The 72,089-nt window shown below is 47.6% G+C and overlaps 3 protein-coding genes across 3 annotated transcripts; 1 reads left to right on the forward strand and 2 right to left on the reverse strand.

Annotated features, from left to right (window-relative positions):
• Positions 1 to 5,928: 5,928 nt before the first annotated feature.
• LOC141027565 (uncharacterized) lies at positions 5,929 to 34,140 on the forward strand. The gene is made up of 5 exons (XM_073504642.1): positions 5,929 to 6,453; positions 6,594 to 6,704; positions 33,341 to 33,391; positions 33,665 to 33,763; positions 33,904 to 34,140. The coding sequence occupies exons 1-5, from the start codon at positions 5,929 to 5,931 to the stop codon at positions 34,138 to 34,140; spliced, it is 1,023 nt and encodes a 340-aa protein (XP_073360743.1).
• Positions 34,141 to 67,318: 33,178 nt separating this feature from the next.
• LOC109780061 (protein FAR1-RELATED SEQUENCE 5-like) lies at positions 67,319 to 67,801 on the reverse strand. Its single transcript, XM_020338650.1, has one exon. The coding sequence runs from the start codon at positions 67,799 to 67,801 to the stop codon at positions 67,319 to 67,321; it is 483 nt and encodes a 160-aa protein (XP_020194239.1).
• A 258-nt stretch (positions 67,802 to 68,059) lies between these two features.
• LOC109780060 (protein FAR-RED IMPAIRED RESPONSE 1-like) lies at positions 68,060 to 68,605 on the reverse strand. Its single transcript, XM_020338649.1, has one exon. The coding sequence runs from the start codon at positions 68,603 to 68,605 to the stop codon at positions 68,060 to 68,062; it is 546 nt and encodes a 181-aa protein (XP_020194238.1).
• Between the last annotated feature and the right edge of the window lie 3,484 nt (positions 68,606 to 72,089).

Consider the following 72,089-nt stretch of genomic DNA (forward strand, 5'->3'; position numbering starts at 1 on the left):
CTTTTATGCGAGCATCATTAAAATTATCAATGCCTAGCTAAAAGGCTTTAAAGAAACGGGCTTGTTGGGAGACAACCCAATATATTTCCTTTCTGTCGTTGAATAAATTTTTGATCTAGCCTCTGGTTAGATGTGTTATTATGTTTTAATTAGTGTTTGTGCCAAGTTAAACCTATAGGATCTTCTTGGATGATAGTTATTTGATCTTACAGAAAATTCCAGAAACTTTCCGTTCACGAAAATAATTGTTACAAATCACCAGAACGTGATAAAATATTGATTCCAATTGCTGCTGATCAATAAACAAATTGCCTAGGTATTCCTATTTTGGCTGATTTTTTGGAGTTCCAAAAGTTTGCATTAGTTACAGATTACTACAGACTGTTCTGTTTTTGACAGATTCTGTTTTCGTGTGTTGTTTGCTTATTTTGATGAATCTATGGCTAGTAAAAGAGTTTATAAACCATAGAGAAGTTGGAATACAGTAGTTTTAACACCAATATAAATAAAGAATGAGTTCATTACAGTACCTTGAAGTGGTGTTTTGTTTTCTTTCGCTAACGGAGCTCACGAGATTTTCTGCTAAGTTTTGTGTTGTGAAGTTTTCAAGTTTTGGGTAAAAGATTTGATGGATTATGGAACAAGGAATGGCAAGAGCCTAAGCTTGGGGATGCCCATGGCACCCCCAAGATAATCTAAGGACACCATAAAGCCAAAGCTTGGGGATGCCCCGGAAGGCATCCCCTCTTTCGTCTACTTCCATCGGTAACTTTACTTGGAGCTATATTTTTATTCACCACATGATATGTGTTTTGCTTGGAGCGTCTTGTACGATATGAGTCTTTGTTTGTCAGTTTACCACAATCATCCTTGCTGTACACACCTTTTTAGAGAGACACACATGATTCGGAAATTATTAGAATACTCTATGTGCTTCACTTATATCTTTTGAGCTATATAGTTTTGCTCTAGTGCTTCACTTATATCTTTTAGAGCACGGTGGTGGATTTGTTTTATAGAAACTATTGATCTCTCATGCTTCACTTGTATTATTTTGAGAGCCATAAAATAGCATGGCAATTTGCTTTAATTAATATCATGAGAAATTTGACGCTTGATAATTGTTTTGAGATATAAAGATGGTAATATCATAGTTGTGCTAGTTGAGTAATTGTGGAATTGAAAAATACATGTGTTGGAGTTTGTGATTCCCGTAGCATGCACGTATGGTGAACCGTTATGTAACGAAGTCGGAGCATGAAGTATTTGTTGATTGTCTTCCTTTGTGTGGCGGTCGGGATCGCGCGATGGTTAACTCCTACCAACCCTTCCCCTAGGAGCATGCGTAGTAGTACTTTGCTTCGAGGGCTAATAAATTTTTGCAATAGGTATATGAGTTCTTTATGACTAATGTGAGTCCATGGATTATACGCACACTTATCTTTCCGCAATTTTCTAGCCTCTTCGGTACCGCGCATTGCCCTTTCTCACCTTGAGAGTTGGTGCAAACTTCGCCGGTGCATCCAAACCCCGTGATATGATACGCTCTATCACACATAAACCTCCTTATATCTTCCTCAAAACAGCCAACATACCTACCTATCATGGCATTTCTATAGCCATTCCGAGATATATTACCATGCAACTTTCCACCGTTTCATTTATCGTGACATACTCCATCATTGTCATATTGCTTTGCATGATGATGTAGTTGACATTGTATTTGTGGCAAAGCCACCGTTCATAATTCTTTCATACATGTCGCTCTTGATTCATTGCATATCCCGGTACACCGCCGGAGGCATTCATATAGAGTCATATTTTGTTCTAAGTATTGAGTTGTAATTTATGAGTTGTAAGTAAATAAAAGTGTGATGATCATCATTATTAGAGCATTGTCCCGAGTGAGGAAAGGATGATGGAGACTATGATTCCACCACAAGTCGGGATGAGACTCCGGACTAAATAAAAAAAGAGGCCATAAAAAAAAGAGAAAAGGCCCAAATAAAAAAAGAAAAGAAAAAATGATGAGAGAAAAAGAGAGAAGGGACAATGTTAGTATCCTTTTACCACACTTGTGCTTCAAAGTAGCACCGTGATCCTTATAATAGAGAGTCTCTCATTTTGTCACTTTCATATACTAGTGGGAAATTTCATTATAGAACTTGGCTTGTGTATTCCAATGATGGGCTTCCTCAAATGCCCGAGGTCTTCGTGAGCAAGCAAGTTGGATGCACACCCACTTAGTTTCTTTTTGAGCTTTCATACACTTATAGCTCTAGTGCATCCGTTGCATGGCAATCCCTACTCCTCGCATTAAGATCAATTGATGGGCATCTCCATAACCCGTTGATTAGCCTCGTTGATGTGAGACTTTCTCCTTTTTTGTCTTCCCACATAACCCCTACCATTATACCTTATTCCACCATAGTGCTATATCCATGGCTTGCGCTCATGTATTGCGTAAGAGTTGAAAAGGCTGAAGCGCGTTAAAAGTATGAACCAATTGCTTGGCTAAAACCGGGGTTGTACATGATATGAATATTTTGTGTGGGGAAGATGGAGCATATCCAGACTATATGATTTTGTAGGGATAACTTGCTTTCGCTATGTTATTTTCATAAGACATAATTGCTTAGTTAGTATGCTTGAAATATTATTGTTTTTATGTCAACATTAAACTTTTATCTTGAATCATATCAAATCTGAACATTCATGCCATAATAAGAAGAATTACATTGAAATTATGCCAAGTAGCATTCCACATCAAAAATTCTGTTTTTATCATTTACCTCCTAGAGGACGAGCAGGAATTAAGCTTGGGGATGCTTGATACGTCTCCAACGTACCTATAATTTTTGATTTCTCTATGCTATATTATCTTCTGTTTTGGACATTATTGGGCTTTATTATTCACTTTTATATTATTTTTGGGACTAACCTATTAACCGGAGGCCCAGCCCGGAATTGCTGTTTTTTGCCCATTTCAGAGTTTCGCAGAAAAAGAATATCAAACGGAGTCCAAACGGAATGAAACCTTCGGGAACGTGATTTTCGGAACGAACATGATCCAGAGGACTTGGACCCTACGTCAAGAAAGCTACCAGGAAGCCACGAGGTAGGGGGGCGCGCCTACCCCCCTGGGCGCGCCCTCCACCCTCGTGGGCCCCATGTTGCTCCACCGACGTACTCCTTCCTCCTATATATACCTACGTACCCCCAAACGATCAGATACGGAGCCAAAAACCTAATTCCACCGCCGCAGCCTTCTGTACCCACGAGATCCCATCTTGGGGCCTGTTCCGGAGCTCCGCCGGAGGGGGCATCGATCACAGAGGGCTTCTACATCAACACCATAGCCTCTCCGATGAAGTGTGAGTAGTTTACCTCAGACCTTCGGGTCCATAGTTATTAGCTAGATGGCTTCTTCTCTCTTTTTGGATCTCAATACAACGTTCACCCCCTCTCTCGTGGAGACATTTTCAATGTAATCTTCTTTTGCGGTGTGTTTGTTGAGACCGATAAATTGTGGGTTTATGATCAAGTTTATCTATGAACAATATTTGAATCTTCTCTGAATTCTTTTATGTATGATTGGTTATCTTTGCAAGTCTCTTCGAATTATCAGTTTGGTTTGGCCTACTAGATTGATCTTTCTTGCAATGGGAGAAGTGCTTAGCTTTGGGTTCAATCGTGCGGCGCCCTTCCCAGTGACAGTAGGGGCAGCAAGGCACGTATTGTCTTGTTCCCATCGAGGATAACAAGATGGGTTTTTTTATCATATTGCATGAATTTATCCCTCTACATCATGTCATCTTGCTTAGAGCGTTACTCTTTTCTTATGAACTTAATACTCTAGATGCATGCTGGATAGCGGTCGATGTGTGGAGTAATAGTAGTAGATGCAGGCAGGAGTCGGTCTACTTGTCTCGGACGTGATGCCTATATACATGATCATACCTAGATATTCTCATAACTATGCTCAATTCTGTCAATTGCTCAACAGTAATTTGTTCACCCACCGTAAAATACTTATGCTCTTGAGAGAAGCCACTAGTGAAACCTATGGCCCCGGGTCTATTTTCCATCATATTAATCTTTCAACACTTAGTTATTTCCGTTGCTTTTAGTTTACGTTGTATCTTTATCATAAAAATACCAAAAATATTATCTTATCATATCTATCAGATCTCATTCTCGTAAGTGACCGTGTAGGGATTGACAACCCCTTATCACGTTGGTTGCGAGGATTTATTTGTTTGTGTAGGTGCGAGGGACTCGCGCGTAGCCTCCTACTGGATTGATACCTTGGTTCTCAAAAACTGAGGGAAATACTTACGCTACTTTGCTGCATCACCCTTTCCTCTTCAAGGGAAAACCAACGCAGTGCTCAAGAGGTAGCATGGGGCTCGCCGGCCCGGAGAGTCATCGCCGGAGAGCCGCAGACTGAAGGTAATGCTCCATCCCACGCTCACATTCCTGTATGTGATTTCCGTCCCCTCCCTCTGTCTTCAATTTCCACTCGAGTTTCCTCGAGATTTCGGCAGATTTCGCGGTGCTTCGGCATCCCCGTTGACGGTGGAGTCCCTGCTTGCCGTTAAGGGTGGCATTGCGCAGTTTCATCGCCGCCGCGGTGGCAGTCATGCCGGTATGGCTCGGCCTGTCCGCAGCCACATCCGGGTTTTGCCTTGCGATTGAGCGGGCGATTTTTCTAGATGTTAGTTATGTTTTGCCTCGAAATGCTATGGCCATCAGTGTAGGGAGTTTTTTGTTGTTAAATTTCAGGGTATGATAGTTGCGAATTAACCCTAGATCTAGTTAGGTGCATTCAAAGTGTAGGATAATGGCAGCCATGGCATTTTCAACAACTATCTTCACTGATGGCAACTAATTTCCTGATCAACCGTGTCAGTTGCCAGAACTATGCTTTCCATGTGGCAACTAATTTTGTGAACACACTATGGCTATTGCCATGCCATAGGCAGGATAATGGCAAATTCACTGTATTATAGACTCAGTTTGCGTTTTGCCATGCTGACTTGTGATATCTGAACATATTTCACTGTATTACATGGCAACTCATTTGTTATATGAGGCCAGGGTGTGAATTGCCACATTACATGTTGTGTAGTGGAAGTTGTCTGCCCTTTTTTGAAGTGCCTTGCATTAACATGGCAACTTGAACCTAGTACATTGCTTGTGAATACATGGCAACTCATATTTATATGAGGCCAGGGTGTGAGTTGCCACATTATATGTTTGTGCAGTGGAAGATGTCTGCCATTTTTTGGAGTGCCTTGTGCTAACATGGCAACTTGCACATTTTTAAAGTGCCTTACGATCTGTACATTTTTTTAAGCCAATGTGTTTAGTTGCCACATTTTATGTTGGACAATCCTAGGGGGGTGGGTGTTCCTATGATCTGGCTCATTTGCCACTTTCAATTGAGCCAATATGGCAAGTAGATTCTGCTAGCTGGCAACTGCTTCCTTTAGAAGCTCATACACGTCCAGTTGCCATGCTTCTGCAATTGCTTTTCCATTTTGATTTATTTTTCTGCCTTTTTGTGCATGTTCAACACATGGCAATTACTGCCCTCTTCAGATGCTTAAACTTTGGGGAAACCATTAGAGTTTTCATGTTTTGTTCATTGAAGATATCAGGTGAATATTTACTTTATGCATTTCTTTCTATATCTGTTGGTTGTGTTTTCATTTCACCCTAACGTGTGTTTTGTTCTTACCTTAGCACAATGGCTCGCGGCGACCATCAAGACGATGATGATGACTTTATGGAGTTACCGCAATAGAATCGTGCAATTGGTCGGACAAAAGATGGCGATGAGGTCACTTTCCACCCCCATATGTTTTAATGTCACATTGAGTTTGCAATCTTCCGTTAGGAACTAAATTTTCACGACATTGAAACATGGCAACAAATGATCCTTTTTCTGTTATGCAGAAGAAGAAACGTTATCGCAATAGGGCTTCGCAAGAACACCTGACTGTATTGACCGAGGGATTTACTGACGAGCAGAAGGGAGCTGCTGGTGAGATGGGGATGCAGGATCTGATGGATGTTCGGTGCAAGAACCTAGTGAACCCCGTATGCGACTGGCTCGGTGAGATTTATGATCTTGCCTCCAGGGAATTTGTGATTCCGGGACGTGGAAGGCTGCCTTTGGACGAGGAATCCGTGTTCTGCACTTTGGGTGTGCCCCGTGGAGAAATCAAAGTCCCGTATGAGGTGAATAATAAGATCGAGGAAGCCTTGTTCGCCCGTTTGTTTCCTGGGATGACATCCATGCCGAATACGACCGTGCTGGCAAATTCGCTGGAGGGCATGAAAACCCATGGCGAGGTTTTTAAGATGAAGCTCCTCATGTACCTGATCTCAGCTATTTTTGTGCCTACCACATCTCTTCGCCCAAGCAACAAGTGCTTCCCCATCCTGGTGAATGCTCTCTCTCTACTTCTTTCTTCTTCGATCTTTTGATTCTGATGTCATTTGGAAGCTAGTCACTGCCAGTTTTTTTAAGCTTTCATTTGAATGCTGATGCGCCAACTCTTTGTCCTGAAATTTGTGTTGTGCAGGCGAAGCTGAAAGACGTGAAGAACATGAATTGGTGTAAATTCATTGCGGACTTCCTGCATGATGCATTCTCAAACAAGATGTACCAGAAGGGTTGTCACCTACACTTAATGGTATTTTTTCCCTACTCTTTTGCAAATACTCTTACCACGGTTGGATGTTTTCCCAAATCAACATGTCAGCTGTTGATAAGTGTGAACCGTACAAGATCATGCATGGCAACCCTTTGTTTTCATTGTTTATGTGAATTGTTTACATGTGAAAGTGACTTCTGTTTGATCCTTGGCATCTGTGGTTGCTGCCTACAAGGCAATAGCATTTTTCAACAACACAAAAAAGTGTTCATTTCATACATCCACTCTCTGTTTATACAATCTGCATGGCAACCATGATGTTAAGCTTGTGGGAACTACCAGCATAACAACATGGCAACTGCCAGCACAGCATGATGGCAACTAACACAAATAGATGGCAAATCTTTTCCCTTCATTCCCCTTCAACTTGATGACTGAAGGACTTTACATTAGCTTCTTTTTCAACATAGCATGATGGCAACTGACATATTTTCTTTTTAATTGTGTATACCGGATCATGTACGTTGATCGTCTTGATCTGTCCACCGTTGACTTTACTGGGATAGGATGCCTGAGGGAGTCCTGGATTAGGGGATCCTCGGACAGCCGGACTATATCCTTTGGCCGGACTGTTGGACTATGAAGATACAAGATTGAAGACTTCGTCCCGTGTCCGGATGGGACTCTCCTTGGCGTGGAAGGCAAGCTTGGCGATACGAATATGTAGATCTCCTCCTCTGGTGTCTATATAAACCGGAGGGTTTAGTCCGTAGGACAAGAACAATCATACCATAGGCTAGCTTCTAGGGATTAGCCTGTACGATCTCGTGGTAGATCAACTCTTGTAATACTCATATCATCAAGATCAATCAAGCAGGAAGTAGGGTATTACCTCAATCGAAACGGCCCGAACCTGGGTAAACATCGTGTCCCTCGCCTCCTGTTACCATCCGCCTTAGACGCACAGTTCGGGGCCCCCTACCCGAGATCCGCTGGTTTTGACACCGACATTGGTGCTTTCATTGAGAGTTCCACTGTGCCGTCACCTTAAGGCTTGATGGCTCCTTCGATCATCGGCAACGATGCGATCCAGGGTGAGGTTTTCCTCCCCGGACAGATCTTCGTATTCGGCGGCTTCGCACTGCGGGCCAACTCGCTTGGCCATCTGGAGCAGATCGAGAGCTACGCCCCTGGCCATCAGGTCAGGTTCGGAAACTTGAACTATATTGCCGACATCTGCGGAGACTTGATCTTCGACGGATTCGAACCCATGTCGGGTGCGCCGCACAATCACGACGAGCATGACGTAATTCTGCTGTCGGACAGTGTTCGGGAGATCACACCTGCAACTACTCCGGCCCTCAATCCAGAACAAATTGCGCCATCCTAGGACGGGTGGATAGACCCTACCATGGAGGCCGCACTCTCAGTGGCGATAGGGCCGAATACTGACTTCACCCCTTACGAGAGCCGTGTTGCCGAACCATTGCATTCGTCCCCGGCCACGGGCTCCAAGCCGCCTGCGTCCGTGCCTATCGAATCCGATTGGGCACCGATCATGGAGTTTACCTCCGCGGATATCTTTCAGCACTCGCCTTTTGGCGATGTGCAAAGTTCTTTAAGGTCTCTCTCGTTGTCAGGAGAAACTTGGCCGAACTATGTCCGACTAGAATGGGATGCGGACGACGAAGAAATTCGCTCCCCACCCACCACCCACGTAGTAGCCACTGTCGATGATTTAACCGACATGCTCGACTTCGACTCCGAAGACATCGACGGTATGGACGACGATGCAGGAGACGAACAGGAACCACCGCCCACAGGGCGCTGGACCGCCACCTCATCATATGATATATACATGGTGGATACCCCCAAAGAAGGCGATGGCAATAAGACAGCGGAGGATGACCCCTCCAAGAAGCAACCCAAGCATTGACGTCAGCGGCACCGCTCTAAGTACCGCCATAGCAAAAGTAGTGATACCGGCACAAGAGACAATAACAGTGCGGATAGTGCCGAAGACGACGACAATCCCCTCCAGCCAGATTTAGAGCGGGAGGATGAACAAGCTAGCCCTCCAGAACAGGCAGCAGATGGAGAAACGGAGGATGACAATTACATGCCTCTCTCCGAAGACGAGGTGAGCCTCGGCGACGAAGAACTTATCGTGCCTGAGGATCCCGTCGAGCAGGAGTGCTTCAAGCGCCGGCTTATAGCCATAGCAAACAGCCTGAAGAAAAAGCAACAACAGCTTCGAGCTGATCAAGATCTGCTAGCGGATAGATGGACCGAAGTCCTGGCAGCCGAGGAATACGAACTCGAGCGCCAACCAAGAGTTATCCAAAGCGCATGTTGCTACCTCACCTCGAGGAGGAAGCATTGAAACCTACATGACCAGCGTATGATGCGGCTGATCGGCCACCTCGTGGCCGAGACAGAGAGGCATTTCAGCCCGAAGTCCAGCCCGCACCCCGTCGCCAATCAAACAAAAATACCAAGGCCTGGGGCAATACGCGGGACCTGCGAGACGTATTGGAAAATAAGGCAAAACATGCAAGATCGATCTACGGATCACGGGGGCGCGTGTAACGCCCACGATGCGGCTATATCTCCCACGTGTCGAGGCACGACTTAGAGGCATAACCGCATAGTGGTTTTGTCGCAAGAAGGGTCATCTTCACACAATCCCATGTAATGAACAAGAATGGGATAAAGAGTTGGCTTACAATCGCCACTTCACACAATACATAAATATAATTCATACATCATCCAAAATACACACATATAGACCGACTACAGTCAAAATCCAGAAATAAGACAACCCCAAATGCTAGATCCCCGATCGTCCCAACTGGGCTCCACTACTGATCATTAGGAAAAGACACATAGTAACGACCACGTCCATCATCGAACTCCCACTTGAGATCGATCCCATCATCTGCACTGGCATCGTCGGCACCTGCAACTGTTTTGGTAGAATCTGTGAGTCACGGGGACTCAGCAATCTCACACCCGCGAGATCAAGACTATTTAAGCTTATCGGAAAGGATGGTGTAATGAGGTGGAGCTGCAGCAGGCAATAAGCATATATGGTGGCTAACATACGCAAAAGAGAGCGAGAAGAGAAGCAAAGGAGCGGACGTCATCTAGCAATGACCAAGAAGTGATCCTGAACTCCTACTTACGTCATACATCACTCAGACCGTGTTCACTTCCCGGACTCCGCCGAGAAGAGACCATCACGACTACACACGCAGTTGATGTATTTTAATTGGGTCAAGTGACAAGTTCTCTACAACCGGACATTAACAAATTCCCATCTGCCTCATAACCACGGGCACGGCTTTCGAAAGATAATACCCTGCTGGGGTGTCCCAACTTAGCCCATCATAAGCTCTCACGGTCAACGAAGGATAAACCTTCTTCCGGAAAGACCCGATCAGTCTCGGAATCCCGGTCTACAAGACATTTCGACAATGGTAAAACAAGACTAGCAAAGCCACCCGAATGTGCCGACAAATCCCGATAGGAGCTGCACATATCTCGTTCTCAGGGCACACCGGATTGTCCAAGCTTCCGATAGGCCAGCCCAGAGTTGCCCCTGGTGGCCACCGGCGACTGACAGGTTGGACCAATACTCAGAGGAGCACTGGCCCGGGGGTTTAAATAAAGATGACCCTCGGGCTCTAGAAAACCCGGGGGAAAAAGGCTTAGGTCGCAAATGGTAAAACCAAGGTTGGGCCTTGCTGGAGGAGTTTTATTCAAGGCGAACTGTCAAGGAGGTCCGATAAATCACCCGACCGCGTAAGGAACGCAAACTCAAGGAACATAAGCCCTGTATGACAGAATCTATGGCGGAAAGAGTGGAACAAAACACTAGGCATAAGGCCGAGCCTTCCACCCTTACCAAATATATAGTTGCATTAATTAAATAAGAGATATAGTGATATCCTAACTTATCCATGTTCCGACATGGAACCAACTTCAACTTCACCTGCAAGTAGCAACGCTATAAGAAGGGCTGAGCAAAAGCGGTAACATAGCCAAACAACGGTTTGCTAGGAAAGGATGGTTAGAGGCTGACATGGCAATATGGGAGGCATGATATAGCAAGTGGTAGGTAGCGCGGCATGGCAATAGAGCGAACAACTAGCAAAGCAAAGATAGAAGTGATTTCGAGGGGTGGTCATCTTGCCTGCAAGGTTCTCAGAGTTGTCGAAAGCTTGATCCTCGTAAGCGTACTCAACAGGTTCCTCGTTCACGAACTCGTCTCCCGGCTCTACCCAAGACAAGAACACAAACAAACGGAACCACAATCAATCACGAGAAATGCACAAGCAACATGATGCAAAACATGTATGATATGCAAGATATGGTATGCGGTGCATATGCGTGCTCCGGAAGGAAAATGATGAACAAAGCAGTAACTTGGCAAGCCAAGCATGCCACTGGAAAGATGAGACTATTTCGGTCGAAATCGATATAAAGATCACCGGAAACGGATGCACGGTTTGCAAATGGCAAGCAAAACAAGAATGACACGAATCTGCGATTAACAGCATGATAGCACTTAAAATGCAACAAGCAACAATGCTACAGCACTCCAACATAGCAACAAATCATATGACAGTAATCTACAGGAGATGCTTGACAAAAGATGAACACTGAGCTACGGCTAGTTCACAACATAACAAGCTCAAACAAGCATGGCAAAAGTGCCAAAGATAACAGGTTCCAGACTTGGTGAAATTACTGGACATGGCAGAAAACAGCATCAGGTAGCAATGTTCAGAGCACGAAATCAACATGCTACCGGAACTTAACATGGCAAACAAGGTATTGCAGTATTCTACTAAATTCATATGACAAAAGTCCCTTACTGACCATAAGACAAAAAGGACCATAAGATATGATGGCAACCTCGTAAACATAGCAAATTTCGTTATCAGGTTTCAGACTTGGCAGAAAACAGAGCATGGCAGAAATAATAATATGAAGGCATCTTGGTGAGCTTGATGCACTCACCAAAAGGCAATACATGACAAAATAAGCATACCTACAGAAAGATGGCATATTTATGAAGCTAACCATGGCAATAACAAAAGCATAGCATGCATGGATCAACTACAATAAGCTTGGCAAAATTGCATATCATGTTAAGAATCTGCCAGAAATATTTTATATCAAAAGTAGAGCAAGATTGAGTCATTCTATGGCACTCCATAATTGCAAACAAGGGCAGGAATGAAAAATTACAACAATATCTACAAAACATCCTTACTGAACCTCTCCAAAATATGCATGGATCTCTCTGTAGCATCAAGTTTACATGGCAACAAAATCACCAAGTCCCTGAAATCAGAAACATTACGAGGCCTAGTTTGCATGCCTGTTCTAGTCACCACAGAGATCACAAAAATACATGGCATACACTACTGGAAACATAGCATGGCATACAACAAAACACATGTAGAGGTCATGCCCATAAGATGCACAGATAAAATGATACAAAAATGACAAATCTCCAAGTTCTGTTAAGAACCAGCAGATAACAGCAACTAGCCCTCTTGCAACAGAGATTTGGGCATTAAGATGGCCTCTAATGAACATGGTACAATTGAACAAAATGTAGAGCATCACGAGGTGAACATTTTGACATATTACACGCGCGAAACGGAGCTATATGCAGAGAGTTATGCAATGTTGAATAGGGGCACTTAATGTAAAATTGCAAAGACAGAATATTTTCGGGGGGTGAGGAAGTCAATGTACGGTTACTGTATCGATCTGGATCGAGCTAGGTTCCCGAGCGGCGGCGCTGCCCGCCGGAGAGGAGGCCGGAAAAGCGGGAGGAGGACGCCGGAGGGAGGGGACGAGGCGCCGGCGAGGGCGACCGGAGGAGGAGGCGACGCGCGGCGGCAGGCGGCGTCCCGCGGCGGCGGCGGCGAAGGGAGCCGGCGGCGGCACGCGGGCGAGGCGGCGGTGGCGCGCCGGCGCAGCCTTGGGCGCGGGGCAGGCGTCTCGGGCGGCGGCGGTTCGGGCCCCACGGGCCGGATCTGGGCTCGCGGGCCCGCGGCGGCGCGCGGCGGGAACGGCGGCGGCGGGTACAGGTGGCGCGATGGGATTCTTCCGGGAAGGCGGCGCGGCACGTCCGGCGGCGGAGGATTTTGTCCGGGCGCGAGGTGGAAGAGAGGTAGGGTTTGGACTGCGATTGTTTTTCGGGAGGGTCACATATAAATAGGTAGAGGGAGCTAGGAGAGTCCAAATGAGGTGCGGTTTTCGCCCACACGATCGTGATCGAACGACCCAGAGCATAGAAGAGAGTTTGGTGGGTTTTGGGCTGTTTAGAGAGGGTTTTTTTGCTGCAACACACAAATGGACTTTGCGGATGCCCGGTTAACCGTTGGAGTACCAAACGACCTCCAAATGGAACAAAACTTGACCGGTGGCCTACCGGTGGTATACTAAGGCCACTTGACAAGCGTCGGTCCATTCCAAGAATGTTTGACACCCGCTCACGAAAGAAAACAAGAGGGGTGCACCGGAGGAGATAGGAGCGCCGGATTACAAAACGGACAACGGGGAAAATGCTCGGATGCATGAGACGAACACGTATGCAAATGCAATGCACATGATGACATGATAGGAAATGCAAGACATGAACAAAAGCAAAACGAAAGACAAAACCCGACCATGGAGGGAATATCATAACACATAGCCGAAAATGGCAAGAGTCGGAGTTACAAATATGGCAAGTTACATGCGGGGTGTTACAGCGCGCACCAACGCGGGACGATGATCATCATGCCGGATACACTAAAAGTAAATCCGGCCGGGCCGAATACAGCAGACAAAGACTCATATGAACTGCGTCGTGATATAGCTAGCACAGAGGCGCCGCACACCCCCTATGCTTCACTGATGAAGTAATGGATCACGAATTCCCAAAGGGTTTTAAACCCGTAAATATTGAATCATATGATGGTACAACAGATCCCACGGTATGGATCGAGGATTTCCTCCTCCACATCCACATGGCTCGCGGTGATGATCTGCATGCCATCAAGTACCTCCCACTAAAACTCAAAGGACCAGCTCGCCATTGGCTAAATAGCTTGCCAGCAGACTCCATTGGCAGTTGGGAGGATTTGGAAGACGCATTCCTTGACAACTTCCAGGGTACTTATGTGCGGCCACCAGACGCCGATGACTTGAGCCATATAATTCACCAGCCATATAATTCGGCCAGGAAAGTCTGGACCAAGTTCCTAACTAAGAAAAACCAAATTGTCGACTGTCCGGATGCAGAGGCCTTAGCGGCATTCAAGCATAACATCCGCGACGAATGGCTTGCCCGGCACCTCGGCCAAGAGAAGCCAAAATCCATGGCAGCCCTCACGACACTCATGACCCACTTTTGCGCGGGCGAGGATAGCTGGCTGGCTCACAGCAACAACACATCAAGGAATCCGGGCACTTCAGCTACCAAAGATAATAACGGCAGACCACGTCGTAACAGACATAAGCGCCGCAACAATGGCGATAACGCCGAAGATACGACAGTCAATGCCGGATTCAGTGGCTCTAAATCCGGTCAGCGGAAAAAGCCATTCAAAAGAAGTACTCTGGGCCCGTCCAGTTTGGACCGCATACTCGATCGCTCGTGTCAAATTCACGGAACGCCCGACAAGCCAGCCAATCACACCAATAGAGAATGCTGGGTGTTCAAGCAGGCCGACAAACTGAACGCGGAAAACAAGGACAAGGGGCTGCACAGCGACGACGAGGAGGAGCCCAGGCCGCCGAACACGGGAGGACAGAAGAGGTTCCCCCCACAAGTGAAAATGGTGAACATGATATACGCAACCCACATTCCCAAGAGGGAACGGAAGCGTGCACTAGGGGACGTCTATGTGATGGAGCCAGTCGCCCCAAAGTTCAACCCATGGTCCTCTTGTCTGATCACCTTCGATCGCAGGGACCACCCCACTAGTATCCGACATGGCGGATCTGCCGCATTGGTCCTTGACCCCATCATCGACGGATTTCACCTCACTCGAGTCCTTATGGACGGCGGCAACAGCCTGAACTTGCTCTATCAGGATACAGTGCGCAAAATGGGTATAGACCCCTCGAGGATCAAACCCACTAAAACCACCTTTAAAGGTGTCATCCCAGGTGTAGAGGACCATTGCACGGGCTCAATCACACTGGAAGTGGTCTTCGAATCTCCGGACAACTTCCGAAGCGAGGAGTTAATCTTCGATATCGTCCCGTTCCGCAGTGGCTATCAAGCACTGCTCGGGCGAACCGCATTTGCTAGATTCAATGCGGTACCGCAGCATGCATACCTCAAGCTCAAAATGCCAGGACCGCGTGGGGTTATAACAGTCAATGGAAACACAAAACACTCACTCCACACGGAGGAACACACTGCGGCCCTCGCAGCTGAGGCACAAAGCAGCCTTTTAAGGCAAACCGCCAATTCGACGATAAAGCCCCCGGATACTGTCAAGCGAGTCCGGAATAACCTGCAACAGGATCGCCTGGCACGTTCAAAGCTCGCCTAGCAATTCGGCCCCCATCCTAGTCCCAGTCAAGCGACGAAATCCGTGCCGCGCGTACATTTACGCACTGAAAATACCATGGGCATAGGCGGGGGCACGACCAGGGCATGTCCCACAATGCGGCTCAACCGCCCCAGGGGCTGCATGCCTTTATCATTTTCTCTCTTTCAGGACCTTACTATCTGGAAGCCTTTACGGCAGTATGATTGCTGGACACATTACGGGAAGGAACAACCAAGGAGGCAAGAAGCTAAGACGTACAAGGGAATCCCCAGGTGGTCTCTAATAACAATCGACATACCCGTTTTTTAATACCCATACGTAGCTTGCCCTTGGATAGGACATGTCAAATAGTCCTATTTTTTGCTTATTGCACTACTTGTATCAGTACGCTTTGACGTATTATTTAAATAACAATGCGTAGCATTAGTCTATTATTGCATTATCTTTCCTTTTTCTTGTCTGTTTATTTACGACAACTTGCACCCGTACATTCTGGTACGACCTATACGCCAGGGGCTTTAGTATACCCCATAACACGGCGTGAGAAGTCCGAACAGTTTCGACAGTGCGGCACCCCGAACTTATAGCATTATATGCATCGGCTCCGAATCATGTCTTGGGTCAATAGTTGGGTTTGCCCGGCTCAGATGTTTTGGTACCTTACGTTCCGCAATATCGGCTAAGGTAGCGCTGGGAGAACTACTGCGATTGTGTCCCGGTTCTTTCGGACGAGCACCTCAGTAGAGAAAGCCGAAAACTGACTGTCATGATAAGGCGATAGCTGGTCGCTGTTCGAGAGGTCTCAAGTCCTTAAAGACTTTTTCCGCTTCGGGCGAGGAGTCGGCCTTGCCCGGCTTAGGCGTATATAGCGCCCCAAATTCGGCCTTCCGAATACTAGGGGCTTCGCCAAAATTTAAAATTGTAGACTTCTATGGCTAAGTGAGAGTGATAAAGCCTTATAGTCTGATTGCCTGGTTCGTTGTGCTGAACACCTCCCTTGAAGGACCCAAAATTGGGATAAAGAGTGTTCAGGTTTATCCCGAACACCCCAGTACTAGTTACATGGGGGCAGAAGCCGATGACTGGCCAACCCTTAGATTTCATAAACGGCCGCACAGAAGGTAATATTTTAAATTAACAAGCATTGCATAGGGCAAATGAACTTGTTTCACATTAAAGGATCACATGAGTACGTTCATTCAAATATTACATCTTTAGCACATTCCTCCGCCACAAGGCGGGAACCCTTCAGGACACTGTAATAATACATTTCAGGGTGGCGATGCTCCTTGCCTTCCGGCGGCCCCTCCTTCACCAGCTTTATGGCGTCCAGCTTCGCCCAGTGCACCTTCGCGCGGGCAAAAGCCCTGCGCGTACCCTCGATGCAGACGGACTGCTTTATGACTTCAAGCCGTGGGCAGGCATTCACAAGCCGCCTCACCAGACCAAAGTAGCTGTCAGGCAGGGGATCGCTAGGCCACATCCGGACTATAAGACCCTTCATGGCCTGTTCGGCCGCCTTGTGGAGCTCGACCAGTTGCTTCAGCTAGTCGCTCAAGGGCATTTGGTGTTCGGTCCTAGTATACTGAGACCAGAACAACTTCTCCATCGAGCTCCCCTCCTCAGCCCGGTAAAACTCCACGGCATCCAACACACTGCGGGGAAGATCTGCGAACGCTCCTGGAGAGCTCCAAACTCGGGTAAGTAAAAGGAAAGTTTCCTTCACATGCTTGCTTTGCATAATGAATGCCTTACCCGCTGCTATATTCTTAACCGCCTCACTCTCCTGGAGGGCCTTGTGGGCTTCAGCCTTGGCGTTTTGTGCGCTTTCGAGGGCTTTCGCAAGCTCGGATTCTCGCGTCTAAGAGTCAAGCTCCAAGGACTCGTGTTTTTTGGCGAGAGCCTGGAGCTCTTGCTGCACCTCGCCTACCCGGGCTTCTTGCTTTTCTCGCTCGATGTGCTCCTTGGCCGCTTTGTCTTCGGCCTCGGACAGCGCCTTCTTCAAGGTCACCACTTCGGTCGTGGCCCTGGCAAATTCATGATGATCCTATTATTTTACAACCAAATTTCTTTTTAATATATGGACAGGGTATCGCTTACCTTTGTTCTCTTCGAGCTGCCTCTTGGTAAGGCTGAGCTCTTCCATGGACCGCTCAAGGTCCTGCTTCAGTGGAGCGACCTCCGCAGTACGTGCGGCAGCGGACAGCAGTGAAGCCTGCATATGCACATAGACATATTCTGATTAGACTCCTGAGTCATTATTTGATCCTCTATTCGGCCTTTCTTCGCGAACGCCAAACAGAGCATCAGGGGCTACTGTCTATGCGGTAATATTTTCCCATAATTTGACTACTTACTTGAAAGCTTGTTAAGAGGCTGGCACAAGCTTCAGTTAGTCCGCTTTTGGCGGACTAAACCTTCTCGATCACCGCACTCATGATAGTGCGGTGCTCTTCGTCGATGGATGCGCCGCGAAGCGCTTCCAGCAAGTTGTCCGGTGCCTCTGGATGGACAGAGGCCACTGGCACGGGCGGCTTGCCCCTCTTAACGGGGGGTCGCCTGACAGAGTCTGGAACCACTGGAGGTTCCGGCGCAGTGTTCGGCTGGAGGCCGAATTTGGAGCCCATGGGAGTCTTGCTCCCTTTGCGCCCAGGGTCCGGAACGTCGCCTCGAGGCGCCTCCAGGACTGCCTCCCCTCGGCTCGGTGCCTTTGAGACAACACCTCGACATTGTCCGTAGGGCGAGGGGTGGAGGCGGTCTGAAGTGAATCGCTATTCATATCCGACGGGTCCAAAGAACCATCCGACGAAGATACGTCGATATGGGCTCGGGACGGACTGCATAATCATGTTCGGCGTGATGAGAAGCAATGCAATAAAACATACCATGAATTGCTATGGTATCCGGATACTTACGACTTCGCCAGGGGCTTGTCCCTGGGCAACCACTCGTCGTCGCTGTAGGCGGCCGTCGTGGAGCAGTCCGGAAGGAGGGTCCTTCCCTTCTTGGACCCTTCGGCCTCCCCGGATGGGGCGGCCTTCCTTTTCTTGTCTCCCTCGGCTGGGGGGAGAACTTTCCTCTTCCTCCTCCTCGCTTTCGTGGGAGGAGTGCGCCTCGGAGTTTTCGGACGATGAGTCCGATATAACCTTGCGCCGGAGACCCTTCCGGGTCCCCGTGGCCTTCTTCTTGCCCTTCTTCACCGGCACCTCGTAAGGCACCGGAACCAGCATCTCCGTTAGGAGAGCATCTGCTGGATCCTCAGGCAGGGGGGCTGGGCAATCGATCTGCTCCGCTGTCTCTACCCAGTCATGTTAATGGCATGGAGGCTTAGATCCCGCACATGATTAAACTGGGGAAAATAAACACCCTATGAGATATAAAAAAACTTACCGGATTGGCATGGCGCTTTGCGCTGAGTCCGCGGTCCTCGGTAAGGGGAGGAGGTACCTCGGTGCCCTTAAACATCAGCTTCCAGACGTCCTTGTGCGTCGTGTCGAAGAGCTCTCGCAGCATCTGGTGGTCGGCCAGGTCGAACTCCCACAAATTGAATGCCCGTCGTTGACACGGGAGGATCCGGCGGAAGAGCATGACCTGGACCACGTTGACAAGCTTGATTTTCTTGCTCATCATGTTTCTGATGCATTTCTGGAGTCCGGTCAGCTCCACCGATGAACCCCAGGACAGGCCCTTCTCTTTCCAGGAGGTGAGCTGCGTGGGGATTCCGGATCGGAATTCGGGGGCCGCCACCCAGTTGGTGTCGCGCGGCTCGGTGATGTAGAACCACCCCAATTGCCACCCCTTTATGGTCTCCACATAGGAGCCTTCGAGCCAGGTGACATTGGGCATTTTGCCTACCATGGCGCCTCCGCACTCTGCTTGCTGGCCGACCACCACCTTCGGTTTAACATTGAAGGTCTTCAGCCACAGGCCAAAGTGGGGCTTGATGCGGAGGAAGGCCTCGCACATGACGATAAACGCCGAGATGTTGAGGATGAAATTGGGGGCCAGATCGTGAAAATCCAGCCCGTATTAGAACATGAGCCCGCGGACGAACGGGTGGAGGGGAAATCCCAGTCCGCGAACAAAGTGGGTAAGGAAAACCACCCTCTCATGGGGTTCGGGCGTAGGGATGATCTGCCCCGCATCTGGCAGCCGGTGTGCGATGTCCGCGGCAGAGATCCGGCTCCCCTTAGCTTTGTGATGTTCTCCTCTGTGACGGAGGAGACCATCCACTTGCCTCCTGCTTCGGACATGCTTGGAGTGGTTTGGGGGGGGGGACACGAACTTTGGTGCTGGAGCTCAAGTGCACAAGAATGGATGAGCAAGGAGGAAGAAGGCGTGGGTAAAAAGAGGAATCCTTGTCCCTTTATAGGGGCAGAGGAAACTATACGCCTCCCCACCTGCCTAGTAAAACTCTCTTATTCCCCAAGCACCGTAATTGATGGCGCGGTTGGGTTACCCACATCCGTATTGATGAGAATCCCGTGATAAGCGGACACGATCTCTACTTCGACAAGACGTGCCAAGAAAACCGCCTCGCAATATGTGTAGTAGCTGGTTGAGAAAAATGGTTCGAATAATGACCAGGCCGTGGTATGATGTCATGCTGCCAAGCGTGTCAGCAGATTAGATTTGTGGAAATATTATTCTCTCTACGGTGGTATGTGGAACATGTTTTGCAGAGCCGGACACTATCCTTGTTTTCAAGATCTTCTATGGAGTATTCGGAGGAAGAACCCGCCTTGCAATGTCGAAGACAAATCTGCGCGCCGGACTCATCGTCATTGAAGCCTCGTTCAGGGGCTACTGAGGGAGTCCTGGATTAGGGGGTCCTCGGACATCCGGACTATATCGTTTGGCCGGACTGTTGGACTATGAAGATACAAGATTGAAGACTTCGTCCCGTGTCCGGATGGGACTCTCCTTGGCGTGGAAGGCAAGCTTGGCGATATGGATATGTAGATCTCCTCCCTTGTAATAGACTCTGTGTAACCCTAGCCCCCTCCGGTGTCTATATAAACCGTGTTGGGGAACGTAGCAGAAATTCAAAATTTTCTACGCATCACCAAGATCAATCTATGGAGTAATCTAGCAACGAGGGGAAGGAGAGTGCATCTACATACCATTGTAGATCGCGATGCGGAAGCGTTGCAAGAACGCGGATGAGGGAGTGGTACTCGTACCGATTCAGATCGCGGTTGATTCCGATCTGAGCACCGAAGAACGTTGCCTCCGCGTTCAACACACGTGTAGCCCGGTGACGTCTCCCACGCCTTGATCCAGCAAGGAGAGAGGTAGAGGTTGGGGAAGACTCCATCCAGCAGCAGCACGACGGCGTGGTGGTGATGGAGGAGTGTGGCAGTCCCGCAGGGCTTCGCCAAGCACCGCGGGAGAGGAGGAGGAGGAGGTAGGGCTGCGCAAGGGAGAGGGAAACTCATGTGTTTGCAGCCCCCAATGCCTCAACTATATATAGGGGAGAGGGAGGGGGCTGCGCCCCCTCTAGGGTTTCCACCCCAAGGGGTGCGGCAGCCCCAAACCCATCTAGGGTGGCGGCCAAGTGGGGGGGGAGAGGGTGGCGCACCAGTCATGGGCCTTAAGGGCCCATCTGCCCTAGGGTTTGCCCCCTCTTCTCTCCAGGCGCATGGGCCTTGGTGGGGAGGCGCCCCAGCCCACCTAGGGGCTGGTCCCTTCTCACACTTGGCCCATGTATGCCTCCGGGGCCCTGTGGCCCCTCCCGGTGGACCCCCGGACCCCTCCGGTGGTCCCGGTACACTACCGGTGATGCCCGGAACACTTCCGGTGGCCAAAACCATACTTCCTATATATAAATCTTTACCTCCGGACCATTCCGGAACTCCTCGTGACGTCCGGGATCTCATCCGGGACTCCGAACAACATTCGGTAACCACGTACATACTTTCCCTATAACCCTAGCGTCATCGAACCTTAAGCGTGTAGACCCTACAGGTTCGGGAACCATGCAGACATGACCGAGACGTTCTCCGGTCAATAACCAACAGCGGGATCTGGATACCCATGTTGGCTCCCACATGTTCCACGATGATCTGATCGGATGAACCACGATGTCGGGGATTCAATCAATCCCGTATTCAATTCCCTTTGTCTATCGATATGTTACTTGCCCGAGATTTGATCGTCGGTATCCCTATACCTTGTTCAATTTCGTTACCGGCAAGTCTCTTTACTCGTTCCGTAACTCACATCATCCCGTGATCAACTCCTTGGTCACATTGTGCACATTATGATGATGTCCTACCGAGTGGGCCCAGAGATACCTCTCCGTTTACACGGAGTGACAAATCCCAGTCTCGATTCGTGCCAACCCAACAGACACTTTCAGAGATACCTGTAGTGCACCTTTATAGTCACCCAGTTACGTCGTGACGTTTGGTACACCCAAAGTATTCCTACGGTATCCGGGAGTTGCACAATCTCATGGTCTAAGGAAGTGATACTTGACATTAGAAAAGCTCTGAGCAAACGAACTACACGATCTTGTGCTAGGCTTAGGATTGGGTCTTGTCCATCACATCATTCTCCTAATGATGTGATCCCGTTATCAACGACATCCAATGTCCATGGTCAGGAAACCGTAACCATCTATTGATCAACGAGCTAGTCAACTAGAGGCTTACTAGGGACATGGTGTTGTCTATGTATCCACACATGTATCTGAGTTTCCTATCAATAGAATTCTAGCATGGGTAATAAACGATTATCATGAACAAGGAAATATAATAATAACCAATTTATTATTGCCTCTAGGGCATATTTCTAACAGTCTCCCACTTGCACTAGATTCAATAATCTAGTTCACATCACCATGTGATTAACATTCATAGGTCACATCACCATGTGACCAACATCCAAAGAGTTTACTAGAGTCAACAATCTAGTTCACATCACTATGTGATTAACACTCAATGAGTTCTGGTTTGATCATGTTATGCTTGTGAGAGAGGTTATTAGTCAACGGGTCTGAACCTTTCAGATCCGTGTGTGCTTTACGAATATCTATGTCATCTTTGTGGATGCTACCACGCGCTACTTGGAGCCATTTCAAGTAATTGCACTACTATACGAATCCGGTTTACTACTCAGAGTCATCCGGATTAGTGTCAAAGTTCGCATCGACGTAACCCTTTACGACGAACTCCTTTTCACCTCCATAATCGAGAAAATTCCTTAGTCCACTAGGTACTAAGGATAAGTTCGACCGCTGTCATGTGATCCATTCCCGGATCACTATTGTACCCCTTGACCAACTCATGGCAAGGCACACTTCACGTGCGGTACACAGCATAGCATACTGTAGAGCCTACGTCTAAAGCATAGGGGACGACCTTCGTCCTTTCTCTCTCTTCTGCTGTGGTCAGGTCTTGAGTCTTACTCAATACTCACACCTTGTAACACAGCCAAGAACTCCTTCTTTGCTGATCTATTTTGAACTCTTTCAAAATCATGTCAAGGTGTGCGTTCTTTGAAAGTATCTTCGGGCGTCTTGATCTATCTCTATAGATCTTGATGCCCAATATGTAAGTAGCTTTTATCCAGGTCTTCCTTTGAAAAACTCCTTTCAAACAACCCTTTATGCTTTCCAGAAATTTTACATCATTTCAGATCAACAATATGTCATTCAGATATACTTATCAGAAATGTTGTAGCGCTCCCACTCACTTTATTGTAAATACAAGTTTCTAACAAACTTTGTATAAACCCAAAAACTTTGATCACTCCATCAAAGTGTATATTCTGACTCCGAGATGCTTGCTCTAATCCATGGAAGGATCGCTGAAGCTAGCATACCTTTTAGCATCCTTAGGATCGACAAAAACTTTCTGATTGTATCACATACAACCTTTCCTTACGAAAACTGGTAAGGAAACTTGTTTTGACATCCATCTGCCAGATTTCACAAATACAGCTAATGCTAACATGATTCCGACGGACTTAAGCACCGCTACGGATGAGAAAATCTCATCATAGTCAACTCCTTGAACTTGTGGAAATACTCTTTGCCACAAGTCGAGCTTCATAGACGGTAACATTACCGTCCATGTTTGTCTTCTTCTTAAAGATCCATTTACCTCAACAGCCTTACGACCATCAAGTAGTACTCTCAAAGTCTATACTTTGTTTTCATACATGGATCCTCTCGGATTTTATGGCTTCTAACCATTTTTCGGAATATGGGCCCACCATCGCTTCTCCATAGCTCGTAGGTTCAGTATTGTCCAACAACATGATATCTCAGACAGGATCACGTACCACTCTGAAGTAGCACGCATCCTCGTCGTCCTACGAGGTTTGGTAGTGACTTGATCCGAAGTTTCATGATCACTATCATAAGCTTCCACTTCAATTGGTGTAGGTGCCACAGGAACAACTTCCTGTGCCCTGCTACACACTAGTTGAAGTGACGGTTCAATAACCTTATCAAGTCTCCACCATCCTCCCACTCAATTCTTTCGAGAGAAACTTTTCCTCGAGAAAGGACTCGTTTCTAGAAACAATTACTTTTGCTTCCAGATCTGAAATAGGAGGTATGCCCAACTGTTTTGGGTTTTCTATGAAGATGTATTTATCCGCTTTGGGTTCGAGCTTATCAGCTTGAAACTTTTTCACATAAGCTGCGCAGCCCCAAACTTTTAAGAAACGACAACTTAGGTTTCTCTAAACGGTGTCGTCTCAACGGAATTGCGTGTTGCCCCTTTTAAAGTGAATGCGGTTGTCTCTAATGCCTAACCCATAAACGATAGTGGTAATTCGATAAGAGACATCATGTTATGCACCATATCCAATAGGGTGCAGTTATGATGTTCGGACACACCATCACACTATGGTGTTCCAGGCGGTATTAATTGTGAAATACTTTCCACAATGTCTTAATTGTGTGCCAAACTCGTAACTCAGATACTCATCTCTATGATCATATCACAGACATTTTATCCTCTTGTCACGACGATCTTCAACTTCACTCTGAAATTACTTGAACCTTTCAATAATTCAGACTTGTGTTCCATCAAGTAAATACACTCAGCATCTACTCAAATCATCTGTGAAGTTAGAACTTAATGATATCCACTGCATGCCTCAGCACTCATTGGACTGCACACATCAAAATGTATTACATCCAACAAGTTGCTCTCTTGTTCCATCTTACTGAAAACGAGGCTTTTCAGTCATCTTGCCCATGTGGTATGATTTGCATGTCTCAAGTGATTCAAAATCAAGTGAGTCCAAACGATCCATCTTCATGGAGTTTCTTCATGCATATATACCAATAGACATGGTTCGCATGTCTCAATCTTTTCAAAAACGACTGAGTCCAAAGATCCATCTACATGGAGCCTCTTCATGCGTTCTATACCAATATGACTCAAGTGGCAGTGCCACAAGTATGTGGTACTATCGTTACTATCTTATATCTTTTGGCTGAACATGTGTATCACTACGATCGAGATTCATTTTAGGTGCAAGACCATTGAAGGTATTATTCAAATAAACACAGTAACCATTATTCTCCTTAAATGAATAACCGTATTGCGATAAACATAATCCAATCATGCTCAACGCAAACACCAAATCTTGATGGTAGAGGGAGCATGCGATGCTTGATCACATCAACCTTGGAAACACTTCCAACACATATCGTCATCTCACCTTTAGCTAGTCTCCGTTTATTCCGCAGCTTTTATTTCGAGTTACTAACACTTAGCAACCGAACCGGTATCTAATACCCTGGTGCCGCTAGGAGTACTAGTAAAGTACACATTCATATAATGTATATCCAATATACTTATGTCGACCTTTCCTGCCTTCTTATCTACCAAGTATCTAGGGTAGTACTGCTTCAGTGACCGTTCCTCTCATTACATGTCACATCCCAGTTAGTCCATGCATTAGAGTGTTGCATCATGTCTACATTTCACAGAAACCTGAAATGGGGATGCCAGAAACCCCCAGCACCCCCCCTGGAACAACTAGGGTTTGCTAAAATTCTTTTCAATGAACCTGAAATGCCCTCCATAAATGTTCACCACCTTTGGTCTTGGCTAAAACCTCTGCCAAAAATGGTTTCATATTTTTGGAGGCCATCTTGGATTTTTGCACAAGCCATAAGTATTTGCATTTGGGCATTTTAAATGCTATAAATATTTTCAAATGCCCAAATAATCTTGAAGGTATTTTTAGGCTGTTGGGAATAATCTCAAAGGTGCCCCAGAATATTTTCAGGATTTTTCCAAATGAAATAGTATTTTTACTATTTCAAAACACAGTACAGAAATAAATAAAAAAAGAAAAGAATAGAAGGCAGAGAAACTTACCTGGCAGCCCACCTGGCGGCCCAGCACTGTGCTGGCCCGCGCCAGTCAGCTGCCTGCTCTCGCCAGAGGAGGCAGAGAGGTGACGCCGGCGAGCGCGAGCTCGCCACCGCGCCACCTGCTTGCCGCCCTCGCCGCGGATGAGCTGGCCGACCTCCCTCGACGCGCCCCGAGCCCCTGGACATCGCCATTCTCCCCCATCGCCTCTCCCTCGCCTTCTTCCCACCATGGCCGACGCCGCCGCAGCCACCTCACCGGAGTAGCCGCGCCCACCGTCGACCTCGCGCCGTACCACCGTGTCCTATAGCACCGCCGTCGCCCACTCCTTCGAGCAAGCCGGGCCCCGAGCGCTCGGTTGCCCCGAAGCTCCGCCACCGACCTCGCCTTCGCCGCTCACCGTCGGAGATCCCCTCCGCCGTCGCCACTGCTACAGCTCGTCTCCGACCTCGCCGCCTGCTCCGTCGCTACCGCCGTGAGCATGGCCACCTTCCCATCCTCTCCTCTCTCTCTCTCGAGCTCTATAGCCACCGCACGAAGCTCACCCGTCCGCGCCGCGGCACGAGCTCGTCGCCGACGAGGCTCCGGCCATCCAACGGCCACACCACCGTAGCCATTAGCTTCACCGCAACGCCAGGAACCCGTAGCACCCTCGCACGTTCCTCGCCGTGCTCTCTAGCTACGGTTTCAACCACGCCCGTACCCCGGCAGCTGCACGGCTCGTCGCCGGCGTCGATTCCGGCGACCCCGAGCTCCACTACCACCACCAGTCGATGCGGCTCGCCCCCAGCTACACGTAGGTACTCTCCGCCGTCCTTTTGGTCGCCGGAGGAGGGAACCCGCACTCCACCGCCGCGTCTGGACGTCGCCGGCGGCTAAACGCCGGCGAGTCAGCGTGGTTTGACCACGGGTTGACCCCCCAGGGTCACTGACAAGTGGGGCCCGCCTGCTAAATAAATCTGGGTTAGAGTTAAAACTAACTCTAAATAACTAATTATCTAACAGTGACACTGACACCGGGGACTCACACGTCAGGTTTGACCTGGACGACCCCGTTGACTTGCTGACGTCACACTGACGTTAGGCTGACGCAGTAAAACATTTACTAGAATTATTCTTATATTGGAAATTCCAGAAATTATCACAAACTTCAAAAAATCATAGAAAATAATCTATAGCTCAGAATGAAAAGATTTATATATGAAAAATGATCAGAAAAATCCATTCTATCCATATGTACTGGTTTCATGCATGATTAAGCAAGTTAACCTACTGTTTTATACAGAACAAGATAAAGCATTAATATGGGCCATTTATGAACTTGGAATTTGAATCTTTGATTCAAATTAGTCCAAACCCATCTGGTCTTAGTTGCATTAGCCCAACACATCCATCTTGCCATGTCTCATGCATGCATCATATTGTTGCACTTGCTTGGTGTTGATTGTGCTTCGGTATGCTCATCGTGGTAGGTCCTGCCTCCGAGGATATTCACGAGTATCCAACTGAAGGGCAGTATCCCACCACCACTCCGTCAGGCAAGCAACCCATTGATCATTTCGATACAAACCCATCTTCTCGCTTCTGCTCTCGTTTACTGCATTAAGACAACGCGATTCAAACTGCTGTGTGTTGCGGTAGTTGAACCCACTTTCCTTTGCATGACCTGTCATTGCCACAGTAACTAGATGAAACCCACTAGCATGTGTAGGAGTTGATTGAGCCATGTTGTGTGTTCCTACAATGCTATGCTTGCTATGCTTAGAGTTGTGTCAGGTCTGGCTCATCAGGGTGATGAACTAGAGTGAAAGTGTGTGTGTCGGTAAAGGGAGTAAAGTGTTGAATACGATTTGGTAAAGGTATCGATGGGAGGCCATGTAGGAGTACATGGTGGGTTGTTTCATTGAGACCGTCCCTAAGAACTGAGATCTGTATGCGTGATTTAAGATTCAGCTACTACCACACATTGGGCCCGAAACCAATGGACCCCCTCGGCTTCTTATTCACCCTTGTCCTCTGTCCAGGAGTTGCACGTAGTTTCTGGTGTTTGTAGTAAGCTGGAGGCCGTGGACAGCGCTGACCAAGGGGTGGGCTGTGATGCGGTAGGCTCGTGGCACGGTGTACCGAGTCGCCCGTTTGGTGTCCGGGAACCCTGCACACATCGTTTGGGGCCGTATGTGGAAACCTCGGCCGGACTCCCTGCGGATGGAACCTAAATAGGCGATAAACCTGGACTAGAGACTCGAGTGTTTAGGTAGGCTGTGGCCGACACCCACGTTGGGCTTCCGCTTGAAGGTTGCCGAGTACACGTCGTGTAGCGACGATAAGTGGTGAGAGCGTGTGTGACGAAGTACACCCCTGCAGGGTATGAAACTATTCGAATAGCCGCGTCCGCGGTAAAGGACTACTTGGTCGCTTATGCAGTTCATAGACAAGTAAATGAATACTACTAAAAGCCTCAAGATAAGTGTGAGTACCGGGGATGGCCCTCTCGTTGGATGACGAGGGAGGATCCACGGTGGAGTATTGAGATGGTGATTAGTGGACTCGTGTGCGAAAACTATTTCACAAGTGGTGTATCGTAGGATAGCTTAGCCAAGAGTCAAAGCTGGCTTGCTGCAATAACCCCACTACCTTCTTGAGAATGAACATGTATAGTAGGATCTGTTGTAAGACTTGCTGAGTACCTTTGTACTCATGTTGCTTTAATTACTGTTTTCAGACGACAACACCGCCCCTTCTGACGGGTTCTACGTAGAACTCGACGACGACGAGTGACGCGACACCCAGGTGGTGATCTAGGCTTGTGAAGGGCCTATGTAGATAGACAGGCTTCGTCAAGCCTTCTTTCTTTCTAGTGTCTGTACCCAGACAGTTTGCTTCCGCATGTGCTTGTATGATTGTATGACTTGAGTGTCGGGTCATGTGACCCCTATCTGTATGAACAAGTTATGTAAGGCTCTCCGGAGCCCTTTAAATAAAGTACTTGAGTTGTAGAGTTTTGTTGTGATGCCATGTTGTATTTGCACATATCGAGCATATTGTGTGTATGTTTGAAATGCTTGGTATGTGTGGGATCCGACAATCTAGTTGTTTATCTTTAGCAGCCTCTCTTATGGGGAAATGTAGTCTGGTGCCTCCTTGAGCCATAGTAGTCCGCTACAGCCCGGTTCACCGGAGTCCTGCTAGCCTAGCACTACTGCTCTGGACACCTGACTGGCCGGCATGTGAATCATATCGTTCCTGTGTCTGTCCCTTCGGGGAAATGTCACGCGGTGACATCTGGAGTCCTGCCTAGCCTGCTACAGCCCGGGTTCCCGGAGTCCTGTTAGCCCAGTGCTACAGCCCGGACTCACACGCTGCTGATCGACACGTTCGATGTTGATTCATGTATGCATGTCCCCATACGTTAGTGCCGCTTTGGGTTCACGACTAGCCATGTCGGCCCGGGTTCTGTGTCATATGGATGCTAGCGACATTATCATATACGTGAGCCAAAAGGCGCAAACGGTCCCGGGCCATGGTAAGGCGACACCCGTGGGAGTACCGTGCGTGAGGCCGCAATGTTATATGAGGTGTTACAGGCTAGATCGGTGTGATTTGGAATCGGGGTCCTGACATTACAGAAGCACTTAGTCTCAGGTTTGGGTTCAACCTTGGGATCCTTCACTAGAGCAGCAAATGACTTGCTGTTTCATGAAGTATCCCTTTTGCCCTTGCCCTTCTAGAAACTAGTGGTTTTACTAACCATCAACAATTGATGCTCCTTCTTGATTTCTACTTTCGCGGTGTCAAACATCGCGAGTTGCTCAAGGATCATCATGTCTATCCCTGATATGTTATAGTTCATCACGAAGCTCTACTAGCTTGGTGGCAGTGACTATGGAGAACCATCACTATCTCATCTGGGAGATTAACTCCCACTCAATTCAAGCGATTGTGATACTCAGACAATCTGAGCACATGCTCAACGATTGAGCTTTTCTCCCTTAGTTTGCAGGCTTAAGAAACTTGTCAGAGGTCTCATACCTCTTGACGTGGGTACTAGTCTGAAATCCCAATTTCAGTCTTCGGAACATCTCATATGTTCTGCGACGTTTCAAACAACCGTCTTTGGTGCCACAATTCTAAACCGTTAGCATTACTCACTGAGCTATCACGTAGTCATCAAAACGTGTATGTCAGATGTTTCGCAACATCTACAGACGACGCTGAGGTTCAGCACACCGAGCGGTGCATTAAGGACATAAGCCTTCCGTGCAGCAATGAGGACAATCCTCAGTTTACGGACCCAGTCCGCATAATTGCTACTACCAACTTTCAACTAAATTTTCTCTAGGAACATATCTTAAACAGTAGAACTAAAGCGTATGACATAATTCGCAAAGACCTTTTGACTATGTTCATGATAATGAAGTTCATCTGATTATTGAATGAACTCCCACTCAGATAGACATCCCTCTAGTCATCTAAGTGATACATGATCCGAGTCAAACTAGGCCGTGTCCGATCATCACGTGAGATGGACTAGTCATCATCGGTGAACATCTCCATGTTGATCGTATCTGCTATACGACTCATGTTCGACCTTTCGGTCTCTTGTGTTCCGAGGCCATGTCTGTACATGCTAGGCTCGTCAAGTCAACCTAAGTGTTTTGCATGTGTTCCGAGGCCATGTCTGTACATGCTTTGCTCGTCAACACCCGTTGTATTCGAACGTTAGAATCTATCACACCCCATCATCACGTGGTGCTTCGAAACAACGAACCTTCGCAACGGTGCACAGTTAGGGGGAACACTTCTCTTGAAATTTTATAAGGGATCATCTTACTTACTACCGTCGTTCTAAGCAAATAAGATGCATAACATGATAAACATCACATGCAATCAAATAGTGACATGATATGGCCAATATCATTTTGCTCCTTTGATCTCCATCTTCGGGGCACCATGATCATCTTTGTCACCGGCATGACACCGTGATCTCCATCATGATGATCTCCATCATTGTGTCTTCTTGAAGTTGTCACGCCAACGGTTACTTCTACTTCTATGGCTAACGCGCTTAGCAATAAAGTAAAGTAACTTACATGGCGTTATTCAATGACACGCAGGTCATACAAAAATAAAGACAACTCCTATGGCTCCTGCCGGTTGTCATACTCATCGACATGCAAGTCGTGATTCCTATTACAAGAATATGATCAATCTCATACATCACATATATCATTCATCACATCTTCTGGCCATATCACATCACATAGCACATGCTGCAAAAACAAGTTAGACGTCCTCTAATTGTTGTTTGCAAGTTTTTACGTGGCTTGTATAGGTTTCTAGCAAGAACGTTTCTTACCTACGTAAAACCACAACGTGATATGCCAATTTCTATTTACCCTTCATAAGGACCCTTTTCATCGAATCCGTTCTGACTAAAGTGGGCGAGACAGACACCCGCTAGCCACCTTATGCAACTAGTGCATGTCAGTCGGTGGAACCTGTCTCACGTAAGCGTACGTGTAAGGTCGGTCCGGGCCGCTTCATCCCACAATGCCGCCGAAACAAGATAAGACTAGTAACGGCAAGAAGAATTGGCAACATCTACGCCCACAACTACTTTGTGTTCTACTCGTGCATAGAAACTACGCATAGACCTAGCTCATGATGCCACTGTTGGGGAACGTAGCAGAAATTCAAAATTTTCTACGCATCACCAAGATCAATCTATGGAGTAATCTAGCAACGAGGGGAAGGAGAGTGCATCTACATACCATTGTAGATCGCGATGCGGAAGCGTTGCAAGAACGCGGATGAGGGAGTCGTACTCGTAGCGATTCAGATCGCGGTTGATTCTGATCTGAGCACCGAAGAACGGTGCCTCCGCGTTCAACACACGTGCAGCCCGGTGACGTCTCCCACGCCTTGATCCAGCAAGGAGAGAGGGAGAGGTTGGGGAAGACTCCATCCAGCAGCAGCACGACGGCGTGGTGGTGATGGAGGAGTGTGGCAGTCCCGCAGGGCTTCGCCAAGCACCGCGGGAGAGGATGAGGAGGTAGGGCTGCGCAAGGGAGAGGGAAACTCATGTGTTTGCAGCCCCCAATGCCTCAACTATATATAGGGGAGAGGGAGGGGGCTGCGCCCCCTCTAGGGTTTCCACCCCAAGGGGTGCGGCAGCCCCAAACCCATCTAGTGTGGTGGCCAAGTGGGGGGGAGAGGGAGGCGCACCAGGCATGGGCCTTAAGGGCCCATCTGCCCTAGGGTTTGCCCCCTCTTCTCTCCAGGCGCATGGGCCTTGGTGGGGAGGCGCCCCAGCCCACCTAGGGGCTGGTCCCTTCTCACACTTGGCCCATGTATGCCTCCGGGGCCCTGTGGCCCCTCCCGGTGGACCCCCGGACCCCTCCGGTGGTCCTGGTACACTACCGGTGATGCCCGGAACACTTCCGGTGGCCAAAACCATACTTCCTATATATAAATCTTTACCTCCGGACCATTCCGGAACTCCTCGTGACGTCCGGGATCTCATCCGGGACTCCGAACAACATTCGGTAACCACGTACATACTTTCCCTATAACCCTAGCGTCATCGAACCTTAAGCGTGTAGACCCTACGGGTTCGGGAACCATGCAGACATGACCGAGACGTTCTCCGGTCAATAACCAACAGCGGGATCTGGATACCCATGTTGGCTCCCACATATTCCACGATGATCTCATCGGATGAACCACGATGTCGGGGATTCAATCAATCCCATATTCAATTCCCTTTGTCTATCGATATGTTACTTGCCCGAGATTCGATCGTCGGTATCCCTATACCTTGTTCAATCTCGTTACCGGCAAGTCTCTTTACTCATTCCGTAACTCACATCATTCCGTGATCAACTCCTTGGTCACATTGTGCACATTATGATGATGTCCTACCGAGTGGGCCCAGAGATACCTCTCCGTTTACACGGAGTGACAAATCCCAGTCTCGATTCGTGCCAACCCAACAGACACTTTCGGAGATACCTGTAGTGCACCTTTATAGTCACCCAGTTACGTTGTGACGTTTGGTACACCCAAAGTATTCCTACGCTATCCGGGAGTTGCACAATCTCATGGTCTAAGGAAGTGATACTTGACATTAGAAAAGCTCTGAGAAAACGAACTACACGATCTTGTGCTAGGCTTAGGATTGGGTCTTGGCCATCACATCATTCTCCTAATGATGTGATCCCGTTATCAACGACATCCAATGTCCATGGTTAGGAAACCGTAACCATCTATTGATCAACGAGCTAGTCAACTAGAGGCTTACTAGGGACATGGTGTTGTCTATGTATCCACACATGTATCTGAGTTTCCTATCAATACAATTCTAGAATGGATAATAAACGATTATCATGAACAAGGAAATATAATAATAACCAATTTATTATTGCCTCTAGGGCATATTTCTAACAAACCGGAGGGTTTAGTCCGTAGGACAAGAACAATCATACCATAGGCTAGCTTCTAGGGTTTAGCCTCTACGATCTCGTGGTAGATCAACTCTTGTAATACTCATATCATCAAGATCAATCAAGGAGGAAGTAGGGTATTACCTCCATCGAGAGGGCCCGAACCTGGGTAAACAACGTGTCCCCCGCCTCCTGTTACCATCCGCCTTAGACACACAGTTCGGGACCCCCTACCCGAGATCCGCCGGTTTTGACACCAACAATGCCCGCCGCCTCCACATAAGTTTGTTGGCTCTGCGTGGACGTATGATTCTGTCAAGGCTGTGCTTGCCACAGACAGGATAACTGATATGAAATATGGGAAACTGCAGGTTAGTTCTGCCTCCTTTCTTGCACGGCATTCTTCAATTTCGATGTTGCATAACATATGAAAAAATCCCCGTGTGGCAACCATCTGTGGCTAACAAGAGATAAATACCTTGTTAGCCATGGATGTATGTGCATAGCACCCATTTCTGACGCCACACGGCAACTCCGCCATCCGTGTTGAAACTTCTTATTTCTCCCTCTTTTTTGCACATGAATTGTTAGTCACTGTTCCTTATTTTCTCTCTTACATCTTAGTTGTTTTCGATGATTTCCAGCTGATGGCCAAGCATGCTATAGACTACAGCGTCTTTGGTGGGCCTCAAAACTTTGGCAAGTGGATGGATGTGCATTCAGCTCCATCGTGTCCTACTGAGGTAATCAAGGATGTTTATTTTGTTTTTTGAATTTGTTTTCCTCTTATTTTGATATATCTCTATGGTTGTTTTGGTTTATTTTTTCTTACGCACGTGACTCTAATATGGTTGGTTACTGTTACTTTTTGTTTCGTGCTCAGGCGAGGGCACCTGTTGAGCATCTAGTTGGGCAGTTTGCTTCCAGCATGACCAGCTTGCTTGGGCAGTTGGTTGAGGGTTGGACGACACTTAATGGCTCTGACAGCGACGCGGTTGCGAGGCAGTTCACACCATTTGTTGGAGAACGGACACATCGGCCAACTGGTTGTCGTGGCCGGTACGACTACAACAGCTCCCAGGAGCTCCCTGACACACAAGATGAACTATGGAGATGTTGATCTCGACAAGGACGATGATGGTGACATGGAGAATGTGCAACATGAAAACGACGACGAAGAACATGTTGAAGTTCGTGCAGGTGGTAAGAAGGACAAGGCTGCACCAGATGTCCCCCACCGGAGAAAGTCATTGAACAGACAGTTGCGAGAGACAAGGGGGTGTCGCCCTCAAAGAGGGGCAGGGCTCTAGAGGATGTTGGGCAGGGCTCTGTCGGCAAGAGGTCTAGGACCGATCCCGTAGCTGCTAGGAGGAGGTTCGACATCTATTTCGTGTTTTGTTTGTCTCTCATTTTTAACAGACCTACCCTTTTTTCATTGTTTGCTAAGCGCGGCATGATTTTTGTGTCTCACACTTGGTACCCTTTTTGCCATTTTTTCTACGTGCAGTGAGGCGACAGCTGGTGGACGAGCAGTTACAAAGAAACAAGCACCAACGCCAACCCGTGTTTCTGCCCGATTGAACAAGGGTGCTCCCACTGCTGGTGACACCCCTTCCACTAGGTCGTCTCCTCATACGTCGACGTCCAACACTGAGGATCCTGTCTTGTTGGAAGACTTGAGGAAGACAGTCAAGAAGTAGGTTCTCCCTATTTTTCATTGTCATAGTGCTACTTTTTTTCTTGATGCATTCTAGGTCATATACAACCTTTTTAGTTTATACATTTATGCGACAACTACCCATCTGCTTTTCAATGCAGTTGTCCAGCTTGCCATGGGCTACTGCCATCAGTCCCACATGGCAACTGTTGTTTTCTCATTATCTATTTTTTGCAGCATGGCAACACCTGCTTGTTCTGCATGGCAATTGCTAACTAGTCCACATGGCAATTCTTATTCCACTTATATGGCAACTAGCAGCTTTCCTCTGGCTTCCACCCCCCCACATTGTCTTCTATGCTCATCCATACCTTTTTCTCAAATGGCTGCTCTGGCACATCACACATATTTTTCATTTTTAAGATGGCTACCATGGCAACTATTTTGTTCAAATTTTTACACTCTTCGTGTGCTTTCTTGCAAGGTGAAGAAGACGCCTGACCAAGAAGAACCCTAGAGACCCACTCGAACGCATTCATTCAAAGCTGTCGACAACTGGCAACACAGATGTTCATGAGGCGCCAGTCGACAAAACTGCTGCTGCAAAGTCCACTGTTCCCACTAGCTCTGATGCAAGCGGCCGACCATCTTCGCCGGTTGCAGATGTGCAGGCTACAACAACAGGCATCCGTACATCTAGGGGTGATGAGTCAGTATATGCCAGGACTGCTGAGATATTGCCCATGTTGCTGGCAATGAGGGATGCTGCTGTGACCCATGCCACCCGATCAGCAAGTGTTGATGTGGACGCTCCCGAGATCAACCAAAGCAAGGAAGATTCCCGCTCATCTGATACGGATTCCAAGCGTCTGCTGGTGGCACTTCTGCGTCCACAAAAGAAGGGCTGCGGCGACAGTTCAGAATGAGATGCCATCCACAGGTGAGACTCTTGGCACAACAGCTACAGCTTCTGGTGGTGCAGAGGTTGCTACGGCGACCGTTGCGTAAGCTGGTCTTCCACCTAGGCGGCGTAGCCCCCGCAAGCAATCTGCAGACATACCCAACGCACCAGATGTAGCTAGGACCAGTAGAGATGACTCTGGTTATGTGCCTGCATCCACACTGTTCCCACCACCTGCCAGAAGCAATGTTATGGAGAAAACGGAAGTCCAGAGTACAACTGACGCAGGTGGCAAGCCGGGCACGACTGACGGAGGTGAATGTCCGGATCAGACTGCGTCTTTACCCGCCGTGGAGAACCCCAGCTTAAATCTGTGCACTTCTAAGCTCCCAGTCAACATTGGTGTCCCATACAGCCCAAACAAGAAGATTGGCAAGAAAGGTGCGGTTGATACCGCTGGCAGCACGCCTCGCCCTACTAATAAACCTGATGGTACTGCAGCAGATGTGGCAGAAATGTTTGTTGATCTGTCACCCCTGGATTCTGTGAAGCAACTTGCTCGTGATCCGTCTAGTAGGGAGGAGAGGCACCCAATGGACTTCACCCCACCGAGCTGTAGCCTTGGCATCGATCGCAGTCAAGATGAAACAGTGGTGCAAGATTCTATGCCCGTTGCCTTTGCTTTCCCGGCAGGCATGGCCCCAATGATGGCGCAGCCAATGGCTGATGGCAGGAAGGCTGTGAAGTTTGCAGAGCCGATAGTGCAAGGTACATTTTTTGTGTGTTTATCATTTTTTTCTACATTTTTTTAGTCTAACGTTTGTCACAGGATTTTTTGATTTCTCACTGGTGATGCAAATCTCATTTGATGCACATGGCAACTGGAGTTGCTGCAACATGGCACCTACAGATGTTGCCATGTTGCAATTCCATTCGCCAAGTACATTGCAACTAGAGTTGCTGCAACATGGCAACTTCAGTTCAATGTACTTGGCAACTTCAGTTGTTGCCACATGGCAACTACATTGCAGTACACATGGCAGCTGGAGTTGTCTCCACATGGCAACTCGCTATTTTTGCACCTACATTTCATATTCTGCATCCTTTTTTTCACAATAACTTGTTTGTTCCCAAGTACCCTAACCCACTGTTTGATCCTTGCAGCCACCCCTGAGGAGATTATGCCGTCACTTGATGAAGTTTACCGCAGGATTGAGGAGGCAGCATTGCAGAGGAGGTCCTCACGAGGACAGGGGCAGTCAAGTTCTAACGTGCCTGCTGAGTCAGTATCCGAGGATACCGTTAGAAGTGCCACCCTTGCTTCTGTGAGGCAGCATAGGGTAGTACACGCACCACCCGTCGATGACTATGAGCCCGAAGTCAAGGCCACAAAGGAGCAGAACCATCTGCATGACATTGTCAAGCGTTTTGGAAATGCGAGGTCCAACATCAAGTACTTGAAGGAGCTGAAAGTGTAACGTCCACACCACATAACCCCTCAATTGCTTTTCTCTTATTTTTTTCCTTTTGCTATTCCAGCCATGCTTTGTTTACGTTTTATTTCTATTTTACTTAGTAGACATGATTCTTTCATGTTATATCATTTTCATACAGCTCATGTTCGGACAGAACCAAAATCATAAAATGTGATGCGACGTATGTCAACCTGAGTGATCTTGCCGAGTCTATGTGGCCACTCGGTAAAATGTCGAAGAATGTAGTTGCGTGTGGGATTGACTTCATCAACAGGCATATGGATATTTGTCCCGACAAAACGATCATGCAGTATAGTGTGACCTGCAAAATATGGGATGGTGACTTCCACCATAAAATCCCGAGGAAGCATTTCGCTGCGCATGGTGAATTCAAGCTCACAATGAAGAAATGTGTGAGTGTTCCTTCTTTTTTGCACATTTTCCTCCCATGCTATGTTTTGTCAGTAGCTATGCTTCACATGTGGGCTACACACTGTTTTGTTACAGATGTTTCATGTGGCAACAGCTGCCATGTAAAATAAGTTTGATTGCTTTTTAATGCAACTTATGTGGCAACTTCAATTAAAATACTGGGCAAGTTTGTTCATACATGGATGGCAACTTCTTTTAATTACACATGGCAAATAAACATTCTCTATGGGTGTATTTTTGGACACTTGCTGCTTAGTCATTCATGTACCTCTTAGTGCATCCGGCGATATCTTTACATATCATTTTTCCAACTACATCATTGTTGTTTTTGATGTGAACTCTGCTTTTTCTTTTTTCCTTTATCTTACTTGCAGGTACTGTTCCCCATGTTCCAGGAACTTGCACCACACGACCCACATGACAAGTGTGGTCACCACTACGCGATTTGCCTTGACCTGAAGAACCAACGATTTGAGGTGCTTGATTCAATGCGTTCAGAAGTTGATGCAGACCTTACTACACATGCTGAATTCTTCATCAACAACCTCAAAGAGACATGGAACCGTCACTACAAAAACTCAAGGGTCCAGATCGGTCATTTACCAATCGAGTAAGTCGCGACTACGAAGCAAGGAAACCGGTAATTACTATCTTTTTCCATGTGTCCTCCACACCAATCCTAAACCTTTTTTTCACCTCTGCATTGAAGTTTATTTTTTTTGTTCTCTTTAGTTGACCTGATTCTTTTCTTTATAGGCATGACTGTGGCTTTCACATGTTGGAATACCTTGCAAAGTGGGAAGGCCGACGGGTCCCTGTCGTCACAGCTGCAATGGTCGTTGAGCTCCGCAAAATATACACATTGAACTGGTTGATGAATGAAGATTTCAACACGCGGGCCAACGCACGAGAGTTCATAGAGGAAACTGTCAAGAAAGCCAACAAGAAGTACAAGTGATCACGTGGTGCTCCATACCGCACGCCTACCTTACATTCTGTGGCTGAGGAGTGTAAGGTATCAACTTGTTCTTTTAAAACTATGTCCGTGTACTATGTTATGACTGCATCTCCCCGTAGTCTAGTATATAGTGGTGGCGTGTGAGTGACATTGAATATTTGTAATATATGTGTGGATGTGAACCTACTTAGGTGTGATAGCAGCTACGTTTATGTTTCCGTACTATTATGTGTTTGTTGTTGGTAGTACCAGTTGCGTGTTTGAATGCGTCTATGATGCCTGAAAACATGGCAAATATTGTTGATCAGACACGGTTAGTGAAAGTAATCGTTCTGTTTGTTTGGCTTTTGGGTTTTTTGCATTGCTAACTTTTTCGCTTAACATGGTAGTTCATAAGCAGCCGTTACCTTGCATTTTTTGCACGCGATCATTTCAACTAGTTTTTCATAGTATGCACACAATACAATATGTGTGGAATAAAATGCATTTACTGAAAATGGAAATCTACGCGATGGCAGATTCAATATAAATAACATGGCAGATTCAGTAGACATAACATGGCAGATTTAGTACCACACATGGGGAAATTGTAGTCATTCATTCATGGCATTTTCTTTCAAATTCAGATGCCCATCAACAGTCATTTTTCCCATTTTTTAAAATCTAGAACATCTACCTTACAAAAATGTCACCAACACCCAAGTTACAGTCCTCCAATGTTGCTTACAGATTACCCGTCCCTTTCTTTGTTTTCTTGTGTTTTGCTTGAATCTCCAACGCCGATTTGTATCTCACCTCTTTTGGACGCCCTTTTGTGATGGAACGGGGCGGGTTCCTGACCTGGGTTTGTGTGCTTGCTGTTCCAGACCCTACCTCCGAGTTTTCGGATGGTGGCCCCGTGGACGAAGGCACAGTTGAGGTGCGGGGGAACTTGTGTAAGGCTTCTTCAGCCTTCCTCTTTTTGATCTCATCAAGCTCTCTTTTCAGGGCCTTCCTACGTTTTTCTGCCACCCTCGCTGTCTCATTACTCTTGCATGCTTCATCTATTAGTTCAGCATAGTTCTTGGTCGACACAACGTGCCTCACGGTTTCCATGGTTGCCTCTGGTCTCTCATCATGCATAGCCAAAACTGCATTTGATGTTTGTGGCCCCAACGCGTGTCACGACCGGTTTTTCAATAAAATAATTATTGAGAGACCAATCCCTTTTACGGACCAGCGAGGAAGAATTCCTTCTCACTGGTAGACAATATATTGGTCACAGAAGAAAAATATTAGGAGTACTAAATATAATACAAGGTTGAGCAGAGACTGCCCAACAATTTATTACATGCACGCCTCTAAAACAAGACGGCGGATAGGGTAGCAAACTACTAACTCACGATGATAACGGTGGTGGAAATATCATCGCGAAGTGAGTGATATGATTCCAGAAGACTACAACTCTTCGAGCGTCGGAGTGAGGCTCGAGAAGACTTATTGCGGGTGGCGGAAGCGTATACAATACAAGTGACCAAAATCCGGGATCGCGCAGGACTGACTGGGACTCCTCTAGGCATCGGACGCGCTATCAAACTCTTCATCCAAGAGATCGCCTTCTTCAACATCTGGCCAAATCAACAACCCAGGTGAGTACTATGAAAGTACTCGCAAGACAGTTCGGACATAAGGTATAACAAATGTAAACATGAAGCACATGAACAAGTTAACCAGTGCGATCAGACATAGAGATAATAAATACTGGGTGCCAAGCGAGGGTCTGAATGACGCCTCGAGCGGAAACTGCAGAATAGTAATACTGGTGCCAAACGAGTGTCTGAAAGACTCCTCGAGCAGAAAATGCGGAATAATAATACAGGTGCCAAACGAGTGTCTGAAAGACTCCTCGAGCGGAAAATGCGGAATAATAATACAGGTGCCAAACGAGTGTCTGAAAGACTCCTCGAGCGGAAAATGCGGAATAATAATGCGGGTGCCAAACGAGTGTCTGAAAGACTCCTCGAGAAGAAAATGCAGAATAATAATGCCACAGTCGGGCGTCGAGGCGACACCACATAAAGGGCTTGCAACAGAAAATAAAGACAGTGCATGCCACAGTCGGACGTCTGTGCGACATCACATAAAGGGCTTATATTTAAAGTAAGAAACAAGTACACGCCACAGTCGGACGTCTGCGCGACGTCACATAAAGGGCTTATATCACAGCTCAATAATACAATCGTTCGGGAACATAAATTATCACAAGCATGCGACAAATATAATGTTAGTCCATCCACAGGAATAACAATAAAACTGGATTTACCACTTGAGCTTGTTCACCGGGGACAAGCTTCCACGCGGATAGATAGGGATATAATGTTTTCATTACTTGATCATGGATACGATGATTTGGAAGGAGTTGACTCTGCAGAGTTTGTACTTAACCACAGCCAACGGATTTCAGTAGTCACGGGGAATAGTTCCGTCTACGATGTTTTGGAAGAAACACGTCTAACCAGTACACACCCAATTCAACCATCCGAAGCCAGGGATCACCCACGGCAACATTCAAGAAAAACCTTGAGACGGGGAGGCTACAACCTCGCGTAGCATGGGATCAAATTTCTATACGCGCGCTCTAAGGGGGTGCCCCCCTCTCGGTCCCAACCGGAAACACCCATGCCCCCTGACCGGATGACTGGCTTTAATCCTGGGCCAAGGTACCATCATCCCGGCCTCTCTGTTTGGTGTGTACACGGAAAGAGGTTACCAACTTACTAAACCGCATCCTGGCAATGAGACATGTGGTAGCACGGAAAGGGGAAAGAACGGTAACGTGGCTCCAACCACGTTAACGTCGGAGGAAGTCGGATGACGCAAGGCTGGTATGCTACAACAGTGCCACCTTGCTGCCCTTCATGTCACCACATGATTTGGCCATCTCTCATCAGAGATCATCGCAACTTTGGAACATGCGGGAAAAGAATGATAACGTGGCTCCAACCACGTTAACGTCGGAGAAAGTCGGATGACGCAAGGCTGGTATGCTACAACAGTACCACCTTGCTGCCCTTCATGTCACCACGTGATTAGGCCATATCTCATCAGAGATCATCGCGACTTTGGAACAACCGTGTCGTTGCCTTACAAGCAACGAGGTATTTACCGACACTCATATACCACGCACAAACTCTCATGTGAACATGTAAAACACCTGTCATATCAAATTTTCAAAACATGCTTGCCTGGTTCGGAGAAGTCGGAGTCTAGCTCGGCGAAGTTCGCGGCTCCTTCACCTCTTCCGGAACCTACGGCAATCACGAAACGGGTACTAACGTGAAAACCAACACTTGCACAGAAACCTTTCCAAATAATTTTCAAATAAATCCCATAAAAAACTAGACAAAATTTGAAGATTGTCAGAAAAAGAATCACTCAAAAATTCTATTTTATTAAAAATTATAAAGGTTTCTGTCCAGGGACTTATCTGTAATGAAACAGAAAAGTTCCAGGGTTTTAACTGAGAAAAACAGAAAACGCTTCGGTTGGGAATGCGCAAGCGCAAAGGAGAAAACGTATTTGCCCGAAGGCGCCAACGAAAACGGTTCGAAGGAGAATAGAATAGAGGCTGACAGGCGGGGTCCACCTGTCAGGTTTAAAAAGCTCGCTGGCGCCCGAAGACTGCGGTGGACGCCGGCGTCGAACCACGGCGAGTTAGGAGAAACGGAGGGTACCAAGAGCTTCAGCGTCTTCTTCCGCGTCGGTGGGTGGTGGACTCGTCCAACGGGGAGCACCACGTCGACGGCGACACTATCTCCGGCGGACGGCGGCTCGGGTGAGGATGGGGAACTCCGGTGGAGGGCTGCAAACTACGATTTGAGGCGCGGGTCTGAACGAGGGATGTAAGATGAAGCTATTGGCAAGAGAATGGGGGTGGAGGAGCACACACGGGGGCGAATCGGGCTGGATCCCGTGGCGGGTCGCGGCGGCCGGAGTCGGGGAAGGAGACCTCCTCGGGGCTCTTCCAGTGGCTAGGCTTGCTCTAGGGGGAGTGCAGGGATGGTGGGTGCTCGAGTTGATGCTCGGGGCCTCTATTTATAGGCAGATCGACGGGGTGGCCGTGAACGGAGAATCTCCGGCGAGCGATTACGGCGGAGCAGTGGATTGGCAGGAGGTTTGAGTGGCCAGGCAGCATCAGTGGACGTTACTGGAGTCGTTTCACAGCTAAACGGGGTCGGTCTTGGCGTAATGGCGTCGGTCCACGGTGAGGTGACCGCACGGGCTCAACGGCGGCAGAGAACGCGCTCCGCGCCCTGCGGTTCACGACGAGAGCGGCAGCGCGTTCGGGGGAGTGGAAGGCCACGCGGCGAGCTCCGGTGGTTTGGGCGGCGCCGGGTGGCGTCGTCGACACCGTGTCTCCCGCTGGCGTCCGCAAAGCCGCCGCCGGCGTCGGTCACGGGGCGGCGCACCTTCTGCTGCTCGTCGCCGACGCCCGCAAGGCGCCAGGCGTTCGTGCGGTGCAGGAACAAGAGGGCGGGGACGAGGAGCAAGGCGACGCGATGGTACTGGCGAGATCGACGTCCTTCTCTGAAGAAAACGACAGCAAGCCACTGACTGAATCTCTGAATTTTTCTGAACTTGATACAGACAGTGCACTGCAGGTGTTCGACAGGAGGATTTTGCAATGAGATCAATTTTTCTGGAGCTGTAACTTGGTGAGATGACCACTCAATGCACCCAGAGGCTGCCTGATTTTACTTGGAATTTTTGGGGAAGGTTTTGAATGAATTACACCAAATTTGACAAATCTGGTCCAAACTTGCAGCAGGTGTAGTTTGAAATTTTTTGAACTGAAGACCAGTGGATCTTCATGGTTCTTGATTGAGGGTTCAAAGGACTAGGAGGGGAAAAAGGTTTGGGGGCAAAAATCAAGACAGAAAGTGGAGTTCCTTTGTAAATCTCCAAGTGCTAGAAAAGAAGGCAGAAATTTATTTGAATAGAATATAAATGGAAATAATCACATGGGCAGGTTCAACTTGCTGGATTTGATGCAAATCATGATCCAAAGGTGAGGAAAGGGTTAGGAGAGGGGATTTGCACTAAGGCCATGGCAAGAAGGAATTGTTGAAAGTGGCAAAGGATTTTCCAAAAGCCATAGTGCAAATTTCAAGGAGATTTTCAAAAGTCATTTCCCAAGTGAAAATATTTTGTCTTGAGTCCAAGTGAAAAGCAAGAACCTCCAAGACCAAAGACAGATCTTGGTTGAATCCAAATAAAACTTTTGCCATAAAGAAAAATATTTGAGAGTGAGAGTTCTCTTGAAGAAAAATTTAAATCACTCCCCTCAAGTCAAATAAAATCATTTGAAAAATCCAAATAAAAACTTGGGTGTCACAACACCTACCCCCTTAGGAAAAATCTCGTCCTTGAGATTTCTGCTGACCCTCAAATAGATATGGATACTCTGCTCGAAGGAAATCTTCCCTTTCCCATGTAGCTTCATCCTCAGTGTGGTTGCTCCACTGAACCCTGAAAAATCTTGTCATTTTCTGACGGGTCCTCCGTTCAGACTCTTCTAAAATCTTTACTGGTCTTTCTCTGTAGGTGAGATCTGGTTGCATATCAATGTCCTCATGAGGTACATGTTTTTCTGGGTTGCTCACACATTTTCTTAACTGTGAGACGTGGAACACGTCATGGACGTCTGACAGCTCCTTGGGGAGGTCTAGTTGGTAGGCTACCGTGCCTCTTCGTGCCTTTACACAAAATGGTCCAATGAATCTTGGGGCTAGCTTCCCCTTTATTTTGAACCGTTGCAGACCCCTCATAGGAGATACTCGGAGGTATACGGAATCAACGAGTTCAAAGTTGACCTCACGGTGCTTCTGATCATAGTAGCTCTTTTGGCGGCTCTGTGCTGTCTTGAGTCTGTCCGGGATTTGCTTAACTTTCTCCTCGGCCTCTTTAAGCATGTCTGGGCCGAAGATATGGCTGTCACCTGTTTCTGACCAATTCAGTGGGGTACGACACCTTCGTCCGAACAATGCTTCATAGGGTGCCATTTGCAAGCTGGCTTGGTAACTGTTGTTGTAAGCAAATTCGGCATACGGCAAACTCTCTTCCCAACTGGATCCATAGGTGAGCACACAGGCTCTTAGCATATCCTCTAGGATCCGGTTCACACGTTCCGTCTGTCCATCAGTCTGAGGGTGGTATGCTGTACTGAAGGCTAGTTGCGTGCCCAGAGCTTGTTGTAGGTGATCCCAAAATTTGGAGGCGAATTGTGTGCCTCGGTCTGATATTATAGTCTTTGGGACTCCATGCAAGCAAATACGGGAGAGATAAAGTTTTGCCAGTCTTTGGGTGGAGTAGGTAGTCTTCACGGGAATGAAATGAGCAACCTTGGTTAGTCGGTCTATGATGACCCATATGGCGTCATTCCCACGCTGTGATCGGGGTAGTCCGACGATGAAATCCATTCCTATTTCATCCCATTTCCACTCCGGTATTCTGTTTGGTTGGAGTAGCCCTGCTGGCTTTTGATGCTCGGCCTTGATGCGCTGACACGAATCGCAACAAGCAATGAATGTGGCTATATCTCTTTTCATATCGTGCCACCAAAATCTTTCCTGAATGTCCTTGTACATTTTGGTTCCTCCAGGATGAATCGAGTATGGAGCGGTGTGGCTTTCCGTCAAGATCTGTTGCTTGAGTTCCTCAATGTTAGGCACGCAAAGTCTGTCTCGGTACCATAATGTTCCTTCACTGTCGGTGACGAACTCGGAAGTCTTGCGAAGATTCATTTTATTCTTTATGCCTTCGATGCTGGGATGTCCCTGTTGAGCCTTCTTGATTTGTTCCACCAGGGTGGGTTGTATCTCCAGGTTCGATACGGTGCCCTCAGAGGCTAACATCATGTTGAGCCTAGCGAACTCTCGCTGAAACTCAGGCCTCAAATTTTGCTAACCGTCACTGTCCGGGCTGGGGTTTCGACTAAGGGCATCGGCCACTACATTTGCTTTCCCTGGGTGGTAGTGAATGCCGACGTCATAGTCTTTGACCAGTTCCAACCAGCGTCGTTGGCGTAAATTCAGCTCTGGCTGTGTGAAAATATATTTGAGGCTCTTATGGTCTGTATATATTTCACAGCGATTTCCCAACAGAAAGTGCCTCCACTCCTTGAGTGCATGTATGACTGCTGCTAGCTCCAGGTCATGTGTTGGGTAATTTTCCTCATGTTTTCGCAGCTGCCTGGAGGCATATGCGACAACCTTGCCATCCTGCATTAGTACGCATCCGAGTCCTTTTCGGGATGCGTCACAATACACCTCAAAGCTCTTGTGTATGTCTGGCACAGTTAAGACTGGTGCGGTTGTCAGCTTCTTCTTGAGTTCTTGGAAGCTCTGCTCGCATGCTTCCGTCCATACAAATTTCTTGTCCTTCTTGAGTAACTGTGTTATAGGTTTCGCCACAGTGGAGAACCCTTCAATAAATCTTCTGTAATATCCGGCCATTCCCAGAAAACTCCGCACATCAATAACATTGGCGGGTGGCTTCCAGTCCAGTATGGCCTTGACTTTTTCTGGGTCTACGGCCACGCCTTCTTGGTTCAGTATATGGCCCAAGAAGCCATCTTGTCTTAGCCAAAATTCGCACTTGCTAAATTTGGCGTACAACTGATGTTTCCTCAATTCTCCCAAAACAATTCTAAGGTGCTCAGCATGCTCTTCTGGTGTCCTCGAGTAAACCAGAATGTCGTCAATGAATACCACCACAAATTTGTCCATGAATTTCATGAACACTTTGTTCATGAGGTGGACGAAATATGCGAGGGCGTTCGTTAGTCCAAAAGGCATCACTGTGAACTCGTATAACCCATATCTGGAAGTGAAAGCTGTCTTGGGGATATCTTCCGTCCGTACCTTCAATTGGTGATATCCCGATCTCAAATCAATTTTTGAGAATACCTTGGCCTGTGCGAGCTGGTCAAACAAATCATTTATTCGTGGCATCGGATATTTGTTTTTGATGGTGACCATATTGAGGGCTCGATAGTCTATGCACAGCCTCAGTGTCCCATCTTTCTTTTTGGCGAACAACACAGGCGAACCCCAAGGTGAGGAGCTGGCTCGAATAAATCCTTTGTCCAACAATTCCTTTATCTGCTTCTTCAACTCCACCAATTCTGAGGGTGCCATTCTATAAGGCTTCTTATAGATGGGAGACGTGCCAGGTGCTAGTTCAATGCTGAATTCTATCTCTCGGTCTGGTGGCATGCCTGGCAGTTCTTCCGGGAACACATCAGGAAACTCGCATACCACTGGAACTTTTCTCAATTCTGCAATGTCCATTTTGTTCAGTTTTGGTTTCTGTGATCGTGGCCTTTCTTGAGCGGAAACTCTTATTGTCTTGCCGTGATGGTGAGTGAGAATCACTGTCCGATTGAAGCGGTCAATGAATCCTTTGTTGGTGGTCAACCAGTCCATCCCTAAGATGACATCCAGTCCTTTACTTTCCAACACGATGAGATTCGCGTGGAATTGTAGTCCTTCGAACTCAATGACCACTCCTTGGCAGTAACCTTGAGCGATTTGCTTATTTCCGGGGGACTTGATGATCATAGATTTTTCCAAGGGGAGTATCGGAAAATCATGTTGCGAAACAAAACTCTTCGAAACGAACGAATGGGAAGCTCCAGAATCAAACAAAACCATGGCAGGTACTGTGTTGACAGGGAACGTACCGAGCATGATGTCTGGGGCATTCTGCGCTTCTTCCCTGGTCACATGGATCAGGTGACCCTTCCTGTGGTTGTTGTTGGGGTTGAAATTGTTGCGCTTGGGGGTGGGATTATTTCCACCATTGTTCGGCTTGGGTGCCGAGTCTCTTGGCTTCGGGCACTGTTTAGCATAATGCCCTTGTTGACCACAGGCATAGCAGGTGACCCCTGGACGGTATGTGAACTCCTTATCCCTGGCATGAAATTGTCCGACGGGCCTTGGCTCAGTAGTCGTGGATCTCCTTGTGTCTGTCCTTGGGACCTCAGTCTTGCCTCGGTTGTTGCGGGCAAGAGTCGTCTTGTCCCTCTTCCGCTTACGGATATCTTCCAGACTACGGCGCTCATTCTCCAAGGTGATGGCCTTGTCCACCAGCGTCTTAAAATACGGAAAGGTGTGCACAATCAGTTGGCATCTCAGTGCTGGTGCCAGGCCGTCCAAGAATTTTTCCATCTTCTTGCTTTGTATCATGTGCTCGTCGTAGGCATAACGAGACAGCTGGGTGAACTGACCATTGTACTCTGTCACTGACATGCCTCTTTGCTTCAGGTCATCAAACTCTCTCTTCTTGATCTTTAGGATGCTTCTGGGGATGTGTGCCCCACGGAAGCCTTCATTGAACTCTTCCCAGGTGATGTTGTGTTCCCTGGGATGCATGTGTAGGAAGTTTTCCCACCATGCTGCGGCTGCACCACTAAGGTAGTGTGGTGCATAAAGCACCTTCTCATGATCTGAGCACTGAGCAATAATCAGTTTCCTTTCAATCTCACGAAGCCAATCGTCGGCTTCCAGTGGTCTGTCGGTGTGAGCAAAAGTTGAGGGGCGAGTCTTCTGTAACTCAGATAACTTGGAATGGGGTTGATAGGGTTCACGGTGGTTTCCCATGTTGATGACATGGTTCATCATCTCTTGGTGTTGTTGCTGGCTTTGCTCGAAGAGACGGCATACTTGAGACAGTGCTGCTTCGCTGTCTTGTTGGCTGGACTGACCCTGAGTGAAATTGTTGCTGGTCTGTGTCCCATAAACCTCTTCTGGCTGATTGGGCATGGAGCGAGTCCACGGGCGAGACATTTTTCCAGTCTGGGGTATTATTTGCAAAACCCATGAGAAAAACTGTGTAGCACAAGAAAAATCTCGCAAAGGCAATAATCAAAAGGCTTCAAGGTTTTCAAAGAAACACAAATGATTTTTTATGGAGAAGAAGTGCTTAACATAAATCTTACATGCGAAAAGCAAACACGTGATACAGCACTCAGGATGCGCGTACACATCCTGACAAGTTATTAAAACTAGCGTACTACTCCGGAAGGCAGCAAACACACCAATACAAACTATCATACAGGAATAAACAGCACATCATACAGGCAGACATAACACGCGGCTACTCGGTGCTCTCAGTCGGAGATGGTGAAGATCTCCTTCCCCTTGCCGATGGCAAGGCTCAGCGGTCCAGGAGAGTCAACCTCCACCTCCTCTCTAGCTGGCTCCTAGCGCGTGACGCTGCGCTGCGGTGATGGTGCGGGGGCGACTGGTGGTAGAGCGTGTGCGGCAGGCGGTGCGGCTCTGACTGGAGTAGGAGCGATGACTCGGTCGAACTCCTCAGTGGTAGGCAGACGGCGAGCAGTGGCCAAAACGGCCGGTGCATACGAGGCTGAAGACGAGACGAATGTCAGAGGCGGCGCCGTGTGGAGAAGCTCCTTCCTGCTGGCAGGACCGCCCTGGACTAAGTCCATGCGGGCAGCCACAAGATCATCTACGAGGTTGTCGAAAGACTCCTCCAGAGCCTTGAGATACTCCACAACCATCTCGATGGCTTCATCTCGTTCTCCCCGATGGCAGGCAAACGCATAGTGGCTGGTGTAAGGCACATGGCATGGGAGGTAGCGGTAGCGACGAGTCTTCATCATAGGAAGGATGTCCCGAAGGCGAGCTATCGCCTCACGGGCAGCCATCTGCATGGCATGCCTCTCCGTAGGCATGGCCCTTCCCACAAAACGGAAGTGGCGAGCAGCAGAACGTCCTCCCTTGAACTGCACCACAGCTTGGTGCATAGACACGTCGCCACTGAGCTTGTGCTAGTTGAGTGTGAACTCCGGGCGAGCTGCTGGCCCGATCGCGAGCTTGGTGATGGAGACGAGGAGCTTGACAAACCCCTCGGGCGCGTTGGTGAACACTCGATTCTCACAGCTGCTGCTAGCCATCTACAAAAGTAGGCAAAAATTCTGAGTAGTCATGTCATAAATTTATGATGACCAACAGAAAATAGCTACAATTGCAAAATGCTGAAAAAGCACAAAAGACGCTAATAACCGATTAGCGATCGCACCTAGTGGCTTCCTACAGTCAGCTTGGCTTTGATACCAAGCTTGTCACGACCGGTTTTTCAATAAAATAATTATTGAGAGACCAATCCCTTTTACGGACCAGCGAGGAAGAATTCCTTCTCACTGGTAGACAATATCTTGGTCACAGAAAAAAAATACCAGGAGTACTAAATATAATACAAGGTTGAGCAGAGACTGCCCAACAATTTATTACATGCACGCCGCTAAAACAAGACGGCGGATAGGGTAGCAAACTACTAACTCACGATGATAACGGTGGTCGAAATATCATCGCGAAGCGAGTTATATGATTCCAGAAGACTACAACTCTTCGAGCATCGGAGTGAGGCTCGAGAAGACTTATTGCGGGTGGTGGAAGCGTATACAATACAAGTGACCAAAATCCGGGATCGCGCAGGACTGACTGGGACTCCTCTAGGCATCGGACGCGCTATCAAACTCTTCATCCAAGAGATCGCCTTCATCAACATCTGGCCAAATCAACAAGCCAAGTGAGTACTATGAAAGTACTCGCAAGACAGTTCGGACATAAGGTATAACAAATGTAAACATGAAGCATATGAACAAGTTAACCAGTGCGATCAGACATAGAGATAATAAATACTGGGTGCCAAGTGAGGGTCTGAATGACGCCTCGAGCGGAAACTGCAGAATAGTAATACTGGTGCCAAACGAGTGTCTGAAAGACTCCTCGAGCGGAAAATGCGGAATAATAATACAGGTGCCAAACGAGTGTCTGAAAGACTCCTCGAGCGGAAAATGCGGAATAATAATACAGGTGCCAAACGAGTGTCTGAAAGACTCCTCGAGCGGAAAATGCGGAATAATAATGCGGGTGCCAAACGAGTGTCTGAAAGACTCCTCGAGAGGAAAATGCAGAATAATAATTCCACAGTCGGGCGTCGAGGCGACACCACATAAAGGGCTTGCAACAGAAAATAAAGACAGTGCATGCCACAGTCGGACGCCTGTGCGACATCACATAAAGGGCTTATATTTAAAGTAAGAAACAAGTACACGCCACAGTCGGACGTCTGCGCGACGTCACATAAAGGGCTTATATCACAGCTCAATAATACAATCGTTCGGGAACATAAATTATCACAAGCATGCGACAAATATAAAGTTAGTCCATCCACAGGAATAACAATAAAACTGGATTTACCACTTGAGCTTGTTCACCGGGGACAAGCTTCCACGCGGATAGATAGGGATATAATGTTTTCATTACTTGATCATGGATACGATGATTTGGAAGGAGTTGACTCTGCAGAGTTTGTACTTAACCACGGCCAACGGATTTCAGTAGTCACGGGGACTAGTTCCGTCTACGGTGTTTTGGAAGAAACACGTCTAACCAGTACACACCCAATTCAACCATCCGAAGCCAGGGATCACCCTCGGCAACATTCAAGAAAAACCTTGAGACGGGGAGGCTACAACCTCGCGTAGCATGGGATCAAATTTCTATACACGCGCTCTAAGGGGGTGCCCCCCCTCTCGGTCCCAACCGGAAACACCCATGCCCCCTGACCGGATGACTGGCTTTAATCCTGGGCCAAGGTACCATCATCCCGGCCTCTCTGTTTGGTGTGTACACGGAAAGAGGTTACCAACTTACTAAACCGCATCCTGGCAATGAGACATGTGGTAGCACGGAAAGGGGAAAGAACGGTAACGTGGCTCCAACCACGTTAACGTCGGAGGAAGTCGGATGACGCAAGGCTGGTATGCTACAACAGTGCCACCTTGCTGCCCTTCATGTCACCACATGATTTGGCCATCTCTCATCAGAGATCATCGCAACTTTGGAACATGCGGGAAAAGAACGATAACGTGTCTCCAACCACGTTAACGTCGGAGAAAGTCGGATGACGCAAGGCTGGTATGCTACAACAGTACCACCTTGCTGCCCTTCATGTCACCACGTGATTAGGCCATCTCTCATCAGAGATCATCGCGACTTTGGAACAACCGGGTCGTTGCCTTACAAGCAACGAGGTATTTACCGACACTCATATACCACGCACAAACTCTCACGTGAACATGTAAAACACCTGTCATATCAAATGTTCAAAACATGCTTGCCTGGTTCAGAGAAGTCGGAGTCTAGCTCGACGAAGTTCGCGGCTCCTTCACCTCTTCCGGAACCTACGGCAATCACGAAACGGGTACTAACGTGAAAACCAACACTTGCACAGAAACCTTTCCAAATAATTTTCAAATAAATCCCATAAAAAACTAGACAAAATTTGAAGATTGTCAGAAAAAGAATCACTCAAAAATTCCTTTTTATTAAAAATTATGAAGGTTTCTGTCCAGGGACTTATCTGTAATGAAACAGAAAAGTTCCAGGGTTTTAACTGAGAAAAACAGAAAACGCTTCGGTTGGGAATGCGCAAGCGCAAAGGAGAAAACGTATTTGCCCGAAGGCGCCAACGGAAAATGGTTCGAAGGAGAATAGAATAGAGGCTGACAGGCGGGGTCCACCTGTCAGGTTTAAAAAGCTCGCCGGCGCCCGAAGACTGCGGTGGACGCCGGCGTCGAACCACGGCGAGTTAGGAGAAACGGAGGGTACCAAGAGCTTCAGCGTCTTCTTCCGCGTCGGTGGGTGGTGGACTCGACCAACGGGGAGCACCACGTCGACGGCGACACTATCTCCGGCGGACGGCGGCTCGGGTGAGGATGGGGAACTCCGGTGGAGGACTGCAAACTACGAATTGAGGCGCGGGTCAGAACGAGGGATGCAAGGTGAAGCTACTGGCAAGAGAATGGGGGCGGAGGAGCACACACGGGGGCGAATCGGGCTGGATCCCGTGGCGGGTCGCGGCGGCCGGAGTCGGGGAAGGAGACCTCCTCGGGGCTCTTCCAGTGGCTAGGCTTGCTCTAGGGGGAGTGCAGGGATGGTGGGTGCTCGAGTTGAAGCTCGGGGCCTCTATTTATAGGCAGATCGACGGGGTGGCCGTGAACGGAGAATCTCCGGTGAGCGATTACGGCGGAGCAGTGGATTGGCAGGAGGTTTGAGTGGCCAGGCAGCATCAGTGGAGGTTACTGGAGTCATTTCACAGCTAAACAGGGTCGGTCTTGGCGTAATGGCGTCGGTCCACGGTGAGGTGACCGCACGGGCTCAACGGCGGCAGAGAGCGGGCTCCGCGCCCTGCGGTTCACGACGAGAGAGGCAGCGCGTTCGGGGGAGTGGAAGGCCACGCGGCGAGCTCCGGTGGTTTGGGCGGCGCCGGGTGGCGTCGTCGGCGCCGTGTCTCCTGCTAGCGTCCGCAAAGCCGCCGCCGGCGTCGGTCATGGGGCGGCGCACCTTCTGCTGCTCGTCGCCGACGCCCGCAAGGCGCGAGGCGTTCGTGCGGTGCAGGAACAAGAGGGCGGGGACGAGGAGCAAGGCGACGCGGTGGTACTGGCGAGATTGACGTCCTTCTCTGAAGAAAACGACAGCAAGCCACTGACTGAATCTCTGAATTTTTCTGAACTTGATACAGACAGTGCACTGCAGGTGTTCGACAGGAGGATTTTGCAATGAGATAAATTTTTCTGGAGCTGTAACTTGGTGAGATGACCACTCAATGCACCCAGAGGCTGCCTGATTTTACTTGGAATTTTTGGAGAAGGTTTTGAATGAATTACACCAAATTTGACAAATCTGGTCCAAACTTCCAGCAGGTGTAGTTTGAAAAATTTTGAACTGAAGACCAGTGGATCTTCATGGTTCTCGATTGAGGGTTCAAAGGACTAGGAGGGGAAAAAGGTTTGGGGGCAAAAATCAAGACAGAAAGTGGAGGTCCTTTGTAAATCTCCAAGTGCTAGAAAAGAAGGCAGAAATTTATTTGAATAGAATATAAATGGAAATAATCACATGGGGAGGTTCAACTTGCTGGATTTGATGCAAATCATGATCCAAAGGTGAGGAAAGGGTTAGGAGAGGGGATTTGCACTAAGGCCATGGCAAGAAGGAATTGCTGAAAGTGGCAAAGGATTTTCCAAAAGCCATAGTGCAAATTTCAAGGAGATTTTCAAAAGTCATTTCCCAAGTGAAAATATTTTGTCTTGAGTCCAAGTGAAAAGCAAGAACCTCCAAGACCAAAGACAGATCTTGGTTGAATCCAAATAAAACTTTTGCCATAAAGAAAAATATTTGAGAGTGAGAGTTCTCTTGAAGAAAAATTTAAATCACTCCCCTCAAGTCAAATAAAATCATTTGAAAAATCCAAATAAAAACTTGGGTTTCACAACGCGTCATCAGCATCCCAAGTCCATCGCCGCCGTATGAAATGGCGGGGCAATCGCATGACCGCGTGCATGTCCATTACTTTTAGTATGTGACAGCACACAATCCCGTCCCGTTCGAATTTGCTGCATTGGCAGTAGTATTCGCCTTCATTTATCGAGGCCTTCACAAAGTAGTCCCTTCCTTTGTCTGGGTCTTCAGGTTCTGAATCCGACATGCCCAAGAGAGAACACACCTTAACATATGTTCGTCCACCTGGTAAGCCATGTACATGCTGGCACGCTTTATTTCTTCCTGGAATCTGCATGTTTTGTGGCTTGTTAAACTCTTATATGATGTTTGTAGCACCTTATGTTGTTTGTTTCCACATGGCAACTATATGATATTTTCACATGGCAAATGCATAACATTTAAATTGGCAAATGCAGTTCATAAAACATGGCAAATGCAGTTTTGGGTCACATGTCAACTACATATCATTTTTCACATGGCAACTATAGCTCATTAAACATGGCAACTACAGTTCATTAACATGGCAACTACAGTTGATTTCACATGGCAACTACAGATCATGATTACACTGTACTCAATGGCTAATTTTCAATAGTTTAGCAATTCAAAATAAACTGGCAGCTGCATTGCATTCTATATGGCACCTACTACCTTCATGCTTGTGCAAATATGTAACACCCCGGATGTAACTTTCCATATTTGTAACTCCAACTCTTGCCATTTTCGGCTTTGTGCTATGATATTCTCCTCGTGGTCGGGTTTTGTCTTTCGTTTTGCATTTTGTTCATGTCATGCATTTCATATCATGTCATCATGTGCATTGCATTTGCATACGTGTTCGTCTCATGCATCCGAGCATTTTCCCCGTTGTCCGTTTTGCAATCCGGCGCTCCCATCTCCTCCGGCGCACCCCTCTTGTTTTCTTTCGTGAGCGGGTGTCAAACATTCTCGGAATGGACCGAGGCTTGTCAAGTGGCCTTAGTATACGACCGGTAGGCACCGGTCAAGTTTCGTTCCATTTGGAGGTCGTTTGGTACTCCAACGGTTAACCGGGCATCCGCAATGTCCATTTGTGTGTTGCAGCAAACCCCCCCTCAAAAACAGCCCAAAACCCACCAAACTCTGTTCCATGCTGTAGGTCGTTCGATCACGATCGTGTGAGCGAAAACCGCACCTCATTTGGACTCTCCTAGCTCCCTCTACCTATTTATATGTTACCCTCCCGAAATACATCCGGAGATGAAACCCTAACCCGCTCCTCCCGTCACCGCCGGACGCGTCCGCTCCCGGCCGGACGAACCCGCGCCGCCGCCCTCGCCCAATCACGCCATGACACATCAGCGCCGTACGTCGGACGAACCCGCCGGCCCGCCGAAGCCCGCTGGGGGCCCTCCAGGCCCGCTTCCTCCCGCGCCCGCCTCCTCACCGCGTCGCTCCGCCGCCGCCGGCCGCCGCCGTGCGCCGCGCACCGCGCGAGCCCGCGGTGCCCCGCCGCCGTTCGGCACCGCCGCCCTCGTCGCCCGCGCCTCCTCCGGCCACCCCCTCCGACCACCGGGCCTCCTCCCTCCGTCTCCGACGCGATTCACGGCGAGGCCGAGCCCGAGCCCGAGCGCTCTCTCCCTCAATCTGGATCTGGTCTACAGTAGAGGTTGACTTTTTCCCGAAATCCCCCGAAACTTCTGTCATATGATTTTGATGATACGTGCCCCTGTTCAACTTTGCATAACTCTTTGTTCATAGCTCCGTTTCATGCGTTTAATATATAAAATTGTTCGTCTCAAGATGCTCTACAATTTATTCAATTGCACCATGTTCATTAGAGGCCATCTTGATGCCCAAATCTCTGTTGCAAGAGTGCTAGTTGCTGTTATCTGCTGGTTCCTAGCAGAACTTGGAGATTTGTTATTTTTGTATCTTTTAATCTGTGCATCTTATGAGGATGAGCTCTACATGTGTTTTGTTGTATGCCATGCCATCTTTCCAGTGGTGTATGCCACGTATTTTTGTGATCTCTGTGGAGACTAGCACAAGCATGCAAACTAGGCCCCGTAATGTTTCTGATTTCTCCAAGTCTTTGTCTGCTGTTATTTTGTTGCCATGTAAACTTGATGCTACAGAGATATCCATGCATATTTTGGAGATGTTCAGTAAGTATGTTTTATAGATATAGTTGTAATTGATCCATTACTGCCCTTGTTTGCAATTATGGAGTGCCATAGCATGACTCAATCTTGCTCTACTTTTTCTATAAAATATTTCTGGCAGATTGTTTACGTGTTATTAGGTTTTGCCAAGCTTGTTGTAGTTGATCCATACATGCTATGCTTTTGTTCTAGCCATGGTTAGCTTCATAAACATGCCATCTTGCTGTAGGTATGCTTGTTTTTTCATGAATTGCCTTGTGGTGATCGCATCAAGCTCACCAAGATGCCTTCATATTATTATTTCTGCCATGCTCTGTTTTCTGCTAAGTCTGAAACCTGTTAACGAAACTTGCTATGTTTACAAGGTTGCCATCATATCTCCTGGTCCTTTTTGGATTATCGTCAGTAAGGGACTTTTGTCATATGCTTTTAGTAGAATACTGTCATGCCTTTTTTTGCCATGTTAAGTTCCTGTAGCATGTTGTTTTCGTGCTCTGTTATCTTTTGCACTTTTGCCATGCTTGTTTGAGCTTGATATGTTGTGATTTAGCCGTAGCTCAGTGTTCATCTTTTGTCAAGCATCTCCTATAGATTACTGTCATATGCTTTGTTGCTCTGTTTGAGTGCTGTAGCACTGTTTCTTGTTGCATTTTAAGTGCTATCATGCTGTTAATCGCAGATTCGTGTCATTCCTGTTCTGCTTGCCTTTTGCAAACCGTACATCCGTTTCCGGTGATCTTTATATCGATTTCGACCGAAATCATCTCATCTTTCCAGTGGCATGCTTGGTTTGCCAAGTTACTGCGTTGTTCATTATTTTCCTTCCGGAGCACGCATATGCATCGCATATTATATCTCGCATATCATTCATGTTTTGCATCATGTTGCTTGTGCATTTCTCGTGATTGATTGTGGTTCCATTGCTTGTGTTCTTGTCTTGGGTAGAGCCGGGAGATGAGTTCGTGAACGAGGAACCTGTTGAGCACGCTTACAAGTATGAAGCTTTCGACAACTCTGAGAACCTTGCAGGCAAGATGACCACCACTCGAAATCACTTCTATCTTTGCTTTGCTAGTTGTTCGTTCTACTGCCATGCTGCATTACCTATCACTTGCTATATCATGCCTCCCATACTGCCATGTCAGCCTCTAACCATCCTTTCCTAGCAAACCGTTGTTTGGCTAAGTTACCGCTTTTGCTCAGCCCTTCTTATAGCGTTGCTAGTTGCAGGTGAAGATGAAGTTGGTCCCATGTTGGAACATGGATATGTTGGGATATCACAATATCTCTTATTTAATTAATGCATCTATATATTTGGTTAAGGGTGGAAGGCTCGGCCTTATGCCTGGTGTTTTGTTCCACTCTTGCCGCCCCTAGTTTCTGTCTTACCGGTATTATGTTCCTTGAGTTTGCGTTCCTTACGTGGTCGGGTAATTTATGGGACCCCCTTGACAGTTCGCCTTGAATAAAACTCCTCCAGCAAGGCCCAACCTTGGTTTTACCATTTGCCACCTAAGCCTTTTTCCCCCGGGTTTTCGCGAGCCCGAGGGTCATCTTTATTTTAAACCCCCGGACCAGTGCTCCTTCGAGTGCTGGCCCAAACCGAGCGATGTCCGGCGCCCCCTGGGCAACCAGGGTCTATGCCAACCCGACGTCTGGCTCATCCGTTGTCCCCTGAGAATGAGATATGTGCAGCTCCTATCGGGATTTGTCGGCACATTCGGGGGCTTTGCTGGTCTTGTTTTACCATTGTCGAAATGTCTTGTAAATCGGGATTCCGAGACTGATCGGGTCTTTCCGGGAGAAGGTTTATCCTTCGTTGACCGTGAGAGCTTATGATGGGCTAAGTTGGGACACCCCTGCAGGGTATTATCTTTCGAAAGCCGTGCCCGCGGTTATGAGGCAGATGGGAATTTGTTAATGTCCGGTTGTAGAGAACTTGTCACTTGACCCAATTAAAATACATCAACCGTGTGTGTAGCCGTGATGGTCTCTTCTCGGCGGAGTCCGGGAAGTGAACACGGTTTGAGTTATGAATGACGTAAGTAGGAGTTCAGGATCACTTCTTGGTCATTGCTAGATGACGACCGTTCCGTTGCTTCTCTTCTCGCTCTCTTTTGCGTATGTTAGCCACCATATATGCTTTTGCCTGCTGCAGCTCCACCTCATTACACCATCCTTTCCTATAAGCTTAAGTAGTCTTGATCTCGCGGGTGTGAGATTGCTGAGTCCTCGTGACTCACAGATTCTACCAAAACTGTTGCAGGTGCCGATGATGCCAGTGCAGATGATGGGATCGATCTCAAGTGGGAGTTCGATGAGGAACGTGGTCCATACTATGTGTCTTTTCCTGATGATCAGTAGTGGAGCCCAGTTGGGACGATCGGGGATCTAGCATTTGGGGTTATCTTATTTTCATCTGGATCTTGACCGTAGACGGTCTATGTGTGTATTTTGGATGACGTATGATTATATTTATGTATTGTGTGAAGTGGCGATTGTAAGCCAACTCTTTATCCCATTCTTGTTCATTACATGGTATTGTGTGAAGATGACCCTTCTTCCGATAAAACCACTATGCGGTTATGCCTCTAACTCGTGCCTCGACACGTGGGAGATATAGCCGCATCGTGGGCGTTAGAAGTTGGTAATCAGAGCCATCCCCGACTTAGGAGCCCCCTGCTTGATCGAATCGCTGGCGTTGTTGAGTCTAGAACAAAAATGTTTTGAGTCTTAGGATTATATATATCGGAGAGTAGGATTCTTTTTACTCCTCAGTCCCTTCGTCGCTCTGGTGAGGTCTCCTAACGTAGAAGTTTTGACTATTCTCTCCTCAAATTTCACTAAAAATAATTTTAGGATCACGCGGGTATCTTGGAATCGTTCCGATGGTTTTGTGACGAGAACATTGTTCTTGGTGCCTCCTGACATTTAGGGGTTGTGGCAGTGTCCCGGGGAGTTGAGCTCCGAGGTGTTGTCGTCACAATTTTATCGTTGCAGTTCTGGAATACCTGAGTTTCGCCGACATCGAAATCTCTTTTATGCAGTTGTTGGTGAGATCACCTCGACGCCACCCAGTACTGGGCGGGAGTTCGGGAGTATTGCCATAACTTGTATAACGGATGCTTTTCGAAGGTTGAGGTAAACGATTTCCGAAGGTTTCTTGGTTATATGTTGACGGATGGATACAGCTGGATCTAGGGATTGCTAGTTTGTGTGATATATTTTGTGTCCCCTGTATCCCCAACACCAGATTGCATAACCAGAAAATTTCGGGAGTTTATAAGTGGGAATTCAAGTAGCCTTAGGATATCTTTCCGACAGACGCATGATATGAGATTGGGGTTCGACGTCTAGTGGTCCGCCTGTACACGGTTGGTTTTACAGTGGTCTCGTAGTGTCTTAAAGAGTCCTTGGCTATGCCGACTCGGGGACGCTTCGTATGTCATGTGCACAGCCTTGTACATGATGGTGCTGTACGATCGAGCCCGTGTGGGCCCCACCATGAAAACTTCGGACGGAATCTCTATCATATGTTTGTTCCGGCTTATTCTGCAAGCCAATACTTGTTTTGTTTTGTATTGTGGTATTCGAGTTGCTTCGAAGTCATATGTTGATTCCTTAGCTTTTTGAAGTGGCTTCTCAACTTATGGAAGTGTGATGATTTACTATGGAATTCGTTCGTTCATCTTCGTTCGAATGTTTATTGTGAAGACTATATGTTGCAATTTCTATCCGTTGATTCTACTTGTCTATTTGTCTATCAAGATGATGTCACCCTCTTCAGGATGGCTCCGCCAACGCGTCAGAATCCGGATCGCAATGAAGGGAGTCAAGCGAACCCTCCGCCACCACCTCCGCCTCCAGAGGCATGGCAAGCTATCATGGCAGCCACCAACGCCAATGCTCAGATGATTCTGCAACTCTTGCAAGAACGCACCCAAGGGCAAGGCAATCAAGGCAATCAAGGTCAAGGAAACAATCAGTTTCACTTCGCTACCCTCAACCAGTTTCTCGCAAATCAGCCCAAGTCTTTCAGCTACTGTGCCGAGGCCACGGATGCCGATGATTGGCTCGTGGACATCAACAAGCATTTTGAATGTACAATGTCAGGCCTGAGGACTATGTCAAGTTCGCTTCTTTCTAGCTCAAGGACCAAGCTGCTGATTGGAATCAGCAATACAAAGATTCCAGAGGAGGTCGTGTGATCACTTGGACTGACTTCTGTCGGGACTTCAAAGCACACCACATTCCACAAAGTGTTGTTGAGAGCAAGCGTGAGGAGTTCCGCAATCTCAAGCAAGGCAACATGTCTGTGTATCAATTCAACATCCAGTTTCAGAAACTTGCTCGCTTCGCTAAACAAGACGTTCCTGATGAAAAGAGCATGATCTATCACTTCAGAGGTGGCCTTAGAGAGGATCTGCAGTTAGCTCTCGTTCTTGTTGAGCCTACTCAGTTTGATCAATTCTATAATATGGCACTGAAGCAAGAGGCTGCTCAGCTCAAGTGTGAGGCTTCCAAGAAGAGAGTCAGGGACGCAGTTCAGTCTTCTTCTTCCTCACTTGTGGCAGCTAAGCAACAGAAGTTCCGGTTGCCTCCTCCTCCTCCGTTTCGTCAGTCTTACCAGCAGAAGAACAAAGGTGGCCATGGTTCTTCCAACTCTTCCAACTCTGGCTATCAGAACAAGTCTCAGAATCAAGCTCCAAAGTCCAATGCTCCTTATCATCGTCCACTCTCAGAGGTGACTTGCAACAAGTGTCAGCAGAAAGGTCACTATGCTAACAAGTGCTTCAACCAAAGGCGCCTTCCGCCTCCTCCTCCTGTCAGATCTTCCAGCAATGCAGTGGTCAAGCATAATCCAAAGTCTGCAAAGGTGAACATGATGAATGCAGCTCAAGTGGAGGAATCTACTGATGTGATAATGGGTAATCTTCTTGTTAATGATATTCCTGCAGAAGTTCTTTTTGATACTGGTGCATCGCTTTCTTTCATATCAAGACCATTTGCATTTAAGCATGAGTTGGTTTATAAAGATTTGCCTAGACCGTTATCAGTTGTCTCTCCGGGTAAATTCATGAATGCAAGCTCTATGGTTCCAGATGTTTCCATCAAGATGGGAAACTATAAATTTCTGTCTTCTCCAGTTGTTCTTGGTGACTCGGATATTGATCTTATTCTCGGGATGGACTGGCTTTCTAAGCACAAGGCTCAACTTGATTGTGCTGCCAGGGAAATTCAATTGACAAACTCTTCTGAGGATGTGATTATTTATGCCGCTCGTGATGAAACCATTCGGTTTTTTTCTCTCAATGAGAAGGGCGAATTGAATGCCATCTCTCAAATTCCAGTCGTTTGTGAGTACCAAGATGTCTTTCCAGAAGAGCTTCCGGGTATGCCTCCTCATCAGCCAGTTGAGTTCGTTATCGAACTAGAGCCTGGTACTGAACTCGTTTGCAAGCGTCCATACAAGCTTGGACCCAACGAGCCGAAGGAATTGAAGAAACAGCTCGATGAACAAGAACGTCTGGGTTTGATCAGACCGAGTTCATCTCCATGGGGTTGTGGTGTTCTTTTTGTAAAGAAGAAGGATGGCACGGACCGACTTTGTGTCGACTACCGTCCATTGAACAAGAAGACAATCAAGAACAAGTATCCACTTCCCAACATCAATGAGCTATTCGAGCAACTCAAAGGTGCTAAAGTTTTCTCGAAGCTTGACCTTCGAATGGGTTATCATCAGATTCGCATTCGTGAAGAAGATATTCCCAAGACAGCATTCAGAAGAAGCTTTGGTTCTTATGAATATACTGTCGTGTCTTTCGGCCTTGTAAATGCTCCTCCAGTATTCTCTCGGATGATGAATTTCATCTTTAACCCCTATACCAATGAATTTGTCCTGGTGTATCTCGATGATATCTTGGTCTTCTCCAAGAATAAGAAGGATCATGCCAAACATTTGCGATTGGTGCTCGACAAGCTCAGAGAGTATCAATTCTATGTGAAGTTCTCCAAATGTGAGTTTTGGCTTGATGAAGTTCTTTTCCTTGGTCACATCATCTCTGCCAAGGGCATCGCTATTAACCCCGAGAAGGTGTCCGCAATTGTGAATTGGGAACCTCCTCAGAATGTCAAGCAGCTCCGCAGTTTTCTCGGTCTTGCAAGCTATTGCCGAAGATTCGTTGAGAATTTCTCCAAGATTGCAAAGCCTCTTTCCAACCTCCTCCAGAAGCATGTGAAGTATGTCTGGTCTCCTGAGTGTGACATTGCTTTCAACACTCTCAAAGAGAAACTAGTCACAGCTCATGTTTTAACTCCTCCTGATGAATCCAAGCCATTTGAAGTTTTCTGTGATGCTTCTCTTCAAGGTCTCGGTGCTGTGTTAATGCAAGAGAAGAAAGTTGTGGCCTATACCTCTCGTTAGTTGAAGCCCAATGAGAAGAACTACCCCACTCATGATCTAGAGTTGGCGGAAGTTGTCCATGCATTAATAACATGGAGACATCTCTTGTTGGGAAGACAAGTGGACATATTCACCGATCACAAGAGTCTCAAGTACATCTTCACTCAGCCCAACCTCAACCTCAGGCAAACTCGATGGGTCGAAATGATTCAAGAGTACAATCCGAGTATTGAATATACTCCAGGCAAAGCCAATGTCATTGCAGATGCTTTAAGCAGGAAGGCTTATTGCAACAGCCTAAATCTCAAGCCATTCCAACCGGATCTTTGTGAAGCTTTCCGCAAGCTGAATCTCCAAGTTGTTCCTCAAGGCTTTCTTGCCAACCTCTTAGTCTCTCCTACTTTGGAAGATCAAATTCGTGAGGCACAACTTCTTGATGCCATGGTGAAGAAGGTGAAACGTGGTATCGACAAGGGTCTTTCCAAATACAAGTGCTATCGCATTGATGACAGAGACACTTTATTCTTCGAGGACCGGATTGTGGTTCCTAAAGGTGATCTAAGGAAAGTCATTATGAACGAGGCACACAATTCTCTCCTGTCCATTCATCCTGGAAGTACGAAGATGTACCATGACCTCAAGCAGTCGTATTGGTGGACTCGAATGAAGCGAGAAATTGCTCAATTCGTGAATGAATGTGATGTCTGTCGAAGAGTGAAAGCAGAACACCAACGACCAGCTGGTCTCCTCCAGCCTCTTGCTATCCCAGAATGGAAGTTTGATCCTATCGAAATGAACTTCGTGACTGGATTTCCCAAGTCCAAACGCGGAAACGATGCTATCTTCGTTGTCATCAACAAGCTTTCTAAAGTGGCTCATTCCTTCCAATCAAACAATCCATCACAGCAGCTCAGTTGGCAGAGCTATACACCTCCAAAATTTTCTCCTTGCACGGCATTCCACAATTGATTTCTTCAGATCGTGGAAGCATCTTCACCTCTAAGTTCTGGGACTCCTTCTAGAAGGCCATGGGCACAAACATTCGCTTCAGCACAGCTTTCCATCCTCAAACTAGTGGCCAAGTCGAGCGAGTCAATCAAATTCTTGAAGATATGCTCAGGGCTTGTGTCATTTCCTTTGGCATGAAATGGGAATATTGTCTTCCATATACCGAATTCTCCTACAACAACAGCTTCCAAGCAAGTTCGGGCAAGGCCCCATTCGAGATTCTCTATGGCGAAAAGTGTCGTACTCCTCTCAATTGGTCAGAGACTGGTGAACGCCAACTTCTTGGCAATGACTTAACCAAAGAGGCTGAAGAAATGTGTAAAGTCATCCGTGATAATCTCAAAGCCGCGCAATCGCGCCAGAAGAGTTACTACGATAGTAAGCACCGTGATGTGGCTTTCGAGAACGGAGACCATGTCTACCTCCGCGTCTCTCCAATGAAAGGCACTCGTCGCTTCGGTATCAAAGGGAGCTTGCCCCTAGATACGTGGGTCCTTTCAAGATCATTGGCAAAAGAGGCGACCTCGCCTATCAACTTGAGCTTCCTTCCAACTTCGCGAACATGCACGATGTGTTCCACGTGTCACAGCTCCGCAAGTGCTTCAAGACGCCTGAGCGCACCATCAACTTCGAAGAGATTGACCTTCAAGAAGATATGTCTTATCATGAGCACCCCGTTGCTATTCTTGAAGAAACTGAGCGCAAGACTCGCAACAAGTCAATCAAATTCCTGAAAGTGAAGTGGTCGCATCATTCCAACCGGGAAGCCACCTGGGAACATGAGGACCATCTCCGTTCCAAATATCCGGAGTTCTTTCAGTCCTAGATCTCGGGACGAGATCCTCTTGTAGTGGTGGAGTGTTGTAACACCCCGGATGTAACTTTCCATATTTGTAACTCCAACTCTTGCCATTTTCGGCTTTGTGCTATGATATTCTCCTCGTGGTCGGGTTTTGTCTTTCGTTTTGCATTTTGTTCATGTCATGCATTTCATATCATGTCATCATGTGCATTGCATTTGCATACGTGTTCGTCTCATGCATCCGAGCATTTTCCCCGTTGTCCGTTTTGCAATTCGGCGCTCCCATCTCCTCTGACGCACCCCTCTTGTTTTCTTTCGTGAGCGGGTTTCAAACATTCTCGGAATGGACCGAGGCTTGTCAAGTGGCCTTAGTATACGACCGGTAGGCCACCGGTCAAGTTCCGTTCCATTTGGAGGTCGTTTGGTACTCCAACGGTTAACCGGGCACCCGCAATGTCCATTTGTGTGTTGCAGCAAAACCCCCCTCAAAAACAGCCCAAAACCCACCAAACCCTCTTCCATGTTGTAGGTCGTTCGATCACGATCGTGTGGGCAAAAACCGCACCTCATTTGGACTCTCCTAGCTCCCTCTACCTATTTATATGTGACCCTCCCGAAATACATCCGGAGATGAAACCCTAACCCGCTCCTCCCGTCGCCGCCGGACGCGTCCGCTCCCCGCCGGACGAACCCGCGCCGCCGCCCTCGCCCAATCACGCCACGACACATCAGCGCCGTACGTCGGACGAACCCGCCGGCCCGCCGAAGCCCGCCGCGGGCCCTCCAGGCCCGCTTCCTCCCGCGCCGCCGCTCAGGCCCCGTCGCCCCGCGCCCGCCTCCTCACCGCGTCGCTCCGCCGCCGCCGGCCGCCGTCGTGCGCCGCGCGAGCCCGCGGTGCCCCGCCACCGTTCGGCACCGCCGCCCTCGTCGCCCGCGCCTCCTCCGGCCACCCCCTCCGACCGCCGGGCATCCTCCCTCCGTCTCCGGCGCCATTCACGGCGAGGCCGAGCCCGAGCCCGAGCGCTCTCTCCGGCGCCATTCACGGCGAGGCCGAGCCCGAGCCCGAGCGCGAGTCCATGTTAAGTTCCTGTAGCATGTTGTTTTCGTGCTCTGAACATTGCTACCTGACGCTGTTTCAGACATGTCCAGTAATTTCACCAAGTCTGTGATCCTGTTATCTTTTGCACTTTTGCCATGCTTGTTTGAGCTTGATATGTTATGATCTAGCCGTAGCTCAGTGTTCATCTTTTGTCAAGCATCTCCTGTAGATTACTGTCATGTGCTTTGTTGCTACGTTGGAGTGCTGTAGCATTGTTGCTTGTTGCATTTTAAGTGCTATCATGCTGTTAATCGCAGATTCGTGTCATTCCTGTTTTGCTTGCCTTTTGCAAACCGTACATCCGTTTCCGGTGATTTTATATCGATTTCGACCGAAATCATCTCATCTTTCCAGTCGCATGCTTGGTTTGCCAAGTTACTACCTTGTTCATCATTTTCCTTCCGGAGCACGCATATGCATCGCATATCAGATCTCGCATATCATTCATGTTTTGCATCATGTTGCTTGTGCATTTCTCGTGATTGATTGTGGTTCCGTTGCTTGTGTTCTTGTCTTGGGTAGAGCCGGGAGACGAGTTCGTGAACGAGGAACCTGTTGAGTACGCTTACGAGGATCAAGCTTCCGACCACTCTGAGAACCTTGCAGGCAACATGACCACCCCTCGAAATCACTTCTATCTTTGCTTTGCTACTTGTTCGTTCTATTGCCATGCTGCATTACCTATCACTTGCTATATCATGCCTCCCATATTGCCATGTCAGCCTCTAACTATCCTTTCCTAGCAAACCGTTGTTTGGCTAAGTTACCGCTTTTGCTCAGCCCTTCTTATAGCGTTGCTAGTTGCAGGTGAAGATGAAGTTGGTTCCATGTTGGAACATGGATATGTTGGGATATCACAATATCTCTTATTTAATTAATGCATCTATATATTTGGTTAAGGGTGGAAGGCTCGGCCTTATGCCTGGTGTATTGTTCCACTCTTGCCGCCCCTAGTTTCTGTCTTACCGGTATTATGTTCCTTGAGTTTGCGTTCCTTACGCGGTCGGGTGATTTATGGGACCCCCTTGACAGTTCGCCTTGAATAAAACTCCTCCAGCAAGGCCCAACCTTGGTTTTACCATTTGCCACCTAAGCCTTTTTCCCCCGGTTTTCACGAGCTCATTCGGGGGCTTTGCTGGTCTTGTTTTACCATTGTCGAAATGTCTTGTAAACCGGGATTCCGAGACTGATCGGGTCTTTCCGGGAGAAGGTTTATCCTTCGTTGACCGTGAGAGCTTATGATGGGCTAAGTTGGGACACTCCTGCAGGGTATTATCTTTCGAAAGTCGTGCCCGCGGTTATGAGGCAGATGGGAATTTGTTAATGTCCGGTTGTAGAGAACTTATTACTTGACCCAATTAAAATACATCAACCGTGTGTGTAGCCGTGATGGTCTCTTCTCGGCGGAGTCCGGGAAGTGAACACGGTTTGAGTTATGAATGACGTAAGTAGGAGTTCAGGATCACTTCTTGGTCATTGCTAGATGACGACCGTTCCGTTGCTTCTCTTCTCACTCTCTTTTGCGTATGTTAGCCACCATATATGCTTTTGCCTGCTGCAGCTCCACCTCATTACACCATCCTTTCCTATAAGCTTAAATAGTCTTGATCTCGCGGGTGTGAGATTGCTGAGTCCTCGTGACTCACAGATTCTACCAAAACAGTTGCAGGTGCCAACGTTGCCAGTGCAGATGATGGGATCGATCTCAAGTGGGAGTTCGATGAGGAACGTGGTCGTTACTATGTGTCTTTTCCTGATGATCAGTAGTGGAGCCCAGTTGGGACGATCGGGGATCTAGCATTTGGGGTTATCTTATTTTCATCTGGATCTTGACCGTAGACGGTCTATGTGTGTATTTTGGATGATGTATGATTATATTTATGTATTGTGTCAAGTGGCGATTGTAAGCCAACTCTTTATCCCATTCTTGTTCATTACATGGGATTGTGTGAAGATGACCCTTCTTGCGACAAAACCACTATGCGGTTATGCCTCTAAGTCGTGCCTCGACACGTGGGAGATATAGCCGCATCGTGGGCGTTACAAAATAAGACGGTAACACAATTGAATTACTTGTTAAAAATCTTGTTGGTATATGTCTTGCTCATCTGCCTCTCCATCGGTAAATATGTTAGCAATTTAGGCTGCTTGAGCGTGGTGTTTGCTTCTTGTTGTAGCTCAGATCCCAGTATTTTTTGTTGCAACGCTATGTATTGCTTGGCAAACTGCAGCAATGAGTTGCCAGGCCTCACATACCGCTTCAGAATAGCATTGAACCCCTCGCTGCGCTGTGTACTCTGCAGAAATGGGAAGAAGCAGTACATGAAGTAGGCCGGCACCCAGTACATTCGCTTATCCCACAGGCTAGTAAGCGTCTCGTTGTCTTGGACTTGATATGTTTCAATCGTAGCTGTCCAGCTTCGGTCAAACTCCTCCACCGTCAAGCTGTGGTCCACGCACAACTCGAATGCCTTGTGCAGCTCTGGACGGTCGGCAAAGAATGGTCCTAGCGTCTCCTCAGCCTTCTTAATAATATACCACCTGCAGTGCATGCGCACTGCCAACGGAAAGACCTCCTCTATGCCTGCACGCATGCTAAAATCCTGGTTTGTTATTATGTTCATCGGAGCAAGTCCAGCCATGCACTCCAACAAGGTTTTGAATAGCCAAGTGTACCCATCAGTATCTTCATTCCGAACGAGCCCGCAACCGAACTGCAATGACTGATTCTGGTTATTTATTCCTATGAATGGAGCGCAGGGCATCTTGTACATATTAGTGAGATATGTCGCGTCGAACGAAATGCAATCTCAGAAATGTTTGTAGGCTCTTCTTGCAGCACCACCCAGCCAATACATGTTCCTGACACGGTCCTCATCGTCCAAACTTATCCTGTAGAAGAAATCAGGATCTGCTTTTGCTTTCTCGTCGAAGTAGGCTATCTTGTCTTCTATGTCAGCCAACCTGCTCTCTCTAAGGTACTTTGCCTTTAGGTTTGTGACGTCTGCTGGTATGTAGGGCATGCTACTCAGAGTTCCATTTTTGCTGTGGATCATGGATAGTATCTGTACCATTCTTGATGGACTGACGTTACAATCATGTAGTAGCTTTATGAATTTCTTCTCGAGGGGGCTGAATCCTCTGTGGGCGCTCAGAAATTTTACCAGGTCAAACTTCTTTATGAGTTCATGGTTGTGCTCCTCGAAATATTCAGTGACCACCCACCGTGCTCCATCTACGTTTAGCTTACATCGGACAGGGCATTCCGTCTTGACAATGATACCTCTCCTTCGTTCCGGCACGACAAGCGCAACACCTTTACCCTTCTTGTTCCTTCGTGCCTTGTAGCACCTCATCTCACCTCTGATGTACTTGTTAGTTTTTTTAATTTTCCTATGGTATTCGGTGTTGACCGCAAACCCATGGAACATTGCATATCTTTGGTAGAATTCCTTGGCATCTTCAACGAATCAAATCTCTGCCCAACATATGGTGGCTGAGGTACCATGATTTCTGATTACCCATCTTCTTCATCCCCTTGTGCTTCGTCATCAGTTTCATCATTCACTTCAGTATCGGCAGTTGTTTCATCTGCTTGACTGATGCTTGTGCTGGTGTGCAAAAGTGTGCTTGTCAGTATTGCTGGAACGATTGCCATTTCCGACAGTGCTTCTGCATTGTTTGTGGCAAGATTGTTGACTGGCTGGTGGAATGCTTCTTCCGTGTGCTCAGAGGTTCCTGCAATAGATGTCCCCGCGCCGCTGTTGATCGTAGTTGAAGGTCCTACAAAACAAAAACAGGTGCGTGTGAAAGCATGGCTTCAATGGTAGGTTTATCGCAACGGAATATAGCAACTGCATCTAATTTGGCTTGACATCATTCATAGAGCAAGTCATGGCATCTGCATGTGGCCATGCATGGCAACTGCAGTTTTTTAGTCATGGCAGCTACAGTCCAACAAACATGGCATTAATTTTTGCCAAGGCATGGCAACCAGCATCTTTAGCATCAAACCTTGGATTCTAGGTACGAGCTCACTAGGCAAATGGAATCAATCACGAATGTTGCACACAGGCATACAACAATTGACAAATCCTAAAGCCAATAGATGACTATTTGCACGCGTCCACTTGGTAGGATTTTTTTGTTGTTTTTCTGCCACCACCGTGACAAATCCACTTCCCCCCCCCCCATGCTATTTCCACAAAAGCAAATGCACTACTGTTTTTTGGGTTCACATTTTTTTACCTTGTTGTGCCGCATGTGCTGATAGTATCTGGTTTGTCATTCCAATTTGATGTGCTCTATCTGCAATAGCGTTGGCCTGCAATTGTGAAGCTTGCCATGAGACGTTTGCCGATGTGGTTCCACCATAACAACCTGTGAACATTTAGCAGTTGGGCAATGCATGGCAACTGTAGTTTGTACAACATGGCACATGTAGTGGTCCAACCACGCCACACAGATTTTTTTCACACTTGTCACCCACAGTTGTTTAGACATTGCAATCACATTTGATTATACATGGCAACTACAGTTGTCCATGCATGGCAACTGCAGCTGTCCAGGCATGGCAACTGCAGCTGTCAAGTCACCATGAAAACCCCAATGTCACCTATGTTCCTTCTCCTAATGCACTGTTCACAACTTCACTTCATAGACTCACCTGTGTATGACGTTGATGGCAGGTACATGGTTGCCGCTTGTTGCCACGTGCTGCATGAAGGTCCTACATTTTTCCATATAACTCGTAAGTCTTTGCCATCCTTGCAAGTTTAATTTCATGGCCACACCAGTATGTTTCTTTTTTGTATGCGTTACCTTGATTTGCCACATTGGCTACTTGAAGTTGGTCGCCCGTACATTTGTCAGCGTTCACGCCCTGTGCCTGAACTTGCCATGGTATCCCCTTGTGTGTGGTTGGGTCATAAACCTACGAAAAATGACATTGTAGGACATAAGTAGAATGCCATCTTCCTCGTCATAAACATGGCAACTGTCCTTTTTTATCATGCATCGTACTGATGCTCGCGTACTGATCTAGTAGTGGCAGCAACGGCCGAGCAGAAATGAGTTGATTGTACTCTGCTGCATCCCAAGGGGGCGTTTCCGGCCTTTGAGAAAACCAAGGATCAGTGTCATCTTCAAGATTCATTTTTCCGCTTTTTCTCCCATTGTGTTTTCAGTCACTGCATGAACAAAACCGCATCAATATCCGCAAAATGCATTCTTGTTGTTTGCACATAAAAGATAACACGGCAATCTTATCACATTTCTTGCATAGACAACCAACACATCATGGCAAGTAGGACATGCACATTCATTCTCTTCTCTAAAATCTGGATATGCCAACTATCATTTTGAACCGATGGCAACATCCAACATAATATGATGGCAAGTAACAACATAATATTGTGGCAGCTGATGGCAAAGATAGGTGGCAACTAACATAAGATACAAGTGGCAATTATTTTTCCTCCCTCCCTATGCCGAATTCCTCCTTTCTTCCCCTATTTTTAGTGATTCCTATGCATCCTTCTATAGCAACTACTCACACCAAGCCAACCTAGAAGCTTAGCTCAACTCTAGGATTGAATATGGAAGATCTGGCATATGTTGGTGGGCAAATGTGAATACACAAAAATCCGTGGTGTGTTTGCCATGACAGCGTGGATCTAGTCGCCATCTTCGTGGGCAATCTGCAATTTAAATTTTGTGGATAGAAGAAGGAAGAGAAACAGAAGGAGATCGGAGATCCACCTGTTAGCTCGTCGTCTCGGCAGGGCGGGGTTGGGGGGTGGGTAGCGGTGGGGAGGCGCTAGGGATCTACTCTGGTTGCCATGGCAACTAGAGAAGGAAGGCGATGGAGGTAGGGGATCGAGAGGTAGGAGACGACGGCGGTAGATCGGACTGGGGTTGGAAGGCAGGCCGGGACGAGGGGCGCATTAGGTCGTGCGGGCAGTGCGGTCGATCGCCCGGACGTGTGGGCGATTGTGCCACACACCAGACGTGCGGGCTGTGGCTACCTGCGCCCGGACGCCGTCGTGCGGGCGGGGTCGTCTCCGTGCCACACAGGGCGTGTGACACAACCCCACTAGATGCCACACGTATGGCAGTTATTGGCGTCCTTTAATTTTTCCCTAACAGGGACTTCGCTCCATGGCAGCACACAAACAGGGAGATTTAATTTTTCCCTTTTTAATTCCTCTCTTCGTCAGCCGCTGGCCGTTTCTAGTAATCCTTTTTGAAAAGTGCATAGACTTAGAGTATGTCTAACCTGATTAAATACTTGTTTTGCAAGCATGGTCCCTGTGATATAATCTACAAACACTACATCATGTATTGATAATTGCTAGCAGGCCATCTAGCATTACTTCCGGCAACGATCAAAGTTCGACCGATGTTTCTTTATTTGCTTCGGTCCTCCACGATCATCGCCATCCAGGTTTTATGTTTCTTAGCTATTTGTTTAGCACATGAATTATTATACAGAGAATATTTTCTGTTCTTTTGTGCTGCATTATTTTTGCAAAGAAATTTTTCCGACCCTCGTACATGGCGTCGGTCAGGCCAGTCTCTCGTTGTCACCTCGGCATGTCCACCAATGTCGATATTGACCTCGTGCCTGATAATCAACCTTGACTATGTCACGCCGCCTTCTCGGCAATCCAATGTCGTCGTCCAGCCTGCGCTAATCACGCCAGACCAATCTTAGAGTCACAGGGAGATTTGATTTTTCCTTTCTCTATTATATAATTAAGTTTGGAGGCCCTCTACACTTTGATTAATGGTCTCTCTTTCATGTGTTTCCTAATGCAATTAGCACTACTAGTTGCTGCA

The sequence above is a fragment of the Aegilops tauschii genome, chromosome 1 (genome assembly GCF_002575655.3).
Source record: "Aegilops tauschii subsp. strangulata cultivar AL8/78 chromosome 1, Aet v6.0, whole genome shotgun sequence".
Classification (NCBI taxonomy): Eukaryota; Viridiplantae; Streptophyta; class Magnoliopsida; order Poales; family Poaceae; genus Aegilops; species Aegilops tauschii.

Bases quoted from the DNA above. Each gene is read 5' to 3' on its own strand.
- LOC141027565 (XM_073504642.1), top strand. From the start codon at position 5,929: ATGGCAACAAATGATCCTTTTTCTGTTATGCAGAAGAAGAAACGTTAT. The intron at 6,454-6,593 runs GTGAATGCTCTC...TGTGTTGTGCAG, and splicing joins ACAAGTGCTTCCCCATCCTG to GCGAAGCTGAAAGACGTGAA. The intron at 33,764-33,903 runs GTAATCAAGGAT...TTTCGTGCTCAG, and splicing joins CTCCATCGTGTCCTACTGAG to GCGAGGGCACCTGTTGAGCA.
- LOC109780061 (XM_020338650.1), bottom strand. From the start codon at position 67,801: ATGCACTGCAGGTGGTATATTATTAAGAAGGCTGAGGAGACGCTAGGA.
- LOC109780060 (XM_020338649.1), bottom strand. From the start codon at position 68,605: ATGAGGTGCTACAAGGCACGAAGGAACAAGAAGGGTAAAGGTGTTGCG.